This window comes from Gossypium arboreum, chromosome 4 (genome assembly GCF_025698485.1).
Source record: "Gossypium arboreum isolate Shixiya-1 chromosome 4, ASM2569848v2, whole genome shotgun sequence".
Lineage (NCBI taxonomy): Eukaryota > Viridiplantae > Streptophyta > Magnoliopsida > Malvales > Malvaceae > Gossypium > Gossypium arboreum.
Window position 1 is genome coordinate 110,083,320 of NC_069073.1, and position 72,089 is coordinate 110,155,408.

The following is a 72,089-nucleotide window of genomic DNA, read 5'->3' on the forward strand; positions in this document are numbered from 1 at the left end:
GCTAATTCATGGAAACCATGAAATAGGTAAAATTTACCATAAAATAGATTCAGACAGCAACAGTGACGTGAGTTTGAAAAATCATTAAAAATAGTAGAGATACAATTAGATGGTGAATAAAATATGGAATTGAAGAATTATGAGTATATTTTCATATGGATGGAACAAAACAGGTATATGAGTTATATTTTATGAGATGTTTAAATTTTTGTGAAACAGGGCCAGAGCGATTTCTGGATCTCCTGTTCTGACTTTGGAAATTCACCATAAATTTTTCAAAGATAATTAGAAGTCATGATTTATATGTACAGATTCCTTATAGAGTCTAGTTTTATTAGAAATGAACAGCATAGTCATTGAAACTCTGTACGGGGAGAAATCTGATTCATAATACACAGAGGTCAGAGCAGTCAAACCCTGAAACAGGGGATACTTTAACTAATAAAATGTACTAATTTGCTTGACCAAAAATTCTATAAAAAATTAGTAAATAGATATATGAGTATAGTTTCAGAGAAAATTTATGGAATTGGATTTAGAGTTTTGGAACTCGAGATATGAATTTTAAGGACCGTGATGCGATTGCTAACTTGACTGAAAATTTTAAAAATAAATTGTTTGAGCTGTTTAAGTAATGAATTAAGTCTGTTAACACCTCGTGTTCGACTCCGGTGACGGTCTTGGGTACGGGGCGTTACATTTGGTGGTATCAGAGCAGATTTAGTCGGTTCTCGGACTAACCTAGCATGTGTAAAAGTTTAGCTATACATGCCACTGATCTGTGATAGTGTGATGTCTTCCGACGCGTATGAGTACCGTCTTATTTAGACAGGGTACTCTCCAACCGAGCTGCGCCGACCATGTTCAATGTTATGTGAATGTATTTGAGTAAAATTATGATTATGATAAGTCTCGGTTCAGAAAAGTATGAATAAAAGTTTATGATACATATGTGATAAATATTCATATTTGCTTAATGCTCATATGATGTAGTGTATGTGGCTTACTTGATAAGATGAACGGAATAAATAGAGAGTAGTAGAGGTATGAATAAAAGTCATAATATTGTGATACGAATGAAAATGTCCTTGTCTTGATTTGGACATCTAATGTTGATGAATGCTAATGATATATAATTTTTATGAGATAAAAGATTATAATGAAATGAACTTATCTATGTTAATTAAATTGTTGGATTGAATTATATGATTGTAATGATATGTACATGATGATGCACGAAATGAAAGTTGTGATTGTGATGCAAATATCTATGTTTGTTTGGCCTTATATAATGTCATGAGCATGAATTAATTTAATTAAATGAATGGATAAGTAAAGCTATCTAGAAAACATAGAATGTATGCATAAGTATATTGTCTAAATGGGACAATAGGAAAATTTGTGTAAGCCAACATGAATATTGCATTGCCTGAATGAATGACATGATTTTGATGATGTTGCTATAATGATGGAAGTTGTGTCATATGTGTATGTATAAGAAAGTCGAGTCAGAGGTCCTACAACCCCTCCCCCTTACCGAAATGGTACTTATAATGGAATTTCATGAGATTTGTATTGAATAAGTTTCGGTTGAGAACCCAAAGAGTTCAATGATAGAATAATTATAAGTATGATCGAGATTGAAAATGAGCTGATAAGTAAAGTCGAGTCAATAAAGTATCGGATTGATATAAAGATTATTGGAATTATGCCTTTGTCCAGTTAGAGAAGGAATTCTCTTTGGTAAATCGAATTACTCGGTGCAAGGTCGAGAAAAGTGTAAATCAAAATTTATTCAGAATCGGCCTTCTTTAGTGAATGGTTTAATATGAAATTTGTGATGGCGAACTAGTTGGGGAAATGATATTTGAAATGTGAACTATCTCGAGTGTGACAGTTATGACCGGACAGATTTAGCGATCTCTTTTGAGATGTTCTATGTGTTTACCCGTTCTCGTAAATATTTCTATGGCTATTGATCTTCGAAGAAATTCTTATTATATGGGAATGTCTTCTAATTCTGGTGTTGGATGAAAGCATTAGTAGTCTGACTGGTTTATAATTTATATTGCTCTATTTCATCGGATATTTTATTTCATTTCGTCTGATAAGAATTGATGAGAGAATACATATGATATTATGATTCTGTTTCTTCTACTTGATGCTTCATCTGATGTATATGTATGGGAAGATATATTGATCTTGTTATATTTGATTTCAGTGGGATTAAATGATGTTTTCTTTTGGACTTTCTTTCTTTGAAGAATTATCGGGGTATTCTATATTTTCTCTATGAGTTTGGTTTTTGATTTTCTGGCATAATATCGTATCTTGGGTTTCTTTATCCTGGATCTCTTTATTCTGGATTTCTTTATTCTGGGTTTCTCTATCTTGGATTTCTTTATTCGGTTTTCTTATTATCTTTGTTCCATAATTTGTCAATTATGACTCATGTTCGAAGTACGCTCTTTAGCTCGTGATAATCATGTCAAATATGACTATACTTCTAATTTGATCTTGGTAATGTGGTGATTTTAGTATTGGGATTTTTTCTAATTTCTGTGTAAGGATTTGACATCAGTAAAGGCATAGGTGATAAAAGCGCGAGTTTCAGTCGGTATGGTGAATTATTTATTTGAAAGATTTCATGTGACAATTATGTCGGGATTATTTTCTCAAGTCGATAATATAATTTCATTTTGTCTTGATAAAATAGTAAATAGTCTGAACGAGAAGTGTATATTTATTAGAAAGAGTTGGATATTAGTTAAAGTCACTACGAATGATAAGGTTTTCGTCTTGTCAAAGCTGAAAAGTTTATTACATGTTGACAAAGTTTGGATAGATGAGAATATTGGTAACCGAAGCGTCTGAACTAGACTAGTCTACATTGAGTAAAGACTTCCTGACTTTCAGTAATGTACTATTGTATGAATTGTGATGTGTTTCAAGACAGTGAGGTAATGTGATAGTTTAGAGCATTCGATGTTACATAAAATCGGAGTTGTTAAAGGGGTTAAAGCCAAGCATTGGGATCTATCAAAATTATCCTTGCCAGTGTTGATATAGGGATGGAAATGAGAAGGATTATTCTTGAGGCCATATCAGAATTATTTCCATAACGGAAAGAGGAAAATGTGATGTATCCTATTGTTAAATGTTTGGCGAGATCTATAAATCATATCTATGTTGAATGAATTCCTACTTATCAGATTCATGGAATTTCAGGTCTCTTTGATTGTTGGATTTCTTGGAATTTCGGTCTCCATTAATCAAGTTAAGATTCGGGTTTTATGTCATGATATCATGGGAAACTGAGAAGGGTTGAAAATTTAAGAACAGTTGAGAGTTAAGACTGTAAGCTTTCAGATCATATGAGAAATTAAAAAGATGTATTGGAGGTACAGCCTAAGTGAAAGTTCTTCGGCACCGAATATGAGATTAAAAGTGAATACCACTTTTTTGGTAAGATTTTCGGGGACGAGAATCCCTAAAGGGGGGAGAGTTGTAATATCCTGATTTTGGGCCTAGTCGGAATAGTGGTTTCATGACCACAAAATCCGAGATAGAAATAATTATTTTATGATTATTTTGAGGTCTATGATATGATTGCATGATTGTGTGAAAATTTCGTGAAGAAATTTTATGCATAAAGTGCTTAAATTGAAATTAGGGACTAAATCGAATAATTTGCAAAACTTGCATTCTAGAAGTTTCTAGTATGAAATTGTTTTGAAATATTAATTAAGAGGTCTTAAATAGAATTTTACCAATTTCTAAGTCTATGGACAAAATTGGACATGGATGAAATTTTGGAAAGTTTAGTAGTAAGGGCATTTTGGTCATTTAGGGTAAAATGAATTAAAATACAAAATTAAAAGCCAATTTTGCTCATCTTCAACCCCATGGCCGAATGTAGCAAGGAGAAACCATGGCTAGGGTTTTTCAAGCTTCCAAGCTCGATTGTAAGTCCGTTCTAGCCTCGTTTTTAACGATTTTTACGTTTTTGGAGTATCGGTAGCTCGATTAAGCTTATGCTAGCAATAATTCAACCTAGGGTTCATATTTGGAAAAATACCCATAGGTGAAATTTGTGTATTTTGGTGTTTTATGATATAATATGAGGTTTTAAATTATGTTAGACAACTTGTACTACTCGGTTTTAAGCGAAAACGAGCAAAAGGGCTTAATCGGTAAAAATACCTAATAGTCATAAGTACATGTTAGAGTGAGAATTTGATGTTTCCATAGAAGGGAAAAATGATCAGCATGTCATAAAACATAAGAAAATAGGCTGAAGTTTAATTTATGAGCTTTGGGGCAAAAGTGTAAATATGTGAAAGTTTAGGGGCAAAACTATAATTTTGCCAAAATATGATTTTGGGTCAATTTGAATAATGTGAGTCCTAATTAGACTATATTTTAAATGATAGAGCAAGGAAAACTAAAATTCGGGCTAAAATGGGAAAAATACCAAGTTGTGGACGAAATGGTAAAATAGCCATTTTCGCATACGAGGTAAGTTCATGTGTAAATAATGTAGTATAATTGTTATTTTTAAGTTATTGATGTTAATTATATGATATGCTGATTTTTATCATGAAATATATGCTTTGTGGTTATTTTCGAATAAAATGCAAATTATGTGAATTATTTGTTAAATATAAAGTGCTACCGAGTATTGGTTTCGGTATTTTACGGAAGATGGCATGGAGATGTGTTCGAGGAAAATCCCATTTGAACCTTAGGAATAGATTAGGATACAAGTGACATGTCACTAGGATATTTGGGCATCCGAACTCGTTGAGTTGAGTCCGAGTTCACTTATGGATGCGAATGTCCGAACTCGTTGAGTTGAGTCTGAGTTCGAGAGATGTTACTAGGCATCCGAGCTCGTTGAGTTGAGTCCGAGTTCACTTATGGATGCGAATGCCCGAGCTCATTGAGTTGAGTCCGAGTTCACTTATGGGCGGGTTACATGGTAGCTTGGCTACATATGTGGCACTTATGTGCAAATTTCCATGTATCCGAATTATATTCCGATGTGTTCAACGGGTAAAATTCTACTCAAATGGAGGAATACTTGAGATGAAAGGGACGTATTGGTAAGTGTTGTGAAATGAATACTTTGAACAGGTATGTACTTAACCTCGGGTTGAAAATTCGATATAACAACAATATGGTAAGATGATAAATGAAAATGTGATATGAATGTCTCGGTGATGATTATGCAAATGATGTTTTATGTTTGCTTATATAGTTGTGTTACTTGCTATTTGCATGTGAGCTTACTAAGCATTTATGCTTACTTCCTCCTTTTCATTCCTTGTAGTGTTGACAAGCCAGCTAGGAAATCGGGAACGGTCGGAGGCATGCTCACACTATATCCGTATACCATCTTGGCATAATGGCTTGCATATTTTGAGTATGGCATGTATAGCATTATAATCATTTTGTATATATGGTCTTATGATATGGTTATTGAGTGGTATGGAAATGCTTGGTAATGATTAGCCATTGGAATGGCTAATCATGATCATATTTGGTGTTATGTATGCTAAATTGCTAGCTAATTCATGGAAACCATGAAATAGGTAAAATTTACCATAAAATAGATTCAGACAGCAGCAGTGACTTGAGTTTGAAAAATCATTAAAAATAGTAGAGATACAATTAGATGGTGAATAAAATATGGAATTGAAGAATTATGAGTCTATTTTCATATGGATGGAACAAAACAGGTATATGAGTTATATTTTATGAGATGTTTAAATTTTTGTGAAATAGGGCCAGAGCGATTTCTGGATCTCCTGTTCTGACTTTGAAAATTCACCATAAATTGTTCAAATATAATTAGAAGTCATGATTTATATGTACAGATTCCTTATTGAGTTTAGTTTTATTAGAAACAAACGGCATAGTCATTGAAACTCTGTACAGGGAGATATCTGATTCGTAATACACAGAGGTCAGAGCAGTCGAACCCTGAAACAGGGGATACTTTAACTAATAAACTGTACTAATTTTCTTGACAAAAAATTCTAGAAAAAAATTAGTAAATAGATATATGAGTCTAGTTTCAGGTAAAATTTACGGAATTGGATTTAGAGTTTTGAAACTAGAGATATGAATTTTTAAGTGACTGTGATGCAGATTGCTAGCTTGACTGAAAATTTTAAAAATAAATTGTTTGAGCTGTTTAAGTAATGAATTAAGTCTGTTAACACCTCGTGTTCGACTCCGGCGACGGTCTCGGGTACGGGGCGTTACAAGTGTAACTTGGTGAATTTGTGAAATTGACTTGAAATTGAGACGAATCATACAATGCTATGAATAAAATGATACCTTGATTGATGAATTGATGATATTGAGATAGATAGAATGAGAATCAAAATTATCATGAAATTGGATTTCTATATAGCACATCTGTACTCTTTGATTGCACTTTGGTGCCTTTGTTCAGTACTACGATGCTTTTTGATGTGGTGTAGTTACCTATGTATCCAAATTGGTTTACTAGAGTTCATTAGACTAAATGGTTAGTGTAAATTATGAATCGAAAATGAAATGGTAAGAATTTGTTTGCTGAATTTTAATAAGTATAATACGAATAGCACAGAATGAGTAATCGAATTAACATGTGAAATAGTAATGTTCAAATAAAGTAGAGATGAGAGTATCAATATATAAGTATGATTACTTGTTGTTTGATTGTTGTGGAATTGACACGATTATTGTGCTTTAATATATATATGAGCAATGATTATATGTACTTAGTTGATCTATTTATTTACATATCAAGGTAAGTTTACTGTTTTGTACATATGAATTTACTAGGCATTCGAAATGCTTACCTAGTTGTTTTACTTTCTCTGTAGTTTGTTTGTTTGTGGAACCTATAAATCGGATCACTATAGAGCTCACACTACCCAACTGTCTTTTTGGTAGACTTTTGAGTGCTTTTAATCTCAGTTATGTGGCATGTATATAGGAGCCTTATAAACTTTAGTTTTGAAACATTTGTATATATATATATATATATATATATATATATATATATATATATATATATATATATATATATAGAAATGCAGAGTAATGTTTATTTTGTTGAGTTAGTATATTTGGCAAGAATTTGGCTTATTACTATGATATGATCTTGATATAAGGTTTATGCATGGTATGTGCATTGTGTATAGCTTGTTGAATGGAAAATTATGTGATAATGATGTTCAAGATTAAGGCATAATGCATTTGTTGATTTTAAAAATGATTAAATGAATGCTTTGGTATGTGTTTTGGCTTGGTTTATACAATTAATTGTGCATTTTTGCACCTATATGATTGATGGTTTAGATGGCCAAGTGATTTGGTATCAAAAGGCCTAATTTGCACCAAAAATAGGGTCCACGTCGTGACGTTGTGTAGAGCTCGTCCCGATGAGCTTGGAACTTTAGGCCACTGCGAGACGAGGAACCTTGTCGTCGCAACAAGGTCAAGTTAGTTTGTTACTATGTCGTTCTGAACTTTTTAGATCTTTGCAGTTTAGTCCTTGTTTGATCCCAGGTTAACTTTAGAGCTTACATAAGCTCGAATAAGACTCGAGAAAGGTTTTAAATTGTATTGAATGATTGAAATGATGTAATTTAATGGTTTTCATTTTTGAATTGTTCTTTAAATGTTTGTAATTGTTCAGTTTTTCGACTATAGCATTTTGTAGCTCTAACCTAGCAATCAAGTCAGGCAAGGGGTTAAGACTTCATTTTGTTGGTATTGCTGTTGTCATGACAATTAAGACAATGTGTTTCAAGCTTGTTTAAGTACGTATTCTTTTTCTTTTTTCTTTTTGAATTTTTATTATTTCCAATTTAAGATTTTGGAGGTTATAAGTAGTTGAAGAATTGTATAATTTTCTTTCAAGAAATATTTAAAAAAAAAACAATTTATGCAATGGTATTTTGTAAAATACAAGATATCGTTTTTTTTCATTTACCAAGAATCAATCAGAACGAAATAAAGAAAAAAAATTGAATTCTATAATTGAATTAATTAATTAGACAAGTCATTTTTTTCTAGAAAAGTCAAAGTTTATTTATAAATATATTATATATGAAACTTTCTATCTAAATTAACCATAAAAGAAATAAAACAAAACCAAAACAATTTAGCTTTTACATAAGTAATTTAATAAAGGTATAATGTTAAATTTAGCACTCAATAGTTACACTTTTATCAATTTGATTTTTATTCTTTTTAAGATAAATTGGACCATTAGTTTCAAAAAGAGTCTAAACGTTTTTTAATCGAAAAATTGATTAAAACATTAAATCGTAAACAATGTTGCAATAACAACTCGTGTGGCAATCCATGTATACTTCATACTAAATGACATTATTTGTCTTATATCATGCTAACAAACAATATAAAATTAATAATAATAGTTAAAATAAAAAATAAAAATGTAAAAATTCCATAAAAATTAGCATTGAGCACATGTAGGCTGTAATGTTTAAAAATTTAATGTTTTAGTCAATATTTTCGTTCAAAATAACAATTCAATTCTTTTTGGAAGGTTGATAGTCAAATTTGACTCTTTTCAAAAAGTTAAGGGCCAAATTTAGCTGAAAAAAATAAAAGTCAAATTGACAAAATATGTAAATGTTGAGGGCTAAATTTGACATCATACCTTTAATACTAACTTCAATTCTAATTAGAGGTGTTCATGGCCGTTGATCTTGGCCCGGTTCGATAAGATTCATTGTTCAATAATTAAAAAAAATATATACAAAAATATTTTTGTTATATAATTAATATAAATATATATACATATATATATAAACACCTATACTTCAATTGAGATATATATATACACATGGAGTGACCCGTGGGTTTAGGATGATGGGGCGTGATATTTATTTTGAAAAGTTAAAAATTAAAATTCTCATACTTTTTCGATTGAAAATTTTCTATTTAATTATTAACATAGTTAATATATTTCATCAAAATTTATTAATTTAATATATTTATTTTCTATCTCATAACTTAATCAAATAAATTTTAATGAGAAATACTGATGAATTTAATGATTCTGTTAGAAGATTTCAAAATATAACTTTCAAGTATATAAGAACTACAATCTTAAAATTTATCAATGTACAAGGACTGAAGACGAATTTAACCAATTTTCTCCGCGGGAACTCAACTAAAATAGCTTTTAAAACTGAAAGGAGAGATGGTCCATGACTAGTTATATATTCTGCCATTAATTACACAAAGAAAAAAGGTGTAAAATTCTGAGTGCCGATTTCAAAGGTGAAGAAAGAAACAAAATACTCCTTATTCTCTTTCACGTCACCATCTTTAATTATACACCCACTTGTCCCTCTCAAGGTACGTACGTACGGTCATTCTCTCTAGCCCCTTTGTCATTTGTCAAACTATTTATTTTCTCTGATTTCGTTACGCATTTTTCTTTTCTTCTGTTTTGAAAGTTTTTGATTCTTTATCAAGAAAGTCGTAAAAGAATACCCGACATTTTAGTACTTTTTAGGGTTCTTTTGGTAGTTATCTTCAGGCTTTAATTATATATTGTTTTAGTTGTTGAGAAACCAAAGGAAATTAATGAACTACTTAGAAAACTTTATGTTTTGCTTTTGACTTTCAATACATAATGAAGTGAAAAATGTTCCTCAAGGGTGTCCTAAAGTCGCATTTGGTAGTTGTTCCAGATATTCAACGTGTTGAAACAACAACAAAAAGAAAGTTGTTTCATGGTGTTGGGGTTTATGGCGTGACTCCAACAACTGCTCTTTATGAATAAGTTTTCTTGGAGCTATACAGAAAATAGGACAAAAGTACATTGCATTCATTTTGGTGGGCAAGAAAATGATGGGAAAAGCAGAGAATTTGTTAGATTTGTAATCTAGTCAACTGTGGTCTATCATATTCCTGATAGTTTTTAACTCTGTGCTGAGCTTACCAGTTGAAGTTTGGAATGTTGCAAAAGTGGGGCCTATGTATGAACTAGGACTAGGACTTGGACTGGATGAGTTGGAGCACGCGTAAAACCCTGCAGTTCCAGTTCCTATGTATGAACATTTTGAGGGAATTGCATTAGACCAGAACAAGCCACAGATAGAGAAACGAAACAATATGCAAAGCCGGAGAAAGATAATCAGTGACTTGAAAATGAAGGATGCCAAACCTGATTCATCAAATGGACTCGTCATTGGGACATTCAATGATCCGGAGCACGCGAAAAACCCGGCAGTTCCTATGTATGAACATGCTGAGGGAGATGCATGGGAACAGAACCAGTCACGGATAGAGAAACAAAACAATAACCGAAGCTCGGGAGAGACGATCAGTGACATCAAAATGAAGAATGTCAAACTTGATTCATCAACAAGACTAAAGATTAAACTTCGGAACTTCAAAGAGGAGGAGCGTGCGAAAAATCCTCCAGTTCCTATGTATGAACCTGCCGAGGGAAAGACTATCAGTGACTTAAAAATGAAGGATGTCAAACCTGATTCATCAAGTGGACAAACAATTAGACTTGTAACCAAGAATTTCGAAGAGTCTGAGCATGGGAAAAATAGTCTGGTTCGTAAGAAAAAAGGCCATTGCTCCAGAGATGTTACTATGCAAAAACTCGCTGAGGGAGATGCAGAAGACAATGGTCAAGACTTGATAATGAAAATGAGTGAATTCAAAATGAATGATGTCAAATCTGAGCATGGGAAAAATCGTGGAGTTCGTACAGAAAGACATACTACTCAGGTGAACTTCGCAAAACTAGAAACTAATACTTTGAGAAGATATATAAGGTACTTCAAAATCAAGGGAATCCGGCCTGGTTCATCAAGGGTAAAAATTATCAATGCTGTGCAGCAGCACTTTGCCTCAATACCACCACTCGATGAGCAACAAGTGATGACTAATTTCATCGATGCAGTGAGGAAAAATAAGGGTAAAACCTAAAGATTTAGGGGGTTTTGGATCAGACAGACAGAGGTGTTATATAGCTAATGTAGAGCTAGATTTTGACACCATTTTCTTAGTACACAGAAGCAATATTTTTTCGATCATTCTCTTAGTTCCGATTTCAGTCATACCAAAAACTATAATGGTCAATGAAGATGTATTCATGTCACATTCAAGGAAGGGTGGAAAATATCCATTCTCTGCCTAAAGCTGAAATATAAAACTATAAATAAGGGGCATTCCCCCCCGCTTAAAACTATAGTTTACAATTTCTGAACATGTAAAATATCATTCCCATATATCCTTTGCTTACTTGACACTAACTCCATGCTGCAATTTGCTAGCAGAGGCAACCGCACCAGTAATCAAATTCGGTCAACTCCTTCGAATTTTATTTTTCAAGGTTTACCTGTAGATTTGAAGGATAAAAACTCTGGATTTTGCACAAAGTACCCACCAAGTTGGTTTTTGTTTTCAAACATTCCATGTGTGGAATCCCCCAAGTTCATCAGCTACTTGGTGCAACATTAAATCAAGTATTTGCTCCTCAAGCTTCACACGGATTTCTTCAAAGTCTTCAAACGTGAAAAGTTTCTTCGTTATCTAATTTGAGAATTTTATATCTTCATCTGTCATTTTGCTAGGTCTATCCACCAACTCCATGAAATACGCAGTCTCCTCGTTTTTCGTCGACTCAAAATCATTGACATAGAGGACAGAAACTGGGCTTAAACTTGAACTTGAGCCCTCCGAGTTACTGTCAGTATACTCAACTTTCCTGACTGCAGATTGATTTTTTTTCTTCGTCTTAACAGATACTTCCTCCAATGGAGTTTTTGCCTTTGAATTTACACCAATGCAGCCACTGGACTTCAAAGATTGTTTACTAGAAACTCTCCTTGGCTCGTTTTTAAGCTTAGATATCTTCTTGTTTTTCTTCTTGGAACATACTTTCTCTCTTACATTCACATTTTGCTTAACATTCTTACCACTTGATCCATTTACTCTTTGGGATTTCCATTTCCTTGGCTCAGACATTGTTTCTTGATTGTGCTGCAACAGCTGCGGACTTTGCGGTAGCTCCTGAAACGACGTCGACGTTTTCACTCGACGATGAGTGGCTTTTGTTAAATCAAAATCCAGCATATAATCCATGAAATTGGCTGACTTGCTCCGAGGAACTGAACTTGGAGTTTTGCCTCTACAAACCCAGTTGTTGTCTGGCAATGTGTCCAGCCCCATTAGCCTAGCCACTATCCCAGGACCACTTTCAGATGCTTGGACTTGAGCCTTAGCCATGATATCAACGGCGTTTAACTCTATAATGGGGACTGATGGATGTGTTTCAGGAGTCCCCGAACAAAAAAGCCGGCGGAAAACGGCGGAGAAACACCCAGAACTTGAACTTTTTGTGTTCCTCATGGCTTACCAGCACCAAAAAAATAATGAATAGCTGAAATGTAGTGAAGTTAGTGAGAATCACAAATTTGCTTCCGTGATTGTGAGATGATGATTATGATAATGATGAATAATGGCTCAAAATATAGTCAGCAAAAACAAGGGGGACGACGGGCTTCGATTTTGACTCGTACAAATGAGTTTTTTAAACTTGGATTAATTGCTCCAAACATCCTCAATTTATAGTCTAAGTTTAAAATTGATCCTTTAACTTCAAAACATTTTAATTGAATTATCAAAATATCAAATATCATATAGTAAGATATTTCCATCTAGTTAACCTTCAACTTGAACATTAATACTAGCTCGGATTTAACATTTTTGATTTGATATATTAAAAAAGAATTGAATGTGTCCTTAAAATTTAAGAGAGATTTCTTTTTCTTTCATTTTATCATATATTAAATCTAAATGATCTAATGTGATAGCCATGTCCTTAAAATTTTATCATGTGTTTTAAATATATTCTATGTGAAATTTGGACTAGATTTAACATTTAATTGACAAAGAAGGTAATGGAAGTACAATAATTTGAAACTTGAGGATTAATTTAGAATTTAGAGTATATTTTGGGTATGTCTTGTGGTATTAACCCTAAATAGTTTTGTAATTTGATTCATATGCCAGGTAGAAAGGTCGGTCTATAATCTGTACACCCAAAGACTAAAGCTAGGTTTGGTCGTCGGGTTCACATTAGAAAACGAGAAAAGCACTAGACCTACGCGCAATTAAGTGGCGTACAGAATGTAGAAGCATTAAGACGAAAAGGATCAGCCGTGCTTTGAGTACGCGCCATGATTGGAGAGTAAGAGGAATAAATAAATAGGGTAAGCAGTGTTTGGGCAGCCGAAGTTGTGGACTTTTGATTTTGGAGCAGAGGATGGAGGTGTTGACCTTGGTAGCGCGTATTCACAATCACCGACTTTGGTCGCTGCTGCTGCTGCTGATGGGGACGCCTTCTAAGAAATTTCTTTCCGCTCATAGTTCTTTTGAGTTAATGACTCGACTTAATTTTTTTAATTTGTTATTAAGACTTGGTTGGTTTTTCTTTTAATATAAAATATTTATTTTTACATCATCTAGATAATGTAATTGTAAATTAAATAAAAATAGAATTTGTGTAGAGTAATTTATTATTTTTACGTTAAAGGTTTAATGCATAATTTGATACTTAAGTTTGATTTTTTTAATATGGTATTTATATTATTTTTAGTGTTTAATATGAATTTTAGAGTTAATTTGATAAAAATTTTATAATTAGCTAATAATTTCAACAATTAACTTTTATCAAATCAACTCTAAAATCGGAATTAAATCACATTCATCGGACTATATTTGACAAATTAAACGTAAAATTAAACAAATTCACAATTAACACTAAAATTATTTTTTTGAAATCATTAAAATTCAAATCTAATAATATTAGAAATCAACTTTCACCAAATCAACTCAAAAACTCCAATTAAACACTAAAAAGCTAACATTGCTACCTTTGGGTATCAAAATATATAAGTTTTGTCAAATATAGGTATCATATTAGACCAAAAAATAACACAGGTACTACATTAGAAAAAAATGTCAAACTGGAATATCAAATAATATATTAGGCCTATTTCAAAAACCTTTCAAACACCGTAGTTCTAATATTTTTCAATTTTTTGATTTTTTATCTAGCACTAACTCACACAATTTCCACTCTAAAATGAGTTTTTAAGGTTAATGTAATTTTCAACCCTTAAACTTAATAAGTCCACTTTGATATTTTGTTTTGGATTATTCTGATTGTAACACCTCTCGCCTGACCCGACTGTTGAGTCCGAGTTATAGGATGCCATATCCGTTGTCGGAGCAACTACAGTCAAATACACCGTAAATATAACATACAAACATACAATCATACAATCATGTATAAACGCATTTGCATTATGATATACAACTAAATCTGAGCCTTGATCGAACTTACAAAAACTCTTTATCATCCCAGGAATAAACTGACTAAATTGAAAATTTTTAAAATATATCGAGGTGGTATCACGATATCTAAAGTCCAGTATGAAAATATCGAAAATAGTATCACATATCAACAAGGTAAGTTGAATTTATAATTGTATCACATAGTAATTCAAACATATAACATTCCAGTTCACTTATAATCAACATTACAATGCCGTTCACAAAATCAATCAACACTTAATCAATTAAATATCATATTTATATCATTTTCCAAATCAAATCAATTGATTTGTCTTGTTCTCATATCAGTCATCTGGACTTGTATATCTTGTTTGCATAATCTTTCGTATACTATCACAATTCATATATTATAACTCTTCTTTTAAGCATTATTTCACAACATCAAATCAATTGATATACCATGATTAACTTTACATTTTATATCTCTATGAACCTAACTCGAATTTGAATGAATACATGGATTCAACCAAAACACCAATTTGGCACTCAATGCTTCAACGGACAATTCCGAAGTAAATAGTTTACACTCAGTGCTCATCGGTATAACCAAAGTAAAAGTTGTACCCAGTACTCATCGACACGTAGTCGAAGTAACCAGTACTCTGTCTATCCTATGACATGCCAACTATATTCGACTCTACCCGAACAGTTAATAGGTTAACCAATAATCCAATTTCATTATTTGTTTGATTCTCATTCTATCAATCTCAATATCATCATTTCATCAATGAAAATATCATTTCAAAGATAGCGTATCATGATTTATCTCAATTCCAAGAAAATTTCACAATTTCACCTAGTTATATTATTTTCAATTGTATTCAATTTAATCATCTATCTCAATAATCAATCAAATTTATACCAATACGATTGGTCAGTCATAATCAAATATAAATTCATTAAATATCTCATATTGCAATTCATCATATTCAATTTATTGTTAATTTATTATTTCTTTACGATTTAGTCCATATCTCACATTTTATATCAAATTGCAAACAATTCAAATTGCTATAAAAAATTAATAATTAAAATATATAACAATTTTAATACAATAATGCCATATGAACTTACCTGAAGAAAAATCAACAATTATGTAACACCCCCTAACCCTTATCTATCGCTAGAACAGGGTTACAGAGCATTAATGGACCTTTCAGAATGATTACAATATTAAACAATTCAATTAGTGTACATTTCATAAATTAATCATATTGTCCCTTTTATAGGTACTCGAGACCTTAAATACATATTAAAAAAAATCAGAATTAATTATGGTTCTTTGAGAATTTTTCACAAAATTTCAAAATATTTCTTAAGTGCAGGGCATGCAAGCCCGTGTGGTCAAGGGCCACGCCCGTGTGGCCCCATGACATGCCCGTGCTTCAGGCCGTGTCTTACCCCATGTAACTCCCTGACTTACCTCACACGGCCAAGTCACAAGCCTGTGTGCCAGGCCGCATGTTTAATTTATATCTCAAAAATTAAATGTAGTTTTCACACGGCCAAGGCACATACCCATGTGCTAGGCCGTGTTCCTCACACGGTTGAGACACAAGCCCGTGTCTCTGCCCATGAGGTAATACCTGAGTATTCTGTTTTGAAAATTTTAAGTTGCAAGGGACACACGGCCTAACCATATGCCCGTGTATAAACCGTGTGTCTCACACGGTCTAGTCACACGCCCATGTGCTAGGCCGTGTGGACTCAAAATGAGCCTTACACATTAAGTACACCAAACTTGCAAATCTTGAGCACCAAGTAATTCAAAAATCAATAGTTCAACAAATCCAAAACACATTCAAATACATCTAAAACATGTCAAAACTATTAATCCAATAACCTATCTAATGTATATTCATAAGAATTTCACATATATTAACCAAACAATCCATTAGAACACCATTCAAGCTAATTCAAATTTTCATACCAAATTCAACTCAAATTTTGCCTATTTCATTCTCATTTTTGTACCAACCTCAACATAACTCTTTAATTTATATATAACATTTATTCTCTTATAACATTATTACATATACTTTCCAAAATAACATACATAATATCCTAGGTAAATGCCATTACCAAAAAGAAATATACTTCACCGCTAGGAGTTCGAGATTGGCTTTGGGTGTTGATTCAACAATTTGACTTCAACCTAACCTGCGCATGGAAAACAAACCGTATGCTGAGTATAAACTCAGCAGTATTTCTATAATCCGAATACTTATTAAGCAATAATTTATATTATTTATATATCTAAATACACATGACAAAAATCATTCAAACAAATAATCAATTTCATAAACACATCATTCATAACACTTTCAATTCTCATCTCTTACTATTTCAATCTCATAATTGCTATTCAAATAACTTTTCTCAATAAAATACACATATCATCTCACTATATCAATAACCATTCCATGAACCCATTGGTTCATACATTTCAATTTCATAACTCAATTCAATATCCTAATCCAATCCATGTTCAAAATCATCTAATATCATTTATATTTCTAATTCATTTATTTACCCCTATTAACAGGATTCGGACTTTGATGGATACATGAATCTAACCAAAACACGCTAGTATGGCACCTAGTGCCTCGTCGGATTATTCGAAGTAATAGATTAACACCCAGTGTCTCATAGGCCATGCCGAAGTAAGTTGGTACCCAATACCTCATCGAATTTATCCGAAGTAAAAGTTTGACACCCAGTGTCTTATCGACTTGTAGCCGAAGTATCCCTGAACACTTCCAATCCTATGACATGCCAACTATATCTGACTCAGCCCGATACAGTTAATAGGGTTTCATATCACTTTTCAATTCCAACCAATATACATTTCAATTCAAATAATCACATATACTCATAATTCAATTCAATTCATTTCATTACCACAATACCAATACTTACCTCAATTCCACTTACCATACATATTAAATAATAAATACAACAACAATTTTTAAATTCGGATTATAGAAATACAAGCCGTAATTCTCAAACTACTCCTCGTTAAACTTGTCTTTTCCTTTCTTAGTTGAGATTTCTGGCTCAACGTTAGCTGTGGAATTAAAACAATTAAAAATCATCAATACAACACAATTTAACATTGAATATTTCAATTTATACACAACTTTTGCCTAAATTCCAATTTAATCCTTAATCAAATCTAACCTTATTTTCTTCACAATTTTATTCCTTATTTTCATTCAATTACCACTTAAAACTAAATTTAACTCTCTAATTTCACCATAAATCCCTAAATTTTGAAATTTCCCAATTTAACCCCTATTACTTCAAAACTTATAATTTGTTTAACAATTCAATCATTTTCTCAATTCTAACTTGAAATTCTATCAATTTTAACCCATAATACTTCAATTTATTCAACATGAACAATATCTAAAAATCCACTAATCTCTAAAATTTCAACATAATTCAAGTAGTATTTTGTTCTAGGATTCTAAAAACATGAAAATTATAAGGAAATGGGCTAAATTGACTTACCAATTAAACTTTTGAACTTGAAACCCTAATTTTTCTTTTTTTCTTTTCTTTCCTTCTTTTTCCTCTCTGTTTCGTCCCAATGCTTTGTTCTTTTCTATTCTTTTCTCTATTTGTTTTGTTTTATTATAATATAATATAATACATATTACTTGTATTACTTAATTATTATTATATACATATGTATAATATTTTTACACATGTATTTTACCATCATCATACACTTATACTTATAATTAAGGTTAAATTGCTTATTTAGTCCCTTCAATTTTCTCTAATCTATAATTAAACTTTCACCATTTTATTCAATTTAGTCCTTATACCTAATTACTCTTAATTTAGACAAATTCACCTAACCAAAACCTAATTAACTATACAACTAACTTCGTAAATATTTTTAATAAATATTTATGAATTCATTTTACGAAAACGGTGACTCGAAAATGCATTTTTTGATACCCGTAAATTTCGGGTCGTTACAAATTAAGTTGGAACTTCAATGACTATTCAACTGTGAAAATAAAATAAAAATAAAAATAAATAAAATGCAATAAAGAACACATAGATTTTACGTGGAAACCCCTTCGGGAAAAAAAACCACGGGCAGAGGAGAAGAAAATTCACTATGTCGAATACGAATGATTACAAGAGGAATAAATTATGTCTATTTATAGGCTTGTAAAACCACATTCTAGTAAGATTGAAACACCTTATTCTAATCAATATAAAATAGATAGAGTTTAATAAGGTTTAAAAATCTTATTCTAAAATAAAATAAAAGAAGTATAGTTCTATATGGGTTTTACTTTTATTTTATTTTACCACTGTATTTTATTTAAATAAGGATTCGGTTCATTTAATTCTAACATCAACAATTTTGTCTTTTCCCGATTATTTTCAATTTGGTCCAATTTCTAATCTATACAATTATTCAATTAAATTTATCAATTCCAAACATTTTATAAAATCTTATTATAAGTATGAATTAGTTTAATTTTATTTTTGAATTCCCTAAATTTTATATTTTATTCAATTTAGTCCCTAAAATCGAATTTGCACTATCTTTCAAATTTGAGCTTCAATTTCAAATTGATCTCAATTATATCCTTTAAGACTATCTACTATCAATAATTATAGAAATTTTACATAAATTTTGAAATTTATACACTTTAATCTCTATGTTCAAAAACTAGCAATTAAATCTTACAAACTAGTCATTTTTCACTTCGAAGCTTAAAATCTAACCATTGAACACCAATTTCATAAAGAACTCATCAATGGAAACTTTTAGAAACTTTAACAGTTTTGCAAATTGGTACATGGGCTAGCTAAATTAAGCTCCCACGACCTCAAAAACATAAAAATTACAAGAAAATAAATAAATTGAACTTACTAATCTTTAGCCAAAAGTTTGAAGCTTTGAATCTTAACTTTCTTCTTTTTTCTTCGATTGAAGAAGATGAAGAAGAGGAATGTTTTGTTTTATCATATTTTGTATTTTGTACTTATATTAATAATTAATTTAATTTAATTTATTTAATTAAAACTTAATTAAGTGCCTTAAGCATAATTATTTGTTTGGCTATTATTTAATGGTATATTCACTCATTTGGTCATTCAATTAATTAAAATATATGTGATAAAATTTTACAATTTTACAATTTAGTCCTTATACTTTAATTAACTATCTATTTGACAAAATTCAAGAGACCAAACTTTAATAAACTTTAATACTAACCTCATAAATATTAAATAATAATATTTATGGACTCGAAAATCAGAAATAAGGTTTTGAAACCATCGTTTTCGATACCACTAAAAATAGACTATTAAATTGATACTTAAACATGGAATTATTAAATAAAATAATTTGGCATCCTCAGCCAATAAGATGCTTCCCAATGTAAAGAAAAACTAATATAATTTTTTTCCATTTTCATATGGGAAGGAAAAGAGAAAAATATTTTCCTTTAATATTTGAAAAAGAAGAAGAACTCTTTTTTTTTTTAAATTAGTCGAACCATGGCAAGAAAAAGAGGGAATCGATCAAGAAGTATTACAAGAACGCACTGTATTTTTAATTCAATGTTATACCATGTAGATGTTGTGGCACCGCCTTTGTTCCCATTAGCACAATGTTTTCCTTGCATTTCTGAGGCAAATAAAATGGCTTTAATTGTTGGGATTTCATTAGAGGAATGTTATGGAACGAACTGGAAATGGACAAACTGACAGAGAAAAAAGGGAAAAAAGAGAGAAATCTGAGCGAATAAGAAGGAATAAGAAGAAGGGAATTGAGAAGAAAATAGAGAAACAAAAAAAAAAAAACAAAATAGCTGAAAGAGAATTAATAAGAAAACGAGTTGATTAACTAAATATTCAATGAATATGCCATGCATACACTACCTTCCTTATGTAGTTGAAAAGAAAACTAATAGCTAATTAGTTACTACAATTGTTAGTATACAATTGTCAAAACTCATCGTTTTAGATTTGGTGTAAAATGCACCACATCACTAATCAAAGTGCATCGTTTCACCTCACTTCTAACCCATTTCACTGCTAACCACCTTTATTAGTAAATAATTTCTCCTGTAACTGTTATCCCTTTGCCAAAAAGATCCTTATCCTCAAGGATCGAAATGCGATCACTAGTGTTGCAGGTCCTCTAAGTCTTTAGAATAGTATTGAAAACTTCATTTTCCCTTTTTGTATGAGGTTCCAACAACAATTGATGAAGCTGTGATTTCGTGCATTTGTGACCAAAACTATTTTTAGCACCACACCAAAAACATAGCCCATTTTTTCCTCATGTATTCCAAATCAGCCTGAGAGAGTACATCGATAGGATGTGTTTGGTTAATCAATCCAGTGGGAGAGGTGTAAGTACCTTGGTAGGGACTCTGTGCTACCCATTAGCCCTTGTTAGAGACTAATTCCTACTCATACTCCTCGAAATAAACTCAACCTATCTAGCTACCAAGTAACCCTCCACCAAATTTTTTGGTTTGAACAATGATAAATATTGCGCAATTTCAGATCTTAGATTGCTAGTAAATATACTAAGTGCATACAATTCAAGTTGGTTGAGTAAAATGACAAACTCATCATGAAACTGATCAACTGATCCTAGTTGTTTCAAAGAAACTAATTCAGCCATAGGATCCAAAAATCAAATGGAACTAAACCTTTCTTGTAGACAATGAGAGTAGACCTCCCAAGTTAGCATATGGAATCCCACTTGTCTCTGAGAAAATAAGTGGTGCCAATCCAAAACCTTACCATCCAAGTTGAGAATCATGGTACGAAACTTGGGATGGTTTGTAATCCTTTCAGCCTCGTAAAATTGCTCAAGTTGTGCCCACTAACCACGGTAATTAGTGCCATTGAATTTGGAACAATCTAACCTATGGCTACGTGGTGGTCCTTCCCACTATCCTGTTGGAAAATCAGGTTTGAAAAACATAGAAAAACCAAAGTTTTAAAATTTTTTTTCCAAAAAACAAGAACTTTTGGTTGTGATATCTAAAGTAATAAAAACTTGATCGAAATTTACCGTTTCAATTCATTTAGGGTGAACGCTTCAATCGAATAGTCTTTTCTACTATTCTCAAGCTCACGTCTGCTGAGTGTGAGCTCGCTTCGAATTAGAAAAATTTTCCCAAAATTACCTGTGGGGTAATTTTACAATTTCTCTAAACTTTTGGTCATGTTGTAAATAATAAAATATCTTTAGAAACTTTCTGAATTAATTTCAGAGAATTTTTCCCCTACAACTTTCTCTTAAATTCAAGTGTATGAAAAATAATGACCTATAGCTCTCTTTATAGGAGAAAATTTAAATAATTCAATTATGATTAAACTTAATCACTTTAATATTAAATTAATATAATACTTATCAAGATAAATATTAAATTTAATTTAATATCAACTCTATTAAATTAATGAAATATTTATCTACAAGATAAATATTAACTTAAATTTAACATTAAGATAATCACTTTAATATTAAATTGATAAAATACTATTAAGATAAGTATTAAATTAAATTAAACATTAAATCTATTAAAATAATATTATTTTTGGAATAGTTAATCTAAAATCAATTTATCCGGTAGAGTCCTAATAGGAGTGTGATTCATCTACTGCTCAACCGCCAAAGGACCACCCGTTGGCCATTGGAATGTCACTGTCACTGCCGTTGGCACCATTCTCCAGTCACTGGAATGTCGTCATCGCCGTCAGCATTGTCGTGTTTGGAAGTGCCAACGGAGGTGCGACACCCTCACGGCATCCCAAACTGATTCGATTGTTACCGGTTCAGTTTGAGCCAAAGGCGGCTCGACCAGTCTGGTCCTGCCACTGGTTGGACCGTCGACCCGGTTTCACATAGCAGGCCTGGTTCGATCAATTTTTGGGTCTCGATCTCGATTTTGGGTTCTCGGACCCAACTTTCGATCTTAGGTCCAATTTTCAAATTCAATTACCCATTGGGTCAATTGTCTGATTTAAAAATTAATTTTTAAAAATATCATATTAATTTAAATTTGTTAATTTAAATTTATTCGATCAAAATTAAAATTTCCAAATAATAACTAAGATTTTCTAAATTAATTTTTCAAGAAAATTCTTTAATCAAAATTTCTAATTGAACAATTCTCATGACTACCTAATTTAATTTCACATCAAATAAATCAACTAAATTAAATTATTTACAAAGTCGTAGAATTTTCTACAATTATACTCGAGTAATTGCAATTATGTCCAAAAGCATCGTTCTGATAATTCGCAATTTACTTAATTAGAGAGTCAATCCACAAGAAGTATCATGATTAAAAACTCTTTATTTTATACTCTTTACAGAAGCAATTCTTTGTCTAATGACTTTGTCATGTGTGTGTTACCTTCATATGATATCCTTGATTCCTTTAAGTTAAATCTATTCACTCAATACAATCATATTTTATCTTATTATCACCATTGTGTCTTCTTAATGATTAATATGATCACTATCAACAAATGATCATGATAAATTGCTTGTTCGAGAACAAGCAACCCTTGGCCACGTTCTATATTTACCAATCCACACAATGTCAATGAGAGGATATTATTAACTCTTTAATCGAGCTATGAATTCCATTATTGCTAATGAAACCATGCCATACACAAGTCATGTATCCAACATACGTCCTATGAGCTTGATCATCTTTAGGGCATAAGCCTCCACTTATATCAAAGCACATGAGTTATATATGCAAGGTTAGTGACTAACTCAGGATTTAGGTAAATCACACCGTGAATGTTACAGGTGAATTAATTCACAAACGGATTCAGAATTAATTCAACTTAGGTCCAGTCTCTACCTGTGGAGTCAACTACTCCTATAGCAAAGACTAGTAATCTCCCTAATTGGAATTGTAGACGGCATGATAATTCTTCTAAGTATTTGAACCCAATGCTCACTTTGATTCTTTTACAAGATTACGGATTCGTTTAGATTATCAACTAAAGTAAGTTGTCTTTCTCGCAATATAAATGTTCTTCAATGCCATATATCATCAGTTTGAACTTAGACAATCAATGATCTAATATTTGCTTGTCACAATTTTGCTATGTATGCAAAACATGAAAGACAAAAACACAAAAGATATAACAATAAAATGTGAAATTAAATTTATTTATTTATTCATCATTTAAATATAAAGAAAACAATTACATATTTATTACAATATGTGCACATTTCTCAATATGATCACCATGAATAAGAGAGCCAACACTTCTCATTTCCTCAACCAAAGATGACAGATGGGGCTCTTGTAGAGGGAACCTAGGTGGAGGGCTCCCCAAAGTGCCTTTGCCTCGATCCTGAGATGTACTAGCCACCCTAAGGTTCAATGTCAAGTGACCTAAGAATTGCTTAAAGAGACTCTGCAGTTCAAATTTAATTTCTCCGCACACATCCTCACGTAACTCCTTCGTGCATTCTTCCCATTTGGTATCCAATAGAGACACAACTGCATGCAACTAAGCCATCTCTTGTTGGAGTTGGCTAACATCCTTTTAAAGCTTGGTAGTAATCCCATCATCGACCATGAGAATCGACTGAAGCTCTGATACCTTTGTTTTGGAACGAACTAAAAAAGTAGAAACTAACAGAGAAGAAAGGGAAAAAAGAGAGAAATCCGAGAGAAAAAGAAGAAGGGAATTGAAAAGAAAACAGAGAAGCAGAGAAAATAGAATAGTAGAAAGACGATTGATAAGAGGATGAGCTGATTAACCAAATATTCAATGAATATGTCATGCATACACTGCCTTCCTTATGTAGCTGGAGAAAATTAATAGGTAATTGGTTACTATAGTTGTTAGTATATAATCAAAGTGCACTATTCACCTTGCTCCTATCCCATTTCGTTGCTAACCACCTTTATTAGTAAACATTTTCTCTCGTAACAAGGAAGTAAAGCATGCACTCTTTAGTATGACCCATGCTATTTGCTCTCTTCGAATGCGATGAAATCTTGTGCTCATTATAAACAACTTGTGGTTCCTAATGCAGAAAGTTTAGAGCAGTGGTTGATGCAGCTTTGGGAGCCCATTCGTACTGTCCGCAACTATATCTTTATTGCACAGCTGATAAGGTCATTCCCTATAAGTCAATTGAGTGTTGTATCGAGGAGATGAGCAAGAAAGGGATAAAGGTATCGTCCTTCAACTTTGACACATCTCATCATGCCGACCACTACTGGAATTTCCCTAACTTGTGCTCATCAGAGTTTCATACTTTCTTGAAAGAATGTTTCCCTCTTTCTATACAAAAATGAACCCTCCAATTCCTTCAATCACTTTGTTGTTGTTGTTGTATGCGGATATTCCTTTGGAAATAAACCTTTTCCTGGGCATCAAATTGTACTTTTTATCAAGCTGATGCTAAGAGATCACTGCCGAACACTAATAAATTTCGCATCTTGCATCCTAAAGCTTCAAAAAGATCTCTTATTTTGAATGTATTTGATTCTTTGAACTTCACTGCTGTTTTAGACCTCTACTCGATCTATTTAATATAAAGAAATAGAAACGATTTTGAGAACTGGTTAGGGGCAAGCATTGATGACTCAAATTTTAATTTAATCTCAGAGTCCAGTTTCTGTATGATATTTTTTACTCATTTTCTCAAAAATACCAATGTGAAGAAAAAAATGTAAAATTAATACATCAAGCCTTCAACAAGTTACATGTGGTTATGTCTGGCCAGTGGGATAGTGGTTTCAAGGTGGAATCAAACAATACATTGTTGATGGAGACGTTACAGAGGGGGAATGGTGATTCCCATGTCTTAGCTGAGATCCATCAGCTTCGAAACCTCTGCAGTAGGAAATGAAAGTTAACTTTGCGCCATGTGAAACGTGAGGTGAACAGATGTGCTGACAGTATTGCAAGGATAGGTAGAAATCTTGATACGAGTATGGTGATTTTTAGCCAACCGCCTCTGGGTGGTTCAATGTCTGATACAGGATACTATAGGGAGTCAAGAACATATGGTGATAGTCTGTTTATTTTATATATAAAAAGAAGAAATTCAATAACAAAGTCCGACAATGACGATGTTACACTCCATATTTAGAAAAACAATTTGATTATAATCATTTTATTTGTTATTATCTTTTAATCTAAAAGTTTTTACTTTTTTTTTATAAGAAATTTCATTGTCCAAATTTCACAATTTAATCTTAACTTCCTTTAATAATAGAATACCACTACTAAATAAAATAAAAAATTTAGAGGTTAATATAATTTTAGTTACTGAACTTGTCAAGTAAATATATTTTAGTATTTGCATTTTTGTTTATTTTAGTATTGAACTCAATAATTCAATTCATTTTGATCCTTAAACTTAACAAATGTAAATGGATTGATAAAATTGATACTCATCATCTAAATATTTTTTTTATAATTTTCAAGGGATAACATGGTAAAATCTTAAAGTATTGTGATCAAATTTGGATAAAATTCAAATTAAAAGATCAAAATAAAGTGTAATTATGAAATACCTTTTAAATAAATACTAAATTTTATTACATAAAAAATGTATGTAATAAATTAAATATTATAATAATGATTGAAGTTGACACCATTTGATATAATGGTAGTTGAGGAAAATGACACAACTAACTAGGATAATTTATTGGTACCGCAAATGATAAGGATTGTTGATAATGGATCCATTACCAAAGCTATAAAGCAACAAAACAGTAGTTTCACAAAACTGAATATAGGTAAACATGATGTGATTCTCCATCACAAAATTGACAAAACTATAATGCCGGCACTTCCATTCTTGTTCACACACTTATAACTCCTTCCTTCAATTTTTAGAAGAAAGCGATAAATTTTCATTTTCATTTTGTTGGTTTAAGCAATTGCTATTTCTCGTTCAAAGAATAAAACTATACATCTTTCCTTCACTAGTAGAATGCCAATACAGTAAATATATATGTACCTAACTTTTTCCTCGTAGAAAAAGGTCAAAAAAAAAAATTGAAACTCCAATTGTCTTCTACCATGGCAATGAAAGCTCATTGCACAGGTCTCTTATGGTTAAGCTAGCAAGTCTGAAGCCAAGAGCTTGAATTCCACCCATTATTGTGGGGCTGAGCTATTTTATGAAGCATTCTTTTTGAGTTCTGGGTCAGTTTGGTAGTAAACAACATCCCCAGTGTCACTAACATAATGATCGTTCTTCAAGCTTCTCATCAAACTTCCGATGAGGTGGAAAGGTAAAGGCCCTGATTGTTCCGGCTCTCGATAGTATTTTCCGAGAACTGGCTTCGCTGCCTCGGTCTATGACACAACATTATACCAACATAATAATTAGATAAAAAAATGAAATAAGAGAACATCAAAGTGGGAAAAAAAAAAAAAAAGAGATACGTAAAGGTACTAACCGCCTCTACTAAATGGTAGTGTGGGATTTGTGGAAACAAATGGTGTATGACATGGGTTCCAATATCATGGTGGATGTTGTTGATCCATCCATAGTCACGGTCAAGTGTTGTAAGACCTCCCCTTAAGTAACTCCATTCCTATCCATATTTGTTATTTTATTTGTAAGTTTCCATATGAATTTCAACATAGGCGCCTTAGCATATTAAATTTGACCAACAAATTTCATATACCTTCCCGCGGTACCAAGGAAGCTTCTCTTCATGACCATGGTGATGCAAGTATGTAACCCCATCCAGCCACATCACGAAAATCTAAACATCAAACCAACGACGAGTCAAATCATATTTTCTACTTCCCGATATCGTTTCCTTGAAAGAAGAAACTTGAAACCTACCCAATATGGAATGCCATATAGTTTAAGCAACTGCATAGGACCCATTGTGAAACCCAAGCCAACAAGAAAAGCAGCCATGGCTGTCCAACATAGAGTGGAAGTAATAACATCTTTTCGTTCGGTCGGGACAAACAAATCACTGCTGGGGTCGAAGTGCGAACCGCTCTTTCCCGGACTTCTGTTCCACTGCAATTTAAAGTGAAATCAACCATTAATTTCTCAACATATAGGAATCATCAAAAATTTAATAACCACGAAAACACTTACAAGGTAGAAAGGGAATGCAAGCATGGGAAAAGGCAATATGAACCGCAATGTTCGTGTTAGAGTATCTAAACTCCTGTATATCTTCTCAGATAACTGCAATTGAATTGACAAAAGTGTTTACAATTTAGACCAAAGGCCGTGATTCATCATTCTCAATATAAGAGAAAAAAAAGAAGAGAGAAATTAACTCACCGGGTGCCATGATTCATCATTCTCAACATGACCATGGTTTTGATGGTGAGTCCTGTGGCTAATTCTCCTGTAAAGTTCAATCATAATGGAAATGAATTCAATTAAAACTTTTCATATGCAAATGGAGAAGAGATGAACCTTTCAAGAAATACTAGGCATACCATCCATGGTAAGGCACAAGAATGGAAGAATGCAAGAGATGCCCCACTACACTGTTTAACTTGGGATCGTTTGAAAAGCTACCGTGGCCACTGCACAAAGAAATGAAACAAAATCCATGAAACATATTAAGACAGTCAGATCTAATAACAGAGGAGGTTGTAACTCGCAAATGCAATTCAAAAAAAAAAAAAAAAAGTTTACCAGTCATGACCAAGAACAAAAAGAGCCCAAAACATGGTTCCTTGAGCAGCCCAGTAAAGAGGCCAAACAATCCAGTTGTTAACATAGACCGCAGCAGCCGCCAGGCCTAACACCACAGCGACATCCCTCACCACGTAGCTCATAGATTTCCATGGATCCTTCACCCAACAATGCTTCGGTATGGCCGCTCTTATATCAGCCAACTTAAACGGCGGAGGCGCCCCAGGGTCGAACCCTGCCTCTTGTTCTTGTTCCTCAAATCCATTAATACCATGGTTCCTCTCTTTCCTTCCCTCATCTTCTTCAACGGATGCAACTCTAAATGGGGCACTCACGTTTAGACCCCAGTTCCTGGATTTGATTGGATTTAATATTTTTAGATCTGGGAAATTCTTGTTTTTGGTTAAAAATCTGGATTTTGAAGAACTCCTCGAGATAACGCCAGCGACGGGTCTATCGTAGATACAAGGAAGAGGCTTTAAACCAGATATAATGAAACCCGCCATTGAAGACTCAGGTAAAAAGAAAAACTCAACCACCGGTTTGCTTTCAGAAAAGAATAAAATATAGGGAAAAAAATATGTAAGTACAAGTAACAATCTTTGGTTACACGACAACGTCAAAGATCCCGCCTTTTTAATGATGTTCCTCCTCACAGAATAACAGAAAATAAAAAAGGGCTGAGATAGAAGGGTGCTATAGTGAGAAAGAAAGAGAGATAGGCAAACACTGAGAGGATCGCGGCTGAACGAAGAAGGGGGGAGGGGGGATTTTATATTTAAGGTTGCCGGGCTGCGGAGAGGTTGTTCAGAGTCAGAAACATATTTTTTCAATATATATAATGGAGGTATGTATGGAATACAGTTACCGAGTACTCTCAACTCGATTTCCAGTCCTTGTCATTGGAGCGTGTATTTCACTTTTTCTACGGGTTCGGCAGCCCCTATTACTGGCGCAACCGGTAGGGCGGGCGTTTTTTTCTCCTCCCAATCTCACTCCCGCCCCCCACCCCCACCCCCGCCCTTTTTTTTTCTTTTAAATATTTTATTATTTAATTTTAAACTCAATATCGAAATAATTTTTATACTATAAATATTTTTATTCATAATTCTTCTTATTTTAAAATAAAAATACATTTAAATACAGAATCAATTAAACTAAAAATCAATCCACTTGAAATATTTTTTATCTTATTTTTAAACTTTTGATCTAAATTCTTTTAAAAAATTAATAAAAGCAATGAAAATATTAAAGAATTGTTTTAAGGTAAAAATATTATTACCTTTTAAAAAAATTATTATAGATTCTAATTATATCTCTTTTTTTTGACATAATATTTAAAATTATTTATAATTCTTACACAACTCATAAATAGAAAGATAATGCTCTATTTTTATAATAATATTTTGTTTTTGGTTATATCTCAATTATTTATAGTAACATTTTAATTTGATTTTTTAAGATGTTATTTGATATTTTAATTTATAAATTTTTATTTTGTATTTTAGTCCTTTTTTTTAACATTTCAGAGTCAATTTAAAAAAAAGCTTTAATATTGTAAATGATAATACAATGTTAATAGAAATAAATAGATTGAAATTTTCTCCATTTTAAGTGGTAAGAAATTACTTATCTACTTAATTTATAAAAAATATTTATTTACTTATCATTTTTTATTTTTATATAAAATTAAACCATTAATATTGATTTAATTTTTCAATGTATTATAAAAGAACTTAAAGTAATAGCCAATTAACTTAATCAAAAGCATAGATAATAATATAAATATACGGTAGAAATTATAGTTAAAACCTAAAAAATAAAAATAGAAAGAAAATCTTAATAAATATATTACAGAAATTTGAGAATTTTAATGAAAAACCCAACATATCCAACTGAGAACTCGATTTTTATTTTTTTTATAATATAAAATCAGGACGGCTCAAAAATCCAAGAGTTGTAAGATTTGATATTTCCAAAGGTAGGCGGTTGTAGCAGTGGATTTCCTGCTCCCTTCATCAGTTATTCATGGACGGAGGGTTTTCAACACGAGCTTCTTAAGGTCGGTTCCCCAAAAACAAAATGATGAAAAACCCACAGAGTGGGAACTGCCTCCCACGTGATGAAATTTATGATTCATTGAATGGTTGATTAATTTAATCTCCAACTCAAACTCACGTTAATCGCTCATGAAACACGCTAACAATCACTTCCTTTTTTTTCCTGTCTATTCTCCCATCTTTATTTCACTTTTGACCTTGTTTGTTTTACATGGGCTAATGAGTACTTTTAAAATGTCAAAGTATTAACTTTTTTTTTTTTTTGATAACGATGAATTTAATTTTTAATGTTTGTATATTTTATTAATTTTTATTTAAATTTAAATATTAATTTTTTAAAAAGAGTCAAATAAATATTCACTAAAATTTTAATTTTTTAAAATTATTGCCATCGCAACCCATGTGGCATTTTACATAACACTATTTGTATTATATGTTATGTCAATAAATAATTTTAAAATTATAAAATATTAAAAATAAATAAGTAAAATAATAGCATATATTACACATGGTCTATCATTTGAACTACATCTTTAAAATTTAACTATTTAATCAATATTTTATTAAAAGTAATAATAATATGACTATTTTTTAATATAACTCTTCTTTAAAATATTAAGACTAAATTGACAAAAAATATAAATATTAAGAACTAAATTTTCAATTATACCCATTTTTTCCCTTGCTCCCCAAACTAAAACTCTAACAAATTAGCCAACCGACCAAGTCGGCAAGGAATACGTGGACCATGCGAAACACGAAAAGGGAATTAATTATTAATTAAATAATTTCTAGTGTGAGACCAAACAAAAGAACCTAAATTCAACAAAGATAAAGGCAGGGTCTGGTCATTCCTTAGAATAGAAAATCAATACTTTTACCAATAACACGGATGGTTTTTGACTGTTTCAAAGTAAGGATTTTACAAACTCTATACTAAATCAACATCAACTCTTTACATTCGATATTTAAACATGCATATTGCATGGAAAACAAAATCTATGATTTTCAACCCAAGAATTTCTTATCAATAATGATTTTTTTTTTTAAGGAGCTGAAATGTTGACTATATGCTACTTTACATCAGAAAACAAACAACTCTCAAGACACACAGTGTAAATTGAAGCTTCAATTCACTATTTCACCAACCAAATCATATGATTCCAAATTTTTTTACTGTGAACAATAATGGCGCCATCATGAGCTCGAAAGTGATCAACTACTATGGAGTATGAAGAAATGATCACGAGACATAATTCCCAATTTGTGTCAAGTTATATTTGCCACCACTTTCGATTTTCCATTGCCTTCACAAGTTCATCTGCCAATGACGCAAAGTTTTCTGCCCCGCTCTGCAGCTCTTCGGTGCGTCTGCTGATTCTCTGATACAATCATAAGCAACCACAGAGCAGCAGGTTACACTTAGAGATAAGGCAGGATCTGTTATATTGACAACTTTTAAATTTTATTAACTGCAGTAAAATGTTCATCGAATGGCATTAACTAGTCTTCTGGTTCTAGGAACTATTTACAGTTTTGTACCCTTTCATCTCATTAACTAAGAATAACAAAAGAGAAAGCAGTTTAAATTTAAATTATAATTAGATTTTATTCATCCAACAAATGTCAGCTTCTTTTGATGGGAAATCCTTTTTTACCTCCAGCTTTTCCTGTCTTTCTACCAGTTTATTTCTCGCATGCGCTGCTGCTGAAGAGGCATCCTGCAATATCAGACAATAGAGTCTGCTTAGAGAGCAGTTACTGATAAAAGGTGAACCAGTAAAAGCAAAAATGTATCTAGATCTGTTACCCCAGTTTTTCTATATTTTGCAATAATTTCTTGAGCTGTTCTAACCCTGGGTGTTGAATCATCTGCTGCACCTAGCAGTTTTTCCCTGTCTGTTTCTTTTCCTGCAAGGGAAAGTGAATATTCACCAATTTCGTTTTAGAAGTTTGGGAGTAAAGAAAAGCAAGTAAGATTGTGAAGTTTACCTCCTTTCGTTTTAACAGCTTCATGAGATGAGGAGCTAGTTACAGGTGGAGTGTCATCTATTTCGATGTCATCTGGTGCCACAAGAAATATGTGTTGTCAGAGAAAACCAATAATTAAGAAAGAGTGTAGATGTAACTATGGACCAAACCTATGTCAAGCTCCATCTCTTCATGCTTATTAACATTCTGGCTTGTGTCTATGAAGGGGGTCTTTGAAAATTTGCTCTCCAAATGAGTAAAATTGGATTCAGGCATTGCAGATGTATTCACTTTTCCTCCTTTAAAGCCTTTGACTATACCACCAAGAATCCCTGGTGCCATACCCTGCGGCAATATGGTAAAAAGATAAGCAGCTTTGTTTTGTCAGAAATTAGACCTAGAAGAGATTTCTATGGACCTGTTTCATCTTCTGGTTTGAAGAGAAACTTAAGGCAGCATCGGCAGCTGCTGCAAGAACCCTATCGTGGAGACAAGGCAGAGATTCCGGAATCCTAGCAACAATACAGAAAGTTCTCAGAATCATTTTCTTCATTAAATTTAAAATTGTCGCTAAAGAATTGGTTAATTTAGTGATGGCAGTACCTGAAATCATTTGCACCAGCCAAGAGAGAGATGAATGCCATTTCACATCTGCTCGTCTATTTATACCAAACATCAGACATATATCAGATGACTTACTGAGAATACAAATATACTGACCAAAACAAAGGGTTTTTCAGTATTACAGGTAATTTTGGTTTTGTCAGCACAGCATAATCGCAGATGTTAATGCATGTTCTTAAATCTATATTTAATATGTCATGATACACACTGCTAAACAATGAAACGGCATTCCAAAGAGAAAGAAGAGAATCTACCAGTGCAACTTGAGCATTATCAGAAGTCATCAACTTATCCATATTTGCCTTGTAGTTCCACCTTAGGATTGACTTTATGGAGCTTTCTTTAACCAATTCCAAGTCTGGCAAGGATCTGCATGGAGATAGGTAGTAGCATTCAGTCATTTGATAAACATGGGAATCGGATGATATGACATAGAAATCACTACCCTAGTTAAAGAAAAAAGAAAAAAGAAATAATATCAGCATTTTTTACCTGATCTCCAGATCCCCTGTTTGAAACAGCAATAGAAGTCCACAAACTCTTCCATCTTTCTTAAAAGTGGTGGTCCAACAGCAAGGTCTCGTATGGTTTACTTTATGAATTGTTTTATCCTTGCCCTATAGAAAGTAAAGCACTTTAGCGTACAAATGGAGGCACAACAATGTTCAGAAGAAAAACATAGTAAAGGCAATAAAGGCACCTGAATCATAGATTTCATAGAGTACAACCGCAAGGAATTTTCACAACAAAGCAACACAAGTGTATCAAGTGAGTGTTCCAGAGACGATGCAGCTTCTGGAGAGGAGGGATGCTCAGTTGAAGAAGCATCAAGCTCAGCCTCAATCTTGGCAGTGGTATCCTTGTTGGATTCCTCAGACCTCTTCTCACAGTTTAATATGGATAATGGAAGACTGTTCTCTGGAGTTTGAAATATTATTAGAATTCTATTGTTCATTAATACTAAATGCAAAAAGAAGTGTTAACTATAACTATAAGCATCTAGCTCTATTACGGCACTTGCCTATAATGTACATGGAGAGTGCAGTTTCTTCTTTTTTCAAGTGCCATGGATGAGGTTGTATCATCTCACCATTAGCACCGTTAATAGAGATTATTTTTGCATCCTTGGTTAATATAAATATTATTTGCTCTTCAGGTTTGATTGCAACATCTGTTTCTGAATGCTCAGAGCTTTTGACATGTCTATGAACATTTTTAAACTCTAACCAAGACAATGAAATGATCGGAGATGATGAACTAGATACACAGTCGGTGAGAAACAAAATTGATGGCGAACTCACATCAAGCATCGCAACCTGTGGTGGAAGAATAAAGAAAGATGAGTCCTGAAACAGAAAGCTAAAAAACCAGCAAATCAACAATGACCTATCTTCTTAGACAAATGAAGAGGATGTGTCAAACAAAGAGAAGACAGATGAAATTTACACGACCAAATTCAAATCCAATGGTAAGCTTGGCTCCACAATTCCCAAAATGCAGGGCTTGAACTGGTGATTTAAGAAGGGAAAATACAGCTTTACGCTGAGGTCCTTTTCCTTGCGTAAAACTCTGAACTGTAGGGCAAGTTGAACGATATTAATCTGAGAAAATAAAGGCTTTAACAAAAGCATCGCTGAGTGAAAGCTTACCTTCACATTTGGTCTCCGTGACATAGTGAAAGCTTGTTTTATCAGACCTGCCAAGGTAATAAATGCTTACCTATACAAGACCAAATGTTAAAAACATATACATAAAAGTATCAGCTTAATGCATAACCTTGAAATATTAAAAGTTAAAGAGAAAATGTAAAGAAAAAGTACTAACCACACCGCATTCATTTCCAACAGCCAAATTCAAAGTGTGCCAACAGAAGTTCAGAGTTGTAACTGGAACACTAGAATGAGCCACGTTTGTGCCTTGCACCTGACATTCAATAGAAATTATTTGATGCAAACAAAGTTGCATTGAAAGGACAGTATTCTGAAACTCACTTCTCCTTCAAGAACAAAGAGAAGAGTCAGTATAGGATAAGAAGCATCCCAGATCCGGACCGAACCATCCTGGTAACCTGCTATGTACAATCTATCAATACTGTTATCCTTAGAGACAGCTAGTTGAGTGGGTACACCGCCTGTCAAGGGCCACTTTATGCCAGCAGCAGGGGTTGGTGTTGAGCAAGGTTTCGTTATTGATGCAAGCTGATGCAACAGTAGGAAAACATTAGGCAAGAAAAACTTAAGGGAACACAACGACATCGAATAATCAACATATTTATGACAAAACACAATACCTCTGAAAGACATTTTGATGAGATTCCACCAGCAGGTAGGGCGCTGAACTTTCCAACAGTCATTGATGGGTCAGCTGTAGGTATAACCATGGGAAATTCCACTGGATGGGCAAATTGTTTCCTCTCTTTCTCAGATAGCAAGGTAGACAAGTTTGTACCATCATAAAGATGCAGTTGTCCAGGGTTTGTCAACACAAAAAGATCAGCTTTGTGATTTCCCCCTGTTGCCCCAGCACTTGGCAACAAAGTCATGTCAGCGAAAGAGCCAGTCAATGTAAGGTCCACACGACCAACACATCTAACAGTCTCCATCCCAGATGACCATTCAAGACTCAAAACCTGTACCAGCCACATTAAGCTCTAAATATATACAATCTTCATTTTGCAATAAAGTTCCTAATTGACTTAATAAAAATCAAGGCTTACCAAAGTTAGATTTTCCATCATCCAAAAGCAAAGATTAAAATTAATTTGACATGACAAATTCCAGTATGACTATTGTTATTGTGATAAAAATAGGAATTCCTAATTAAATGTATTCACTAGAAATTGTAGCCTTTAAAATGAATAAAACATATTAACGGATGAGTATTCTTTTAAATCTACTAAAATGCTAGTCAGAACTTTTACCCCCTTTTGGAACATATAGTCTATGCATTCAGAATTAGTAAACTTCATTACATCAGACATTTTATTATATAAATTCTAGAATAGAAAATGTCAAATTGCAATCAAATGTGTTACGTACTGTCAGAACTTCTTCAGATCCTATCTCATCACCACCATAGATAAAAAGTTTGCCATTATAATCATTGCGTGATGTATTATTTGAGGACCATTGTAACACAATGACAGGAAGTTTCCTCTCAGCGGATGACAATTGCAGCTTAACAACATTTTTGTTTTGTCCATTTCTTTCACCTTTAGAAGAGGTAATACTTGTATTCCAAAACAAGATATCCCCATCTACATATCCCACTGCGAGAATGGATCCATCAGAAGATGCCCAACAAATAGCACTTATTTCCTTTTCTTGGAGATGATGCTCAAATGTATCATCTTGAACATCTGAATCCACTGCATCCTTTAATTGAAGATCCTTTCCACCTCCAATAAAGGGAATTTGAGATTTAGAAACATCCCAAAGAATTATCAAACCATTTGCATATGCAATTATGACCCTGAAAAAGAATATAATTCAAAATATTAAAGTAACAAGAAGATGCTAAAGCAATCTGGATTTCTTTTTTCTTATTGCATATGGTAATTAGGTTCTAACTTAAGATGGTTGTTTCATCCTGGTAAGGCTGCAGGTACATCGAGATACTGATGGAATGAAAGACTAGATACAATACCTTAATATAAAATATGTTATTTTATGGTGATGCATCAAATCATCCCAGTTCGTTTCACCATATAGCCCACATGTAAAAGTAAAGGTCACGGTACAAATCCAAGCATTCAGGATTAATTGACTAGTTATTAAGTTGAGCCTTAAGTCTTTATTTTATCAATTCCAAAGGTCGAGCTAATATTAGCAATTGCACCACACCTATCTCCAGAAGAATGGGGTTGAGGAAGAATCCCAACAATAGGTTGGTCATCAGGAAATGAAAATCCAGCTGCTTCTGTAAGACAGTGTAAAACAGTCCGTTAAAGGAACAGAGAACCCAAAAGCTTTAAATAGTATATATAGGATTTCAGACTCCTCATGAATTAAATTCATCATGCCGCAGTTGCATATTTTGTAGAGACTAAAAAAACTGTACATATTCAGACTGGCTTGATACATAGGAAATCCAAGTAACATAGGCCAAAAACTTCCTAAGGAGAAACATGAAAAATCATTTAGTTATTTTAATCAGTGGAGATTATTAATTGACCATTAGAAAGGAAAGAAGAAACTACCACTTAAAGAATTTGCTGATATATTATAGGGTAAGTGCGAAAGTTTTCCATCTTCACCATCATACTTAACCACTGATAGTATACCATACTCATCTCCAATGTACCTGTGAGATAAGATAGAGAAATAATGTGGTAAGTATTGCCACATACCACTTCCATAGCTACCAAATTTGCAGCTGATTTTATAAATATATAAGATCATTATTTTTCAAACTATTGTACATGAAATGTGAGCCACCAATGAGACAGAAGGCAGTAATGTTGGACTCCCACTGTAAGCAGCATGCTAGATGCCTGGTCTCCAGATTCCAGACCTGCAAAAAATTGGGAAGTTTTTAACATACTGGCAAGATCCCTTACGACACAATCGCTGCACATTTTATGACAAATAAGTACCTGAATATCATTGTCATTTGAGATACCAATCAAAAAACCCTGGTTTTGTATGAACTGCCATGAAAATACTGAAGTTTAGTTCACAGCTATATGTGTAAGTTACAATCTTAACATAGTTTTCATAGATGAACAAAAAAAATGTATCTCAACAAAGAAAGACTTCAACTTGGAGTTGCTCAAGGTAATGTTTGGGAATTAAGATTTTAGAATTTGGATTTGGATTTCAAAATTAGTATAAATTGAGCAGTAAACTATTTAAAAATGTAACATTCATGATCATTTCTAAAATCCATGATTTTGCTAGAAGCCTATTTAGTAATGAATTTGAAATCCTTAAAATATTTTTGGATTTGACAAATCCATGTTTTTATACTTTTCTAATATATATTAGATTGAATCTTAACTAATTTGTCCATAATATATGCATTTCATTCTTACCATTTATATTATAATTGAAATCCAAATCCAAATTTTCAAATCCAAGTTCACTAGAGTTTACTAAGGATTAAAGAAATAACAAAATTGCCAGCAAGCCTTGAGAAAAAAATTTGCGCTGAAATCATGCACACCTCTAAATATTTGTAAGGCAATTGCTTCGGAGATATGAGAAGTCCCTCAATTCCATCACCCCCAATAACTTTAATCCGTCCATCTCTGTAATAAATGGAACCAAAAATACATATTGAGAAGGCAAGTAATGAAACACCACACTAGGACCAAAAAGAAAATTGAAGATGAAGCAATCTAATGGTCAACATTCAAAACATTCTTATCTAAGACATTTTTGGATTGATACCAAAGGAAAAAAAATTCAAGTTGATAATGTTTACTAGTTAAAGCTTAAAAATTGAAACTCACAAAGTCCCGATAGCCAAGAGGCGCTGAATAGGATCAAAAGCAAGAATTGATGCAGTAGATGGGATCCCATAGTGAATAGCAACTCGCAAATCCAAATCTTCTGATTTCAAATCCCCACGCTGCACATTTTGCTGAAACCAACAAGCTCCAATCAGATGTTTTACTAATAAAGAAAAAAAAAAAAGGGAAGAATCTGAAATTTCTAAAACTAAAAGCAAGGAATTTCATTTTTGGTACCTGGGAATGATGAACCGATTTCTGAAGCAGGCGTTTAGCGAACATGGTAAAACCAGATTAAGATGAAAGCAAATCGGAGGAATTTTTCTTTTTTATTTTCAAAGTTTCGGGGGATGTTTGGTTTGGATCAAAGACCTGTTTTTTTCTTGCTTTGCTTAGTTTCAGTGATTAACCCAATGCAAAAAAGTTAAAATTTGTGACTTTGTCAAGCAGGAGTCAAGAAAGAATATAGCTTGTTTTATCAAAACAAGAAAAAAAAAAAAAGAAGCTTGCGTTTTGAACTTCATTTTATGACTTTGTTGGACAGCTGTCGGGATATGATTTGTGAGCCATGTGATTGCAGGAAATTTCAAATAAATTCGTCGTATGATATATGAAGTATGAACAAACGCCCATTTGGCGACTTTCTGATTTTGGATTCGTTGACCGTTAGTTTGTCATAGGCTTAAAGTTTAGATGTAGAAGTCGTGAATTTATATCTTCAAGCTGTTAATAAAATGGGGATGTAGCTCAGATGGTAGAGCGCTCGCTTAGCATGCGAGAGGTACGGGGATCGATACCCCGCATCTCCATCATGTATGTCTTCTTTTTACCCCTGTCGACCTCTCTGTTCGTGGCTGTAATTATAAAACAACAAAACAAGGGTGCTGTGAAAAGGAGAGACTGGACGTAAAAGGACAAGTTTCACAACTTCTTTTCAAATGATTGAGTGTTGTTCAACATATTTTCCGACGAACCCAGAGAATAGAAACATCACTATTTGCTATCTCTTCCGGTCCACTCCTTAGCTGTTTTATTTAAAAGCCTTCTATTATTTGTTCTTCTGTTTTATTTAAACCCCTCTAAATAAGCCAGGATTTTTATAATTAGTTTTATATGTTATGCATTAAAAATAATTTAAAAAAAAAGTAAAAGGAAGATGGAAAATAAGCTAGAAATTTTTCATGTATTCAAATTTCACGTTTTATTTATAAATTCTTTACATTCAATTCAATAAAGTATAAGTAAATAAGTCTTTTAATTATTTCATTTAAAACATTTAATTAACGCTGATGTTTATAAATGAACTAGAGAGTTTTATCTCATCACTTCAATTAGAGTTTAAGAAGACTATAGACATCTATTATTAATACAACACTCTCACTTAGATGTCTATAAAAGAAAAAAGGGTAAATTATAAAAATAGTCACTTTTGTTTATTTCAGGTTACATTTTAGTCACTTATGTTTGAAATGTTACATTTTAGTCACTTATGTTATTATTTTGTTACGAAATGATCACTCTTCCGTTAAGTTCCGTTATCTCTCTAACTGTAATACTACGTGGCAGTCCAACTAGATTTTAAGTGCCAACTTGAATTTCCTAATGGGATGAGAATAGATTTTTTTATTAAATAAATTTAATTAATTAAAATTTTAAACCCTAAATTTTAGTTAAAAAACCATTCATCTCCCCCTTTTTTTTAGTTTTCTTTTTCAATTGACTAAAAAAGCTATTACCATCAAAATATTTTTATTCACGTATGAAAACAAAAGAGAATTCAATGGAGGGTCCAAGTATGTCTTCTTCACCGACAAATTTATGTTCTAAAACTTAAAATGAAGTGGTTGTCGACAAATAAGAAGATGGTAATCATTTTTGTTCCTAATCATTGTATTTTTCAACTCTTCACGTTCTTGAATAATTAGTTTCTCAATCCGATTTTTTTTATCTGAATCAGCTTGTTTGTTCACAATCTCTTTGTGAGTATCCCTTTTTTCTAATTTGAAATTCTTTTAGTTGTTAATATTCATATCAAGAATTTTAATTTAGGGTTTTCATTAAACAATAAAAAAATCCAATCTTTTGTTTTTCAGTATTGAATAAAAGAGATAGAGGAATGCAAAGAAGACATACCTGAACCCTCCATTGAATCCATCTTTATGAAGTAGTCAATTTGATTTCAACTATTTTGATCTTAATAATAGTTTTTCCAATCAAATGAAAAAAAAAACATTGAAAAAAAGAAGAGACTGAAGAAAATTAAAAAGAGGAGATGAACAGATTTTTTAGTTAAGGTTTAGGTTTAAAAATTTTAATTAATTAAAATTTTTAATTAAAAATATATTTTCATCCCATTTAGAAATCCAAGTTGGCATCTAAAATCTAGTTGGACTGCCACGTAGGATTATCGTTAGAGAGATAACGGAACTTAACGGTAGAGTGATCACTTCGTAACAAAATAGTAACATAAGTGACTAAAACGTAACATTTCAAACATAAGTGACTAAAATGTAACTTGAGGCAAACAAAAGTGACTATTTTTGTAGATTACCCAAGAAAAATTGTGTCTCATTAAAACCTTTATTAGGAAAAATTATATGAGATAAGAACCTAATTAAAGAAGTGCACAATCTCTCATTGTCTGTTGCCTCGTTAAAAATCTTTATTAGGAGAACCCAATGGGACAACACTTTGGTTAAAGGAAAAGAGTCTAACATATTTTGAACTCTCCTAATGATGATGACACTTAACATGTTTGAGGTGGCGCATTCCAATTTTGTATACCAGCCTTCAAATATTGTGGTTGGTAATGTCTTGGTAAACAGATCTGCTAAATTATCACAGGAATGAATTTGTTGAACTTCAATATCATCTTTCTTCTCAATATCATGAGTGAAGAATAATTTTGGTGAAATATTTTTTATTCTATTTCCTAATGTATCCTCTCTTCTTTTTAATTGAGGTATACACGTTGCATTATCTTTGTATAAAATGGTTGGTACCTTTTCTTGTAGAGATAAACTATACATGATTTGTTTTAGCCTTAGCCAAACACACTCTATACTAGTCTCATGCATTGCAATTATTTCTCAATGATTTTAAGAAGCAAGGGCTAATGTTTATTTTGTTAAACGTCATGATATAGTTGTACCTTCACATGTAAATAATTATCTTGTTGGATCAACCTTTATGGGGATCCAATAAATATTGAACATTTGCATAGCCAACTAATTGAGAATTTAAATCATTTGAATAAAATAACTTCAAATTAGTTGTTCCTTTAAGATATCTAAATATATGTTTAATTCCATTCCAATATCTATGTGTTGGAGAAGAATTGAATCTTGCTAATAAACTTTCAAGAAATGTTATATCAAGTCGTGTGTTGTTTGCTAAATACATTAATGCCCAATACGACACTAAGATATGGTATTTCAATATTGTAACTGATGTGATGTCTCATGATAAGTTTTATATTTATGCTTGATCGTACTTGAAAACTAACTATTATCACGATGAAGGCAAGCGCACCTATTGAACAGTAGTATAGTTTATAGCAATACCGGAATGTTGAACCCACAGGAACTAAAAGTACTAGTATTAACTTTCTTCTTATTATCTAGCCTAACAATAAGGGGATTTGTTTTATCTAAACTAATTAACTAAACTAAGAATGCACAGAAAGTAAATTGGGGAAATACTTTTAGGAAAACTGATTGATTTAGACAATACCCAAGGGAAAAATCCACCTAGATTTCACTTGTTATTTGACTCTGAATTAGATGATTTATTCATTTGACTTAATCCGTAGAAATCCCTAATTTATATTATTATTTCTCTCGAGACTAACAACGTCTAACCCTAGGTTGATTAATTGAAATCTCTTTCTAATTAAAACCCTAGTGTTGCATTAACTCGATCTATGGATTTCCTTATTAAGTTTGACCCTAATTCGACAGATTTGTGTCTCCTTATGTCTAGGGTTGCAATCAAATCCGTTTAATTATTCTAGATCTACTCTTAGACAGGGACTTTTGCTCCTCTGAATAAGTACATCAATACTTGAATCAATATCCTGGAATATTAAAGCAAGAATTAAGAACACATAATTAATATCAAATCAAATATTTATCATATAATTTAGAAAATAATAAAAAGATCCATCTTAGGTTTCATTCCCCTTAGGTATTTAGCGGATTTAGTTCATAAGTGTAAAAGAAAACATCTTAAAAGAATAATGATAACAAAACATAAAGAAACCCAAAAATCCCGAAGGAAACTGAAGGGAGATCTTCAGGCTTGAAGGAGAATCCGGCTTCTGAGATGGATCAATCGGCTTTCTTCGAGTAATTCCTTGTCTCTTACTCCGTGTGTCTTCTCTAGGTACCTCCTAGGGTGTTTATATAGGCTTTAGAATGCTTCAAAACCCTCAAGAGTGGCCTTTCTTGAATAGGACTAGACTTGGGCTCAACAGGGACATGGCCGTGTGAGGTGGCTTAGGCCGTGTTACAATCTGTTAAATAGACACGGGCGTGTGAACTACCCGTGTGAGGAAGTCCAGGCCGTTTTGATTTCCCACGTTGACCCATTTTTTCCGTTTTTGGTCGTTTCTCCCTCTTTTTACCCTCCTATGCTCACCTAAGTATAAAACATGAAATTAAAGGATTAGGAGCATCAAATTCCAAAAATCTGATGATAATTCATCCAAAAATATGCTAAGCATGGGATAAATATATGTATAAATTACGATTTATCAAATACCCCCACACTTAAGCGTTTGCTTGTCCTCAAGCAAAATTCTTAACTCACAAAAATAAATTCTTCTCAACTTATAATTCTCATCAATAGTATCTTAAAATAATCCATAAGTAATCATACATTGAAAATTCAACTCAAAGAACATCAAAGTTTCAAACATTCCAAGTTGAGCATTTTATCACGAAAACATAGGTGTCTCCCCTCATCTAAGTAATCACCTTTGATTCAAAATATCACAGAGTTTCAGATCCTCACTAAATATTGTGTTTAAGGACAAGAAATTTAGCACTCAACAGTCATTATGAAAAGTTATTACCATAGGCTTGCGTGAAAATCAAATCTCCACCACTATATATTGAGATGATACATCAATCAAAAGGTCTTTAGAGGGTTGTAATGTGGCTTTGGTTAGGGGGTGTGGTCACAAGCTGAAAGAAAAGGTTAGAATCGAGATTGAACTGAAAAACTACCTGACTAGAAAAATACTAAAACTGACAAATTACATTCCTAATTAGAAGATCCTAGAATTGAGCTTTTCTTCATGGAATATTGAATTAAATACTTAAGCTTAAAAATAAAAAATTACTACTAATATGTATGTATTTTTTTTAGAACAAATTAAGTAACATAGAAGTTTGCTATATGTATTTTTTTTTAGAACAAATCAAGTAACATAGAACTTTGCTAATAAAACATAGCTAAGCAATTTATTCAAATCCAATCTCAACAAAAATAGGGATCAAATGAGGGGATTTCAACAATAATGGGTTATGAGTTAATATTGAGGGTAAATCAATGAATAGCTTGTTAGGCTCAAGGGGGTTCACTAAGGGTTAATTATGAGGGTAGACTTTTATGGAGTAAGTGGGTTAAACCTAAGTACCTTTATCATCTCGACATATCAAATCAAATGATGTGGTCTTGACATGCATAATCGAAGCAAGTTTTAGAATAACAAATCAATATTGACGCACTCATAGCAACAATAAAAGTGAGCATGCAAGAAATAATATATGCTCTAAAAGCTCAAGATCTCACAAAAATTATGACTTTTTGATGTTAATCCTGTAAATTCTAACTCAAGATAATACCTAAACTTGGGGAAACAACCTAAAAATTTTAATTTTCAAAAATTTCAACTTATCATATTTGGCTCCCTAATGTCTTAAAGTTTAAACAATCAATGCACATTTACTTATGATTTAATTCAAAACATATCGATAAAAATATGGGTTAATCAAAATTTATTCTAATAGTGATATGAGTGAGTCACGTGAGAATAAGGCAAAATTCAGGGATTTTTCTGATAATGATATGAATAACCCCCCCACACTTAAGATGTACATTATCCTCAATGTACAAAGATAGACTTACTGAAAAATATAGATATAATATCATAAGATAGGAAAAGAAGTGAAACTTCCTAAATGTTAGATGGAATCCTTGAATTGGAGTTATGGAAAGTAATCGGCCAAGACAAGGCTGAGATTGGAGAAGGATACTCTGGTGGTAGTAGAGGTTGTTAGTCCATAAGTCCTGCGCCAAAAGAATATTATATCTGGTGGTAGCTGTGGTCGTCGTCGAGCAGGACATGACAATCGTGGAGAACCTTTTCCAGTGGAGTTGCAAATTCCTAAGTAATAGTAAGCTTTGGAGCTCTTCATAACTGCGATAGAATCATTAACTCTTTAGTAAATATAAAGTAGCATGATTACTCGTAAAGAAATGGCCAAAAATATAAATTCTTAATATAAATTATAAAACCTAAAGATAAAGTAAAATGATCTTAAAAATAAAATAAAAAGTAAGTCAAAATGATCTTAAAAATAAAATAAAAAGTTATTTAGAAAGGTAAATACAGATAAAAGTAAACAAATAAAAATAAAGTAAAGTCTTTAAAAATCCTCGTTGCCGGATGGTTCGTGAGGTGGGGGTGGAGATGAGATGTGAAGGTGGTGACAAATCTGATGTAATGTTACATCAATGTGATCGAAGCGCTGAAAACATTGCTACTCGAATCGAGTTAGGCGGTCAGAGATGTCAAAGAGTGAAGCAGCCGCATGAACTGGACGATAAATAGGTGGTGGCTGAAAGGGTGGATCCTCGTGAGGTGGTGGGACATCATTAGTAATGTCCTTTAGGTCCTCTTACTTGGCTGACTGGACGAGACAGTACTGGGGAGGATCAAATCTACGTCGTCACTCGATCATCCTCATATGGAGCATACTCGAGATGCCCTGTGGGGACATTTGACCGATGAGGGTAAGGGAAGATGCTTGCGCCACCATGTTGAGGAGACCGAAGTACCGTACCAGGTGAGTCACATAAGGGTCGATAGAAATGACTCCCTTTTTATGCCGCTCCGTCTGATTGCGAATGGCGAGGGCAATGAAATAGGCGAGGTCGAATACGTGCCCATGCTCCATGCTCTATAAAAAATAGGAGTCGTTAGTGTTGACGACGCCGGTGCTCTCTCACTGTCCTGTCAAGGTGTGGGCTAGGATGGCGTATAAGTATCTCAGGGATGGGGCTAGAGCCAATGCCTTGGAGCGACTAGGGCCATAGGTGGCCGAAGCAGGAACGAGGGCCCTCCAGTAGTTTGAAGGAGAGTAGTGGATGTGGCGATGGAGGCTGGTGAAGTCGTCGTTGCTCATGAACTCCTCCGTGTATAGTCCAAATGCGACTCCAAACTCAGGTACACTCAACTGACGAACTAAACCGTCGAGACGGAACTAGACCATTCCAGGATCATCAAACTCTGTCATAATGACTTGAAGATAAAAGGTTGAATAGAGTTCAAGTGTGAGCTCGAGGTACGTGGGCTCGATGATCTCGAAGAAGAATCCCCACGGGTTAGTAGTCAGGAGAGCTCGGGCTGCTTCAGGGAGTTGGATCTGCTCTAGGGCGGTCCAATCAATGCAACAACCCACACCTAGGGGTCGGACCCGTAGTATCTGGAATAGTTCTTCTTGGGGTCCGAGTGGAAATTGGAGGAATGGGTGCCTGATTTCAGTGGTAGAACCCGAGGAGGATGCTGCTTATTTTCGTTTCTTTAAGGCAGGGACGGCGGTTTTCTTACCATGTGGATTTGACATGGTATACCTGCAAGAAGAAAAGATTAAGTCAACAATAATTCTCGCATCTTTAAGCAAAATCTGAATAATCCCAAAAATAATGACTTGCTAGTAAGATAATATGGATACACATTCAAGCATGCTAACAAACGAGGTGATATCAACAGGCTAAATATAAGATGGTCAGAGTGCTAAGGCTAAACCAAGAGAATGCTAAGAGATCAATGAAGTTATATTAGCTAATACTAGAAATAGTGATTACTAAAAACTTGATGAATTAAACAACGAAACAGAAATAAGAATTATTAGGCATGCAAATTACTAAGAATAAAATAAGTATAAGTCAAGAATTAGAGAGAAATAAAATATAATTGGGTGAAAGGAAAACAAACGACAAATGAATGATGGTGGTGTTTGACGGAGGAGGAGCGCAGCTTCGATGTCTGGCAGATGGTGGCAACGGTAGGGTTGGTGCGATGGCTACGGGTGTGGGCAGTGAGGCCGTGGAGTGTGCAAGGGTAAGAAGAGAAGAGAGGGGAAAGAGATATGGGAGAAAATATAAAAGAAAATAGGAGCTAAGGGTGGCCGGTCGGTGGGGGGAAAGAGATTTTGGCGGCTAGGGTTAGGGTTTTTGGGGAAGGGGATGATGAATAGTGGGGGTTTGTATAGATTTTGGGGCACACGACCGTGGGGCACGCTCGTGTGCCCTTATTTCAGCCCGTGTGTTTCGTGATTTTCAAATTTGGGCGCGTCTAAAATTCGGCCCACGCCCGTGTTCCTTGAGTGTGTTGGTGCACACGGCCGTATCCTACTTCGTTCGCTTCTCTCATGCTCATGTATATGTGTGCATGCCCATGTTATTTTGACAATTTTGACTACGGATGGTGGGCACGAGCGTGTCGCACGCCCGTGTTAATTTTTCAGTTTCTATCACAGCTTATAGACACTGGCGTGTCACACGCCCGTGTTGATTTGGCAGAATTGCCCACGGCCATGTCGCATGGCCGTGGCAACATATCGAATCCCGTGTTTTAAGAAAAATTTACCCTGTTTTCACACGGTCGTATCGCACGACCGTGTCCCTTCACGTGGTATGAGCACGGCCTAACACACGCTTGTGTGCTTGGCCGTGTGGATTTGGAAAATCTGTGTTCAAGGACTCAGTTAATGATTTAGATGTTAAAAACTAAATTTTTAAAGAAATCAACACTGTTAGTGCTTGGGTTGCCTCCCGAGAAGTGCTTATTTATAGTTTAAGCTCGACTTACCTCAATTTTATGTGATTACGGTGGATTGAGGAGTTGAAACTCCTCACCTCTGCTATAAATTTTATGAAAATAAAGTCTAAGTCGAGTATTATTTACCTTAAAAGTTTCAAATACAGTATGTGTTACCTAGTCTGTACCATGTGGAAAGATGTTTATTACCGTGAAGGGAGTCGCTCGATCCCTATTGTGCTCCAAAGTAGCAATTTAGGGGTCATTTTCATCTAACAATACTTTGTCCCCAACTTTAATTTACTTTGTTTCATCCCTATGTTCATTGTGGTGTTGCTTCGATTTTTCGTATGCTTTTGGTTTCTCCTTGATAGGCGTTCACCATTCATCTAGTTCATCGACCTGAAGTCTTCGTTCTTCATAGATTGGTTCTTTGTTGTTACTTGAACATGGCTCATGAATGCTCTTCAAACGTGTTTCCTACAAAGAAGGTTACACCACATTATTAGTATTAGTAGCATGATTTATACAACCACCCTCAATAGTCGATGTATTATTAAAATTACGAGCTTGAAGAGTGATTGTCTCATCACCCACACGAAGTGTGAGTTCACCTATACCAACATCAATAATGGTTCCAACAGTTGCTAAAAAGGGTCGTCCTAAAATCAAAGGTATGTTACTATCCTCTTCCATATCTAGAATAATAAAGTCTACTGGGTATATAAATTTCTCGATTTTAAAAAGAATATCTTCAATGATACCCCTAGGAAATCTAATGGTTTTATCAGCCAATTGAATGCTTATCCTAGTTTTTTTGGGTTTCCCAAGACCTAGTTATTTAAACATTTTATAAGGCATAACATTAATGCTCGCCCCTAAATCAGCCAACGCATTATTCACGTTCAAACTACCAATTAAACAAGGAATCATAAAACTCCCTGAATCTTTCAACTTGTTGGGTAGCTTATTCTGTAGAACGACTGTGCAAACTGTGTTCAACTCTACATGCGACGCCTCATCCAATTTCCGTTTGTTTGCTAAAAGCTCTTTTAAGAATTTAACTGCGTTCGGCATCTGCGAAAGAGCTTCAATAAATGGTAAGTTAATATGTAATTTCTTTAATAGCTTAAGGAATATACCAAATTGTCCGTCCGTGTGGTCTTTCCTTGTCGCATTGGGGTATGACACACGAAGTTTGTACTTTCTACTTACCGATTTTTGCTCATTGTGGTCCTTCTCACATTTACCTTTACTTACCACAATTCCTTACCTCGGTTCTGGTTTAGGTTCAACTAACCCTTCCTTATCTCGAATGATAATCACATTGAGTTGTTCCCTTGGGTTCGATTCAGTATTACTCGGCAAGCTACCTTGTGGTCGTTCAGAAATCAGTTTGGCAAGTTGGCCTATCTGGGTTTCGAGCCCTTGAATCAAAGCTTGTTGATTCTTAAGTGCTGTCTTGGTATTCTGAAAATGAGTTTCTGACACCGAGATAAATTTCATTAGCATCTCCTCAAGGTTCGGTTTCTTTTCCTGCTGGTAAGGTGGTTGTTGAAAGCCTAGGGGATGTTGTGGCCTTTGATTTCCTTGGCCGCCCCACGAGAAGTTGGGATGGTTCCTCCAACCTACATTATAAGTGTTACTGTATGGGTTATTTTGAGGTCTAGAATTATTATTACCCATATGTTGAACTTGTTCCTCCTTGGTGCTAGGATTGAAAGATTGATATTCTGTGTGTACTCCTCTTCTATTTGAATCGCACCTCATAACTGGATGTACCTAAGTAGAGCCATATAAATCGTCAATCTTTTTATTTAAAAGTTCTACTTGGTTAGATAGCATAGTAACCGCGTCGAGGTTGAAAACACTGGCTGCTTTTGTTGGCTCTGTTCTCATGACTTGCCACTGATAGTTATTCAGTGACATATCTTTAATAAATTCATAAGCCTCTTCAGGTGTTTTGTTGTTTAAAGCTCCACCGGCGGCTGCGTTGATGAGTTGCCTTGTTGAGGGGTTCACACCGTTGTAAAAAGTCTGAACTTGTAACCATAAAGGTAACCTATGGTGAGGGCACTTTCTCAATAGATCCTTGTATCTCTCCCATGCATCATAGAGTGTTTCTAGATCCATCTGCACAAAAGAAGAGATATCATTCCTCAACTTAGCCATTTTAGCCGGCGGAAAATATTTAAGTAAGAATTTTTCAGTTATTTGTTCCCAAGTAGTGATTGACCCTCGTGGTAACGAGTTCAACCACTGTTTAGCCTTATTCCTCAACAAAAATGGAAACAACTGAAGGCAAATGGAATCATTAGAAATACCATTGATCTTAAAGGTCTCACAGAATTCCAGAAAATTTGCCAAATGAGTGTTTGGATCCTCGTCCTACAAACTATCAAACTGAACAAACTGTTGTATCATTTGAATTGTGTTAGGTTTCAGTTCAAAATTATTTGCAGCAATAACAGGTTTAACTATACTCGATTCGGCTCTTGTTAAAGTAGGTTTAGCATAATCATACATAGTATGAGGAGCAGGATTCTGATTTATTGGATTTGCAGCAACCACAGGAGGAAGCTGATTATTCTGATTTTCAGCCATCTCCTCGGTTGTATTATGAATTTCTTCCTCTTGTCATTCCTCTATGTTTATTAGGTTTCACTTTTTTCTCTTTGATTTCTGCGAGCTGTGCTTTTAATCTTACTGTCAAAAAGTAATGGTCCTGACGGGTTTCTTCTAGTCATAAACTATAAAAATCTGTCAGAAGAAAACAAAAGAAAATTTAGTAAAATTAACAAAACTAAAATAAAATTTAAATTGTAATAAAATAAATGGCTAAAGTAATAAAAATTAAGCGTTCCTAATATTTTAGTTCCCCGGCAATGGTGCCAAAAACTTGATGTGATGTCTCATGATAAGTTTTATATTTATGATTGATCGTACTTGAAAACTAACTATTATCACGATAAAGGCAAGCGCACCTATCGAACAGTAGTATAGTTTATAGCAATACCAAAATGTCGAACCCACAGGAACTAAAAGTACTAGTATTAACTTTTTTTTTATTATCTAGCCTAAAAATAAGGGGATTTATTTTATCTAAACTAATTAACTAAACTAAGAATGCACAGAAAGTAAATTGCGGAAATACTTTTAGGAAAACTGATTGATTTAGACAATACCCAAGGGAAAAATCCACCTAGACTTCACTTGTTATTTGACTCTGAAGTAGACGATTTATTCATTTGACTTAATCTATAGAAATCCCTAATTTATATTATTATTTCTCTCGAGGCTAAAAATGTCTAACCCTAGGTTGATTAATTGAAATCTCTTTCTAATTAAAACCCTAGTGTTGCATTAACTCGATCTATGGATTCCCTTATTAGGTTTGACCCTAATCTGGCAGATTTATGTCGCCCTATGTCTAGGGTTGCAATTAACTCTGCTTAATTATGCTAGATCTACTCTTAGACAGGGACTTTTGCTCCTCTGAATAAGCACATCAATACTTGAATCAATATCCTGGAATATTAAAGTAAGAATTAAGAACACATAATTAAGATCAAATCAAATATTTATCATATAGTTCAGAAAATAATAACAAGATCCGTCTTAGGTTTCATTCCCCTTAGGTATTTAGGGGATTTAGTTCATAAGTATAAAAGAAAACATCTTAAAAGAATAATGATAACAAAACATAAAGAAACCCAAAAATCCCGAAGGAAAGTGAAGGGAGATTTTCAGTCTTGAAGGAGAATCCGACTTCTAAGATGGATCAATCGACTTTCTTAGAGTAATTCCTTGCCTCCTACTCCATGTGTCTTCTCCAGGTACCTCTTGGGGTGTTTATATAGGCTTTAGAATGCTTCAAAACCCTCAAGAGTGGCCTTTTCCGAATAGGACTAGACTTGGGCTCGACAGGGACACTCCCGTGTGAGGTGGCTTAGGCCATGTTGCAATCTGTTAAATAGACACAGACGTGTGAACTATTCGTTTGAGGAAGTCCAGGCCGTGTTAATTTCCCACGTTGACCATTTTCTCCGTTTTTGGCCCGTTTCTAGCTCTTTTTACCCTCTTATGCTCACCTAAGTATAAAACATGAAATTAAAGGATTAGGAGCATCGAATTCCAAAAATCTGATGATAATTCATCCAAAAATATGCTAAACATAGGATAAAAATATGTATAAATTACAACTTATCAGTAACACCCCATACCCGACCCGATCGTTGGGTCTGAGCTACAGGATGTCATATCCTTTTTGGAGCAACTATGATCAATTATACACAAAACAATCATTTTGACATGCAAATATGTATATTACATGTTTATAATATGATACATAATCATTTTCAGTCTCATGTGAGCTTATGAAAGCTTATTTGCTATCCCAAGATCGAATTAAGACCACACTAAAAAGTTTTCAAAAAATTTTAGGTTGGAGTCGTGACTTCAGGGTTTCGATGTTGCGACCTCCAAAACAGTAGGTTGGTTCCTCCCTTAGGGACTGAAATGTAAAGTTTTTCAAACTTCACCTAGTTGGCGTTGCGACATCAAATAGGGGATGTCATGACACTAAAGGCTGGTGTTGCGACATCTATAAGGTGGTGTTGCGACTCTATAGGAAAAATTCAACAATCCCAATCCCTTTTGGTTCTAACCTAACATATAGCAAAATATAGTTGGTCTTAAGTCCAAAAATGACAATTCAACACAATTAACAAGTTTAATATACAACTCAAAATTGATAATACCTTTTTCATGCATGAACCATTATCATTTTCATTCACCCACTACACAATTACTCAAAGTTAACTATTTATGACTTAGAACTAGCTTAATCCTAGGTACATGCCATTTATCAAAACGTAAAGAGCTATACTAACTTAGTTGAGTCGATAGCTGCAACTTGGATGCTGAATTCACCTTTCGAGACTTTGATTAATCACCTATACTTACACATAGAATAGATAAATCGTACACTGAGTGATAAAACTCAATGATACTTTCATGATTCAAGACAATACAACATTAACATTATGATTACAGTGGATTCAAGCTCAATGTCTAACCAATTTACATTCTATCATGCCAATAATTTCCATTATCATATTTTATATGTATATACTTATGGCAAGTTCTAAATCAATTCATTCAACATTTGCAATAGAATTGACCACATCATACCATTTATCAAGTGACTATCTATATGTCATTTAAAACTTTCAATACCATTTATGTATTAAACATGCATAACTTTAAAAATAAGCTATCCAATTTCCATGTTCAATCGATGCCATTTAAATATTCAACTTACCGTTTGAATCTCTTTATGAAGTCTATTGACTCATTCGTATTCAATTCAACCCCTAGGGCTCAATTCTAATCGGATAATATTCAACTTACCATTTGAATCTCTTTATGAAGTCTATTGACTCATTCGTATTCAATTCAGCCCCTAAGGCTCAATTCTAATCGGATCGTACAATCTTTTATATATTTTCTTTATCTATATACATATATGCACACATATAACTCCATATCATCAAATCATTTAAGTTCAATATCATTTGTCAAGATTACATTTTATAATCCCTATTAACCTAACTGAGACTTGTACAGATACACAGATCATCTAACCAACACATAAATCTGGCACCAAAGTGCATCATTGGATAAATTGAAGTAAGGGAAACTAGCATACATAGTGCATACTGGCACATGAAGCACATCCTAGCACACGAAGTGCATATTGGCACAAAAAGTGCATAAACCCATACACAATCTAATCCTATGGCGTGCCAACTTTATCTGACTCATCCCGAATAGTTAATAGGGTACTAATAATCTAGTTTTTCATTATATCATTCAATCAATGTATAATCTCAAATTCAATTTCATAATCTTATTTCAATTCATCATCAATACAAAATTATCTCATATCATATAGCATATTTAAATTCATTTTTCATATCACATATTATATTCCAACTAAATCATGCTACTATCTCGTATTCAGTACCACTCATAAAAAATCAATTCATACAATCATTATAACTCACATTGATACTCAATCATGCATTATAATAAAAATATGCAATAAATATATTGATCTCAAATCATAAAAGCACTAACTAAAATCTCGCGTCACTCATCGATGACTCTCGCCTTTCCTTTCCCTCTCGACGGCTCGTGTAACGATTCGAAAGTTAGTGGTGTCAAAAGCAACTATTTTGGAACCCCATTTTCTACAAACAAGTCCATAAATATTATTATTTAATATTTATGAGGTTAGTATAAGGTTTATTAAATTTTAGTTCTTTAATTTTTTCAACTGGATAGTTAATTAAGGTATAAGGACTAAAACATAAAATTAGTAAAAGTTAATTGCTATGGCTTTTTAATTAATTGAGGGACCAATTGAGAAATTGGACCCGTGTTAGATTGTTAAACGATGATGGGGATGAGTTGTGAACCACCCAAAGGTGTTAATTAAGCTTAATATTAATTAAGCATAGATTAATTAAGTTAATCTTAATTAATACCTAATTAAAATATATAAACAAAAATTAAAAGGAAAACATGAACCATTTCTTTATCTTATTCATTTTTGGCCATGAGAAACAAAGAAAGAAACATCCCAAGGGTTTCAAGCTTTTGACTACTAATTGGTTAGTGCAATTAAGTCTTTTTCTTATAATTTTTATGTTTTTGAGGTATTGGGAGCTTGATTTAGCTAGATCGTGTACCAATTTGTATTACAGTTTAAGTTTTCAAAAGTTTTCATTGTTGAATACTTGATGAAATTGGTGAAAAATTGTTAAATTTTAAGCTTAGAAGTGAAAAATGACTAATTTTTAAAGTTAAAATCGTTAGTTTTGAACATAGGGACTAAAGTGTAAATATTTTGAAATTGGTATAAATTTTTTATAATTATGAACAATAAGGGGTTTTAGAAGGATGCAATTGATATATGTTTCAAAATCGAAGCTCAAATTTGAAAGTTATAGCAATTTTGGTTTTAAGGACTAAATTGAATAAAATGCAAAATTTTAAGGATCACTCAAAAAATAAAATTAAACTTCCATATGCATAAAAAAACGTTATAAGTATTTGGAATTGATAATTGAAATGAATTATTACTATAGATCGATATTTGAATCCATATGAGGATAATCGAGAAAAAGGTAAAATTACGGAATAGTCCTCAACATTGCTTTTTTTTTTCAAGTAAGTTCTTATGGAACTTACTATGTTATATTTGAAGTGTTTTATTTTGCTTGTTATTTGAGTTGATGTAACAACCTGTTTTCAGTGAAATCGGAACAATGGTTTGGGGACCACAAATCCGAGCCCGTAAGAAAAATTATTTTAAAATTATTTTATGGTCTATAGTATGATAGAAATATCGTATAAAAAAACTGTTAAGAAAATTTTACCGATTACATGTTTAATTGAGAAAAGGACCAAATTGCATAAAATGAAAAAGTTGAGTTCTAGTAGCTATAAGTATCAAATAGCTATGGAATTCAAATTGGAGGTCCGTATATGAAAAATAGACCATTAAGAAGGGTTAGTAGATAAGTATGATGATTCATCCATGGAAAATTAAGAAAAGAAAAGGATAAATTTGGAAAGATGATAAATAAAGATGATAAATAATAAAATAAAACAAATTATCATCATTTATCATCTTTCCTAAAATAAAAAGACATGGAAACCCTAGTTTGAAGCTTGAAGATAGACAAGCTTACTTTGACCCAATTAGGTAAGTATTCAAGTCTCGTTTTTAGTAATTTTTATGTTTTCGAGATCGTAATAGCTTAATTTAGCTATCTCGGGGATTAATTGGCAAAGTTATCAAAGTACTAGGGTTTTTCCATGGATGAATATAGTTGAATTATGAAGTTTTATGGTAGAAAATGAAAGGTTGTTGATTGATAAACAACTTTTGTAAAGGGAATTTTGATGAAATTATGATTTAGGGACTAAATTGTAAAGATGTAAAATTCATGGAAAAATTTTGAATTTTATGAAATACATGGGTTGTTAATGTTACATGTAAAAATCAGTTAGGCTTGGAATAAGGATTAAATGGTCTAAATTTCATTTTCCGAGCCCAATGATGAAATTGTAATTAATCAATAGTATAGGGGTAAAATGATAATTTTCCATACGATGTGAATTGAATTGATTGTGAATTGTATTAAATTGAGTTAAATTTACTCATATAGATCAGGATAAACCAAATACGGAGTTAGATCGTACACAAACAATTGTCGAGGTAAGTTCGTGTAACTAAAATTGTGTATATTTATGTGTTTAAATTGAATGTTATGTATGTATATTGTACAATTGACATTTATGAAAATCGGTCACATATCTAATAATGCCCGACAAGTATTAAGTCCCGTTTGGACAAATGAAATTCGATTGATACAGGGTTCCCGTATTGGTTGTGCTCCTGCATATGTTACGGACACACCACAGCTCGAAAGAGTGTCCCATTATTAGCCTTCTTGAGCTTCCCGTTATATGGTTCTTGCGAGTTTTCCATTAATAGCTCTTCAGAGCATCCCGATTGGTAGTGATTCTGCATGTGTTGTAGACACACCACAGCTCTTATGAGCGTCCCGATATATGGCTCTTCATGAGCTTCCCGATTAAAGGCTCTTTGTGAGCTTCCTGATTAGTGGCTCTCCGGAGCTTCCCGATATTGGCTCACTTGAACTTCCCGATAATAGGTTACCTGGAGCTTCCTAATTAATGGCTCTTCTGAGCTACTCGTTTTTGGCTCGCATGAGCTTCCTGATTATGGCTCTTATAAGCTTCTTGTTATACAACCCGGATAAGCTTCCTGTTACATAGCTCATATAAGCTTCCCGTTATATGGCTCGAGAGAGAGCTTCCCGATTATGTGCTATAATGAGCATTCCCGAATATGAATTGACGGATTATAATTTTGTACATATTAAGTGTACTACCTGTGTTTCCATCAATATTTCAAATAAATTCAACGGGAAAAGTTCCAACATGGAATAATCTGAACTAGAGATGAATTATCATGGAAATGTATAGGTTAACTAGCCAATGTTAATATGAAAATGATTTTGGTTGTAACTAGCCATTGGAATGACTTGTGATGAACATATTTTGATATGTATGTAAATGACCTTATCTTGTTTAATGTGTGCTAGTATGGTTGAATGATGGATAATTTATAAATAAGTTGATGGTTGGTTTGCAATTGGTAAATTAGGTACAAATGAGTTTATATATATGTATATGGTCAAGTTGGTAACTAATTTTTTTAATGAATGTGGTAAGATATTAAGTATAAGTTTTATTTTGGATGGATTTGAATGACTTGTATTTGATTGAGAACATATCTAAGTGTTTATGTAGGTGAAAGGAAAATTTAGGTGATAAATATAGCTAGGAAATGACCTTATTTCGTCCACACGGGCAAAGACAAGGGTGTGTGTCTCAGCCATGTGTGACACATGGCCTAGCACATAGACATGTGTTTTAGCTATGTGTCCCCTGCATATTTAAATTTTCAAAATAGAATGCTCAAAATTGATCACACGGCCTGGAACATGGGCATGTGGCTTAGCCGTGTGACCCTTGTACCTATTTAATGCAAAATATTATGTTCACACTGCCTAGCACACGGGCGTGTGACTTGGCCGTATGACACAAGTCAGAGAGTTACACGGGTACTAACACGGGCTGGGACACGGCCGTGTGCCCTATTTCAAATGCCCATATGGCCTGAGACACGGGCGTGTCTCTTGGTTGTGTGAGCCACACAGCCTGACCACACAGGCGTGTGTCCCCTGCACCTTGAAAAAATTTTGTGAATTTGCGAAAAATTCTCTAAGTACCCGGTTTAGTCCCGACTTGATTCTAATTCGTGTTTTGAGTCTCGATGACTCACATAAGGGACGATATGATTGATTATTATAGGTTTATGATATGAATGTGAAATGATATAAATTTATTTGTATTTGATCTATAAATCTCGGTAATGCTTCATAACCCTATTCCGACGACGGATAAGGGTTAGGGGTGTTACAGTTGATGCTTGTTATTTAAGTTGATGTGAATATAATGATATTCAACATTGGAGAGACTAAATTGTAAAGTACTGTATATGTGAAAATTATAAACATATATGAAGTACCTAATGGATACAAAATTTTTATGATGGGATGATATGTACATGATTACACTACAGTGATTTAAATGTTACGAATAAAATATTAATGCCCGTGTGAACTTAGTAAATGATCAGGAAATGATTGACATGTCAATAGGGTTATTTGCACACTTATACGGGTTCAACACTTTAGTGCTCTCTAATTAGCACTCTTGTGTCCTATGTTTAGCACTTCAATACTCTCTATTTAGCACTTCGATGCTCTTAGGTGTGGTTTAGTTACCTGTGTATCTGATTTTATTTACTAGAGTTTATTGGGCTAAATGGTTAATACAAGTTGATAAATGATATTGAAATAACATGAGCTTGATAAACATTTGGTTAGATGTTGGATTGATTATGAGAATGACATTGGAATGTTGATTTATAGTAAAATGAAATCTTACATGTTGATTTATTATATGGTACATTTATATGAGAACTCACCTTGTGAAATTGTATTACCACGTTTAGGTTTAATTGTCAAGTTGAGTAATTTATTGTGTATAAGTGTAAAGTGAGGTAAGTTAATGATTTATGCCTATGAACTTACTAAGCATTCAAAATGCTTACCTAGTTGTTTTCCCCCTTTTTCTATAGATTGTTGGTTTGCAGAACTCATTGATTGGATCACCTCGAAGCTCACACTATCCAACTATCGAATCGATAGACTTTCACTCATTTTAAGCTTGGTTATTGACCGCCTCTAGATGTACTAACGTCCAAAGTATGAATACTACTTCAAAATATATGGAATTTGAGGCGATGTTTGCAAGTATATGAGTCAGGTTGTAATATAATTTGTTACAATGAAACACTTCGTAAGTATTCCAAGGATCATACCCAAGGTAGACTAGTACTAAATTAATTCTAACCTAAACGCCAATAAATCTAATTAGTACTTTAAATAAACTATATTACGAATAAACATAAATAAACATTTTTTTAGGGTTTTTAGAGTAATACTAATAACAAAATAACATAAAAGGATAAAATTTAATAGATAAAAAAGTAGAATAAATCAAATTTTATTATGGGTGATTAGCTCGCTTCAACAATTCCAACCAACTGTTGTTTCAGGTTCCTTGTCAATCAACTAGCCGATACCCTAGCAGGATCTTCCAATCTTCCACTAACATAACGAGTCAGTAATGACTACTTATCTTCCTACCTCACAGTCCAAATTGGCTTAGGGTGAAGGTGTTCACGGATGGGCCATACTAATTTTAGGTTAATTCCCACCTTGATGACTTTTCGGGGTTATCAAGCCTAGGGTTTGTTTCATGTTCTTCCTTTCCCAAACAGCTGATCTGTTAAGTAACCTTACAAAATAGTTAATAGATCATACCTCCACTCGCTAATCCACCATAGAAGGATTAGTTCCTCATGGCTTTCATAAACAACATGGAATAGATGGAATAATTAATCATAATGAATGAATTGAAGTGAAGAGTTTAAGAAAAGCCTGATTGATATTGATAATGAATGCGAATCCAAATAAGTTAATCTCCTTCACAATTTAGATCTCTTGAAACAAAAAAAAAAAACAAATAAACTAAATTCTAGAAAACCTTAGAAAGCAAGAAAACAAAACTAAATCTAAAGAAAGAATCTAAGATAATGGAATGGTGTCTATAACATTTGCAAATGAGCGTATTTATAGCCTTCAGGTGGCCGTCGTCCTTAACCCTAGGACAACTGACATTCCCAGCTTTAAGTTTGATTGTGCAGACCAAAGCACCCCTGTTTCGTATTTATTTTCTGTCCCAGAGTCGGTGTCGCGACACACCAGGACCAGTGTTGCGACATAGTAGTTAGTGTACTCCTCTTGGGATATCTTCAAGGGTATGTCAAGATATTACTAGTTTGTGTCGCGACATCAAAGGCAGTTTCATGATTTCTCCATTATGTTCCTTTTGTTGCGACAACAAACCTTTTGTGTTGCAACATAGTGATCAGTATTTGTTTAGCATGCCTTCTAATGGTCTCCTGCACACTCATAAAGTGCGTTAGCTCACTCTTAGGCCTCATTCAGCCCTTAAGGTCAATAAAATAGTCAAATTGCACATTTTATTAAATTTAACGAAACTTGCTAAAACATAATTAAATCCTAATGATAATGCTTAATTTCAAGCTTCTAAAGTGTACAAACTAGTTTAATCTGCTACACCAAATTACGGTAGATCAATTATGTGACATGTACATAGGTGTTATATCTATATGAGTTTACTTTGGATGAATAGTTTGTTTTGAACTTGGTTAATGTTTGAATCATGAAGTGTTAATGCTCAAATGTAAAAATTTATGTTTGGTAACTTGTTCATATTTTGTGTGGCAATTTGGTAGCATAAATAAGCACTGATATAGCATTGTAAAAGGTTGGTTTGAAAGGTTTTAAAGGCTTATGATGTAGGTTGAATTAGATTAAGTTGTTTGGTTTTAATTGGTGCCAAATTGTGGAATAATGGATTAAGTGATGTGTAAATGGTTAACTGCATGTTTTGGGATAAGTTATTGGTTAATCTTGTGCATGTGCAAGTGTGCAAATATACACCAAAAAAGTATAAATATGGTTGGTTAAAGTAGGCACCAAAATGTCTAGTTTGTGCCAAAAATAGAGTCTACATATTGACGTCAAACGATGGTTGTCGCAACGAGATCTAGATTTTTGACCATCACGTGTTAAGGAACCCCATCGTCACAATAAGACACAGACGATCACATCGTGACGAAGAACTCCTCATATTACGATGTCATTTTGAAATTTAAAAAAAATGCTTTAGTTTGGTCATTATGCTATTTCAGGCTAATTCTAGAGCATACGTATTGATGGTTTAATGTTGGTACAATGAATTTATGATCTATAATTATGGTGTTTGTGTCACATCCCAAAAATCAACGGATCTGAAAAGATGAGTAAGATAGGTATGTAGATTTTTTGGGCATGTTGTGGTAGCATAATCTACCATCTTATTGGCCTAATAGTGAGTTAAAGTATTGGTGCATACTAGAGTTAAAGCATCCACCCGTTGGTGGTATTTAAGGAATTGATTGTAGGAAGTTTCCAAGAGAAGGAAGATTACACTCAAGAAAGTGTGCGCTTTTAAAGGGGTACGCCCTAGAGTTTTGTTTGAACACTAAGAGCTTGTCAAGTGTATGGGGAAGCTGTAGAAGTTTTAATTTTCTTTAAGATCACACCAAATATGAGTTATAGCTAAGTTATGTACAGTATGCCCAATTTGCATATGTATTGTCTAATTGGATTTTTGTATCAGGTTTGTTTGGGAGTTGTTGGGATTTCTCAGCAACGGAAGTAAAGATTAGAAGAAAGAGCAAAGTAGTAAGATATGTGAAAGATTGCTTGTACACTAAAACAAGCCAATTAAGCAAATTATCACAAGTAGCATGACTAGTCATTTCTCAACAAGAGTCAATTAGATTAACTTGACCCTTCCCATGACTAGTCAACAATAAGGTAAACCTTCGCCAGATTTTTTCGTATTTGGTAGGGAAATCAAAGGGATCGAGAGTATATTTTTTGGAAAGGTACATTTTAGATGGTTTTTCTATCTGCTCAAAAGTTTATTTTTTTCTTTATAACCTTAACATTCATTTCTTTTTCTTCGTTAAGATCGGACTAAGATCTCGTCTAATGAGTAGGTGATTCTGCCTTCTGGTAAGTCTTACAGCTTTGTACATTACGATTATAGAAGGGAAGAATGTTACATTTAGTTGAAATGTTAGTAAAATATCTATAATGAGGATTCTAATGGAAATCTTATGATCTTTTAAGTAGTTGCTGCTACTGGGTTAGGAAAGATAATCAAAACAGAAACTCTGGATCAAAGTAAAGGTAGGTCTCTGGTGAGCCTCTGAACCTGACTTATGCATGTCATTTTATGTTGATTATGTTATGGTTGATGTTTCTATGAGTGAATAAGTATTCTTGTATAGTGATGTAAACATGTGTACATGTGTTTTCTAAGAAGTATCTGCAAGTATGTAAATGAAGCTTTATTTATGATGCCTCTGGTAGGGTAGTTTTATTGCAAACCGAACAGCAGATCACGGCCTGACCTTGCAGGTAAGGCCCTATGGCATCATTTGATAATATGCCAAGATGGCAAGATGATGTAAGACCATGTAAGTGAGGCTCCATGACATCCATGGTGTTGGTCCATTGTGATAGTAAACAGGAAGGATAGCATGGCGAAAATGTAGTCTGCCGAGACCTTAAACACGAGGTCCATTAGGACTATAAACTCAAGAATTCTCTAGAAAATGTTTTTGGCGTATCATTTGGAAAGCCTTTGTGGTGAATTTTCTAGGAAACTTTTGTGGCGTATCATTTAGAAAGCCTTTGTGGTGAATTCTTTGGAAAGCTTTTTTGACATATCATTTGGAAAGTCTTTGTGGCGAATTCTCTAGAAAGCCTTTGTGGTGTATCATTTGGAAAGCTTTTGTGGCGAATTATTTGGAAAGCCCTTGTGGCATATCATTTGGAAAGCCTTTGTGGCGAATTATTTGGAAAGCCCTTGTGGCATATCATTTGGAAAGCCTTGGTGGCGAATTTTCTGGACAGTTGTTACAGTGAGTTGTTATTCCATCCTTTTAGTAAGACCTGGGCATGCCTATGAGGCATTATCTGAAAGAGTTCTCGGCAGTGAACCCATTTAATGATTCTATCATGGTGATCGTCATGACAAAGAACTTGGGGTATTTGGAATGTTGGTGGTGCATGTTATTTGATTGTAGTTGGTTTGGCAAATATTGTAGCATTTTGTAGCTTGGATCCAACAATCGGGTCAGGCGAGGGTCTTACATTTAATGGTATCATAGTCAATTTTAGTCGATTTTAGGACTGAACGTAGTGTGTACGAGTCTAGAAATACATGCCACAATAACCTGTGATAGCGTGGTGCCTTCTGATCTGGTTTCACCCTGTTTTCTTATAGATTTACAACGTCGATCGAATCAAATCGTGTCGTATCTGATGAGGTAGATAGTAATGTACCAAATTTTGACTAGGGAGCAAGTAATAGTATTCCGATTTCGTAGACTTCTGGAAGTGAAGCGAAAAATGCATTCTTTCAAATGATGAATCAGTGGATATCACAATTCATAGGAGCTACTCCCTCAGCTCCATAACCTCTACCCTGACCGTGCCTCCCATGACACCCCATTGTCCTCAAACAAAAATCCAGTATTTGTTCATCGACTTCCAATCGACAAAATCTGAAAACTTGAGGCAGAAGAATTTCGAGGTAAAATGGACAATGATCCAGCTAAAGTTGAATATTGGCCGAAAAATACTCCGAGAGTGTTCAACGAAATGATGTGTACATCGGAAGATAGTTTGAGATGTTTGGTATCATTATTAAAAGACGAAGAGTATCAGTGGTGGATGACATTGATATCTGTTGTTCTGAGAGACTGTGTAAATTGAGAGTTTTTCAAGACTGAGTTTAGAAAGAAATATATTAGTTGTTTGTACCTCGAGAAGTAAAAGAAAGAATTTATAGCACTGAAATAGGGTGATCTAATTGTCGCTGAATATGAATGTGAATCTGTCTAACTCAGCAAATATGTCCAAGATTTAGTATCCACTGAGGCGAGATATGTAACCGGTTCTAGTGGGGTTCAAATAAAGGCATTTGACTGCTTGTTGGGGCTTTAGAATTGAAAGAATTTGTTGTGTTGTCAAAAAGAGCTCAGAAAATGGAAGAGATATGTAACATAAAGAAACTAGCAGAATCGAAGCTCCAAGATTCTGGTAAACAAAATTCGACTAGATTATTTCAGACTCTTCCACTGAAGAAGTTTAGGGTTGTTCATAATTGTTTCATATCTTTATCCAGGTTTTTGGGGAGGGACAGATCGAGATCGAGCAATTTAAGACACTTGATTAAACCAATAACCAGTGTAGGCAGTGTTTGTAATGTGAATAGACCAATTTGTGAACATTGTGGTAAAAACCATTTCAGTGAGTGTCGAGTGAAAATAAAAACTTGTTTCTGATGTGGTTCCACGGAACACTTTCTGAGAGATTGTCCAAAGAAATCTAGTGTTATTGGGGATCAGATTACTAAGCCCTGAGGCAACTCCGCTGAAAGAAAGATAAATGACCGCTCGCGCCACCAACGTGCAAACGCTAGGGCATAGAATCAACACTAACACAATCAAATAATAAAGTAGTATCTGCAAGTGTGACAAGTCAATTGTAATATTTGTAATGTTCAATGGAACATCGAAGTAGTCCAATGATCAAACCCACAAGAGTCGACGATTAAGTGATCCTAATTAGTAACATGCAATTAAAGGATTCTACTAACTAGTCATTAAATCTTATGACATATCATAATTTGAAGTTTATTATACCAATTTGCTTTATAACACTAAGGGGGACTAAATTGTAAAGCAAAAAAACTAAAAAATTATCAAATTAATAACAAACGATGGTTGGTTAACTTCTATGTTGCTAGTTAATCTTCGAATTAGGGAATTAAATCACTTAAACTCCTAAAATAACTCAATTTTACCTCTCGGACTCAATTTTACCAAATTAGGCAAATTAGTTCGGCTTATCTCTCGACCTCACCCAACTAACCCAGGACTATCAAATTGGTGCCCGATAAGATCTCCTTACGGTCTCACTTATCTTAATTTTTTCTTAGGGGCCTCAGTTTTAAGTTTTGAAGTTTATTTGATGTAGTTTAATTTTTGCAATTTAGTCCCTGAACCAAAAATTAGCTAAGCAACATTTTCATCAACCAACCTCCTAAGATTTAGCTACTTATACTAATTTCTAAGTGACCGACTGCACGCATGCTCATTAAAACAACAAATTTATATAATAATTTTTAAAGCCCGATTTTACTGCAAGCGTATAGGTCAGTTGTAATATTTATAGTGATACAATGAAACATCGAAGTATTCCAATGACCAAACCCAAAGGAAGAGGTGATTGAGTAATAACTAGCATATACAATAGAGGCTAAGTGGCTATTAATACGATTTTATATTACGACGATTCATAAAAGATGAGTTTGTAAGAAAATTAAACATTCTACTTTAGGGACTAAATTGTAAGAAGCGTAAACTAGAGGGACTATCTAACAAATGACTAATGGGGGTTGGTTGACTTCATGTGGTTCACAAAACCTCAGACTAGGTACATAAATCGCGTAAATTAACAAGTGGCTCCATTTTATCTTTCAATCTCAATTTTACGGACTTTGATGAATTAGATCTAGTTTATCTTCCGATTTTACCGGTTAATTCTTGACTAACAAACTAGTGCATGAGAGGATTACCTTCCGGTCTCATTTTATCTTAATATTCCTTTAAGGGCGTCACTACCTTAATTCTTAGTTCTATTCAAATTAGTCTAATTTGTAACGATTTAGTTCTTTGTCCAAAGATTTTAGTTTATGCACATCTCCATCAACCAACCTTCTTAAGGGTTTAGCTACACATACTCAAAGTTAAGAAAATAAACATAACAATGGAAAACAAAGCAACCATGAAAGTAAAGCTTGAGAAAAATGTGAAAGTTGAGATTTTTATGCAATAAAACTTAAATAACATGAAATCAAAAGCATCTACCAGCGAAATCTAATGCAAGAAACATAAAAGGAACAAGCTTTAGCAGATTTAAAGTAAAATAAACTGAAATACATTAAACTAAGCTTAAAAAGTCTTGAATGCAAGGTATAGGGACTAGAAATGTAAATAAATCTTAGCTACAATGTTGACTAACTTAGCTAACATAAAGAACAATAAGAACAAGAAGTAATGTCAGCAAGAAAGATAAATAAAACATTAAAGATATGATTTTTGAAAGATGAAATATAACAAAGTTGAATGATATTGAACTAAAGGATTAAAGTGCAATTACAGGAGAGTTTGAATTGCTAAACTAACTAATAAAATGCTAAGAAAAAACCAGAGAAAAGCACAAACTAAAAACCCTAGAACTATGGAGAAGAAAACTACTCTAAAACTTAAGCTAAAAAGATGAAAGAAAACCTAAACTAAAAGCTCTCCTTTTTTTCTCTCAACCAAAAGTGGTTTTTAACATTTGATTACAACCCAAATTTTGTACCTAAAATGCCCCTCATCGTCCATTTTTTATTGGTGTTAGAGTTGGACAATGACTACCCCTGCAGTAAATTTTTGTCTCTCATAACAAGGGTACCCATGGTCTAGTATCGCGATATCCACGACAGTTTTGAAAAGGGAGAGCCTTGAGAGGTTGGTTATCTTGATACCCAAGGTTAGTATCGCGATAACACTGTAGATGGCCTTAATTCTTCTCGTTTCAACACTGCCAGGAGTGTTATGACTTCCATGCTTCGATATCGAGATACCCCTTCTAGGTGATGTTTTCATTCACGTCTAGGCTGTTGGAAAACATAGTGGAAAATAAGTTTAAGGGAAAAACTAGAGTTTTAATTTTTTTTTCCAAAAATAATAACTTGATTGTAATATCTAAAGTAATAACCAGTTAATCAAAATTGTACATTTCCGATTCGTTTAGGATGAACGTTTCTGCCGAGTAATCTTCTCTACTATTCTCAAGCTCACGTCTTTCGAGTCTGGGCTCATCTCAAATCAGAAAAATTTTCACAAAAATTACCAGTGGAGTAATTTTGCAATTTCTCTAAACTTTTGGACCAAGTTAGAAATAAGAAAAATATCTCTAGAAATTTTCTAAAATAATTTCTTTAGAGAATTTTCTCTCCAACTTTCTCTTGAATTAAAGTATGTGAAAAATAATGACCCAAGACTTATCAAAATAAATATTAAATTAATATAATACTTATCAAGATAAATATTAAATTAAATTAAATATTAAGATAATCATTTTACTATTAAATTAATAAAATACTATCAAAATAAGTATTAAATTAAATTTGTTAAAATAGTATTATTTTTGGAATAGTTAATTTGAAATCAAATTATCTGATAAAGTCCCAGTAGGAGTATGATTCCTCCACTCCTCAATCGCCGAAGGATCACCCACCGACCACCGAATTGGTGTCGTTGCAACCGCCGGCACCATTATGCCCGGTGGTGCAGGCGGGACACCCTCATGACACCGCGAGCCGGTTCGGCTGTTGTCAGTTCGGTCGAAGACTCGACCAGTTCGGTCCAACCACTGATTGGACCGTCGACCTAGTTTCATATACTTGGACTGATTTGACCAGTTTTTGAGTCTCGATATCGGTTTTGGATTCTCAAACCCAATTTCCAATCTTATGTCCAATTTTCAAGTTCAATTACCTATTGGGCCAATTATCTAACTTGAAAATTAATTTCCAAAAATAGCATTTTAATTTTAATTAATTTGATTAATTTAATTTTACTGATCAAAATTATTTTTCCCAAAACTCACTTAAATTTTCCAAAATTAATTTACCAAAAAAAATTCTTTGATCAAATTCTCTAGTTGAACAATTCTCACAACTGCCTAATTGGATTCCACATCGAATAAATTGACTCAATTAAATTATTTCCAAAGTCATAGAATTTTCTTCTGATTCAAATATAGTCTAGTCAAGCTTTTGTTGAGCTAGCGGAGGGACCAATCAGATATACAATTAGGCTCTGGAAATTGCAATGATTTCTAGAAGCATTATCATGATAATTCTCAATATACTTAATTATGAGTTAGTCCATAAGAAGTGTCATGAATGAAAACTCCTTATTGTATACTCTTTACGAAAGCAATTCATCCAACTTTTTTGTCCAATGACCTCGTCTTGTGTGTGTTACCCTCATATGATATCCTTGATTCCTTTGAGTTAAATTCATTCACTGAATACAATCTCATTTTATCTCATTATCACCATTATGTCTTCTTAATGATTAATATGATCACTGTCAACAAATAACTGTGATAAATTGCTCGTTCGAGAACAAACAACCCATGACCACGTTCCATATTTATCAATCCACAAAATGCCAATGAGAGAATATCATTAACTCTTTAATCGAATTATAAATTTCATTGCTGCTAGTAAAAACATGTCGTACACAAGTCATGTACCAATGTCGTACACAAGTCATGTACCCAACATACCAGCTATGGACTTGATCATATTTAGAACATAAGTCTCCATTTATATTAAAGAACATGAGGTACATATGCATGGTCAATGACTAACTCAGGATTTGGGTAAATCACACCATGAACGTCACAAATGAATTAATTCACAAATGGGTTCAAAATTAATTCATCTTGGGTCCAGTCCAATGTATCATTCTTCTAATGAGTACATCTATGTCTCTACCCGTGGAGCTAACTGCTCCAATAGCCAAGACTAACCATCTCCCTAATTGGAATTGTAGACGGCATAATAATCCTTCTAAGTATTTGAATCAAATGGTCACTTTGGTTCTTTTACAAGACTACGAATTTGTTTAGATTATCTACTAATGCAAGTTTTCTTTCTTGCACTGTAAACATTCTTACAGTGTCACTTATCATCAGTTTGAAGTTAGACAATCAATGAGCTAATATTTGCTTGTCACACTTTTGCTATATATGCAAAATATGAAAGACAAAAGCACAAAAGATATAATAGTGAAATGTTAAATTAACTTAATTTATTTATTCATCATTCAAATACATAGAAAATAATTACATGTTTACTACAATATGGATACATTTGCCAACACGGGCCACATTTGACTCCCTGTAACACTCAATCAATTTGGCCAATTCGTGTCTCAAAAGTAGCATAAAATGAATTAAATCACTTATTAAAATGAAGAAATAAAACTAAGTAAAAATAAGAAAAATACATTAAAATTGCTCAAGAATAAGCTCGTTAAGTGTAGTGGAAAGCCTAATTTGACGTATCAAATTATGACGAATTAATAACTCAGGAATAGTAGTAATATTGAAATTAATCAAGGTAGAGTCATAGACACTGTTGTATAATCTGAAGCCAGAGCTTACGCCATTCGAGCTTGAGAGGAGGCTTCTGCTTCAAACGTCATCGCTAGTACTTTTCCTCTTTTTGATGTTAATGTATATGCATTGATTAACCCCGAGTCAACTAATTCTTATATACGCAATGCATTAGTAAACAGAAAAAATATACCAGTAAATTCGACTAATTCTATTGTTTGAGTAACAAATTTGTTGGGCCAGTGTGTCTTAATTAATAAGATATGTAAAAAGTGTCCACTGAGAATACGGGGTTGTGATTTTCCTTCCAATTTGATGATACTTCCACTTGATGAATTCGATATTATTCCCGGTATGGATTGGTTGACCTTATACAATGTTGTGGTTAACAGTAGACAAAAATGGATTATATTGAAATGCTTGAACGGTGAAATTATTAATGTTGAAGATAACAGAATAGATTGTGCGACCAATATATCATATCAGCATTATCGACTCAGGAAATGATTAGAAAAGGCTGTGAATCATTCCTTGCTTACATCTTGGATACTAGAGTGTCAGAATCAAAGATTAAACAAGTACCGAAAGTTAATGAATTTACTAATTTATTTTCGAAAGAATTGTCAAAGTTACCACCAGAAAAAAAGAAGTTGAAGTTTTAATTGAAGTGGCACCTAAAACTGCTCCGATTTCGATTGCTCCATATAGAATGAATTTGACTGAACAGAAAGAGCTGAAAGCACAATTGCAAGAACTTTTAGACTGGGTATTTATTAGACCGAGTGTATCACCTTGGGGTGATCCTAATCTGTGTGTGAAAAATAAATACGGAATGATGAGACTGTGTATCGATTACAAACAACTAAATAAGGTGACTATAAAGACAAATATTTGTTACCTCGTATCGGTGACTTGTTCAATCAGTTGAAAGGAGCTATAGTATTTTGAAATATTGGCCTTCGGTTAGGCTACTATCAGCTTCGATTTAAAGAGCTATACATGCCGAAGACTGCTTTTAAGACTTGATATGGACACTACGTGTAACAGCCCATTTTTAGGGTTAATCGGAACAATGGATTTGGGACCACAAATCTGATGTCAAAAAATTTATTTTATTATTATTTTAATATTTAAAGTATGATATTAGAGTTGTGTGAAAATTTTGTGAAGAAATTTTACCGTTTGAGTGATTAATTCGATAAAAAGGACTAAATCGCGTAAAGCATAAAAGTTGCGTTCTATAAGCTAAAGATGTCTAATAGCTATAGAAAATTAAATTTAAGGTCCTTATGTGGAAAATAGCCCATTTTTTAGTTATTGGATGATAGTGGAGTGGTATATGGTGTAATTACTAATGTTTTTAATGATTAATTAGGTAATTAAGTAAATAAATGATAAGTTAATAAAATAAAACATAAAGTTATCATATTTTCACCATTTCTCCACAAAAAATGCATGAATAAAACAGCCATGAATGAAGCTACATTCAGCCAAGATTTGAAGATTAATTGGTGAGTGGTTTTTGCTCGGTTTTTAATAATTTCTATGTTTTTGAGTTTTTTGCTTTGTAATCTAGCTAGCCCGTATCTCCGTTTTTGAAATGGTTATAGATTTTGAATGATTCCATTATTGAATTCTTGGTTGTTTAGATATTTTATGATAGTTTATTAATGTTTGAAGCTAGATGTACAAGTTTGATAAAATGATTTTTGACAAAAATACGAATTAAGGATTAAATTGAGAAAAGTGTAAAATTCATGGTTAGATGTATGAATAAACTAAAAATATGGGCTGCTAGTAGTATGGGTAAAATCCTGCTAGCATGGGTTTGTCCTTAATTGCATGAATATGCAATTTTATGTGATAAGGACTAAATTGCAAAAATGTAAAATAATAAAGGCAAAAGTGTAAGTTTGCCAAAAAGTGTAAATTGTGTTAAATTGAATAAATGAATGATTAAATAAGGAAATTTTTTTATTATATAGATTGAGAAAATCGAGATTTGGATTTAGAACGGGGGAAAACAAAGTTTCAAACTAGTTGATTCAATTCGTCGTAATAGCGAACGAGGTAAGTTCGTATGCTAATAAACGTATTTAAATTGTGTTATAAATGATTATTTATTATTGAATTGAATTGAATTGAATGCTGAATGGTCATGATTATAAGTAGAGATCGACAGAGTTACGACATCCGAAAGTCCCGTACAAACTTTAGGAATAGTATAGGACACTAACGTCATGACATTAGGACCACCGAGATGAGATTAAATGTAAGATCATGCCTGGGACATTGGCATCATTATACAATTACGTGTAAGACCATGTCTGGACATTGGCATCATTTGTGTAAGACCCTATTTGGAACAGTGGCATCAATATGTGATAAAATGTAAGACTATATCTGGGATATGGCATTGTACGAGTTATATGTGATTGCTGAGTATCCTTAACGATTTCGAACGGTTCAAAGGGAAAAGTCAAAACAAGAATGAAAGTACAGTAGAATTAAGTGATACAGGTACGTACAAAACCTATGTGAGAATCAAATGAAGGTAATTTGAAAAGTTCTTAGTGTACCATGTATATGAAATAAGAAAGATTTATGTATAAGTATGTTTCATTCCAAAATGTGTTTATTTGGTTATAATGAGGTATGAATTGATTGATATGTGAGATATGAGTTATAGTTTTTTAACTACATATACATATGGCATATAGTGTGTGATATCATTATTTGATGATATTTCACATAATTCACTTGACTAAGGAAAAGGTGATGGAAATTGAATTGTATAAAGTTATATATATAACTTTATTAAATAAAGTTAAACAAATGGCCTATTTTTGTTCACACGGGTAGAGACACGTGTGTGTTTCTCAGTCGTGTGTGACACACGGTCATGTTATACAGCTGTGTGTCCCCTAGGGTACACTTTCAAATTAAGTTATTATACCCTACAGTTTTGGCATGGCCTAGACACATGGGCGTGTAATATCCTGATTTTGGGCCTAGTCGGAATAGCGGTTTCGTGACCACAAAATCCGAGATAGAAATAATTATTTTATGATTATTTTGAGGTCTATGATATGATTGCATTCTTGTGTGAAAATTTCGTGAAGAAATTTTATGCATAAAGTGCTTAAATTGAAATTAGGGACTAAATCGAATAATTTGTAAAACTTGCATTCTAGAAGTTTCTAGTATGAAATTGTTTTGAAATATTAATTAGGAGATCTTAAATAGAAATTTTACCAATTTCTAAGTCTATGGACAAAAATTGGACATGGATGGAATTTTTGGAAAGTTTAGTAGTAAGGGCATTTTGGTCATTTAGGGGTAAAAATGAATTAAAATACAAAATTAAAAGCCAATTTTGCTCATCTTCAACCCCATGGCCGAATGTAGCAAGGAGAAACCATGGCTAGGGTTTTTCAAGCTTCCAAGCTCGATTGTAAGTCCGTTCTAGCCTCATTTTTAATGATTTTTACGTTTTTAGAGTCCCGGTAGCTCGATTAAGTTTATGCTAGCAACAATTCAACCTAGGTTTCATATTTGGAAAAATACCCATAGGTGAAATTTGTTTATTTTGGTGTTTTATGATAGAATATGAGGTTTTAAATTATGTTAGACAACTTGTACTACTCGGTTTTAAGTGAAAACGAGCAAAAAGGGCTTAATCGGTAAAAATACCTAATAGTCATAAGTACATGTTAGAGTG

General features: G+C 33.3%; 3 protein-coding genes and 2 non-coding genes across 5 annotated transcripts; 2 read left to right on the forward strand and 3 right to left on the reverse strand.

Annotated features, from left to right (window-relative positions):
* Positions 1 to 10,859: 10,859 nt before the first annotated feature.
* Positions 10,860 to 12,547, reverse strand: LOC108458658 (uncharacterized). Its single transcript, XM_017758063.2, has one exon. The coding sequence runs from the start codon at positions 12,406 to 12,408 to the stop codon at positions 11,590 to 11,592; it is 819 nt and encodes a 272-aa protein (XP_017613552.1). The 5' UTR covers positions 12,409 to 12,547; the 3' UTR covers positions 10,860 to 11,589.
* A 13,728-nt stretch (positions 12,548 to 26,275) lies between these two features.
* LOC108461005 (omega-3 fatty acid desaturase, chloroplastic-like) lies at positions 26,276 to 28,984 on the reverse strand. The gene is made up of 8 exons (XM_017760755.2): positions 28,088 to 28,984; positions 27,886 to 27,975; positions 27,725 to 27,791; positions 27,533 to 27,625; positions 27,266 to 27,451; positions 27,102 to 27,182; positions 26,871 to 27,008; positions 26,276 to 26,766 (listed from the first exon to the last, which is right to left on the reverse strand). The coding sequence occupies exons 1-8, from the start codon at positions 28,591 to 28,593 to the stop codon at positions 26,587 to 26,589; spliced, it is 1,341 nt and encodes a 446-aa protein (XP_017616244.1). The 5' UTR covers positions 28,594 to 28,984; the 3' UTR covers positions 26,276 to 26,586.
* Positions 28,985 to 31,002: 2,018 nt separating this feature from the next.
* Positions 31,003 to 38,769, reverse strand: LOC108460786 (uncharacterized). Its single transcript, XM_017760432.2, has 24 exons — positions 38,432 to 38,769; positions 38,195 to 38,325; positions 37,906 to 37,990; positions 37,337 to 37,390; positions 37,163 to 37,254; positions 36,941 to 37,044; positions 36,585 to 36,660; positions 35,781 to 36,213; positions 35,033 to 35,371; positions 34,734 to 34,940; positions 34,567 to 34,665; positions 34,392 to 34,461; positions 34,189 to 34,316; positions 33,764 to 34,058; positions 33,443 to 33,660; positions 33,235 to 33,359; positions 32,997 to 33,111; positions 32,722 to 32,777; positions 32,537 to 32,630; positions 32,289 to 32,463; positions 32,140 to 32,211; positions 31,958 to 32,058; positions 31,806 to 31,868; positions 31,003 to 31,529 (listed from the first exon to the last, which is right to left on the reverse strand). The coding sequence occupies exons 1-24, from the start codon at positions 38,474 to 38,476 to the stop codon at positions 31,422 to 31,424; spliced, it is 3,285 nt and encodes a 1,094-aa protein (XP_017615921.1). The 5' UTR covers positions 38,477 to 38,769; the 3' UTR covers positions 31,003 to 31,421.
* Positions 38,770 to 38,930: 161 nt separating this feature from the next.
* TRNAA-AGC (transfer RNA alanine (anticodon AGC)) lies at positions 38,931 to 39,003 on the forward strand. Its single transcript has one exon. It is a non-coding gene; the product is annotated as a tRNA-Ala (tRNA).
* Positions 39,004 to 49,302: 10,299 nt separating this feature from the next.
* Positions 49,303 to 49,409, forward strand: LOC128292432 (small nucleolar RNA R71). The gene has a single exon (XR_008282417.1). It is a non-coding gene; the product is annotated as a small nucleolar RNA R71 (small nucleolar RNA).
* The last annotated feature ends 22,680 nt before the right edge of the window (positions 49,410 to 72,089 follow it).

Excerpts from the sequence above, each read along its gene's own strand:
- LOC108460786 (XM_017760432.2), bottom strand. The coding sequence starts at position 38,476 with ATGTTCGCTAAACGCCTGCTTCAGAAATCGGTTCATCATTCCCAG. Across the intron at positions 37,255-37,336 it reads CAAATGACAATGATATTCAG|GTCTGGAATCTGGAGACCAG; the intron begins GTACTTATTTGT and ends AATTTTTTGCAG. Across the intron at positions 35,372-35,780 it reads GATCTGAAGAAGTTCTGACA|GTTTTGAGTCTTGAATGGTC; the intron begins GTACGTAACACA and ends TGGCTGGTACAG.
- LOC108458658 (XM_017758063.2), bottom strand. The coding sequence starts at position 12,408 with ATGAGGAACACAAAAAGTTCAAGTTCTGGGTGTTTCTCCGCCGTTTTC.
- LOC108461005 (XM_017760755.2), bottom strand. The coding sequence starts at position 28,593 with ATGGCGGGTTTCATTATATCTGGTTTAAAGCCTCTTCCTTGTATCTAC. Across the intron at positions 27,792-27,885 it reads CTTGTGCCTTACCATGGATG|GAGAATTAGCCACAGGACTC; the intron begins GTATGCCTAGTA and ends TGAACTTTACAG. Across the intron at positions 27,183-27,265 it reads TATATGGCATTCCATATTGG|ATTTTCGTGATGTGGCTGGA; the intron begins GTAGGTTTCAAG and ends TTTGATGTTTAG.